The sequence below is a fragment of the Mixophyes fleayi genome, chromosome 10 (assembly GCF_038048845.1).
Source record: "Mixophyes fleayi isolate aMixFle1 chromosome 10, aMixFle1.hap1, whole genome shotgun sequence".
In the NCBI taxonomy this organism is placed as follows: domain Eukaryota; kingdom Metazoa; phylum Chordata; class Amphibia; order Anura; family Limnodynastidae; genus Mixophyes; species Mixophyes fleayi.
Genome location: NC_134411.1, coordinates 42117262 through 42189350, shown reverse-complemented (window position 1 = coordinate 42189350; position 72089 = coordinate 42117262). Strand labels below are relative to the sequence as shown.

General features: G+C 42.1%; 1 protein-coding gene across 2 annotated transcripts; it reads left to right on the top strand.

Annotated features, from left to right (window-relative positions):
• The first annotated feature begins 20717 nt into the window (after window positions 1–20717).
• Window positions 20718–38651, top strand: LOC142103472 (galanin peptides-like). 2 transcript variants are annotated; one of them, XM_075187520.1, is made up of 7 exons: window positions 20718–20922; window positions 23099–23179; window positions 27474–27528; window positions 31382–31453; window positions 33339–33425; window positions 37336–37413; window positions 38409–38651. In XM_075187520.1, the coding sequence occupies exons 2-7, from the start codon at window positions 23099–23101 to the stop codon at window positions 38468–38470; spliced, it is 435 nt and encodes a 144-aa protein (XP_075043621.1). In that variant the 5' UTR covers window positions 20718–20922; the 3' UTR covers window positions 38471–38651. The 2 variants fall into 2 exon arrangements, with proteins under 2 accessions (XP_075043621.1, XP_075043622.1); XM_075187521.1 differs by lacking the exon at window positions 31382–31453 and having other exon boundaries at window positions 20736–20922.
• Window positions 38652–72089: the final 33438 nt, after the last annotated feature.

Genomic DNA, 72089 nt, shown 5'->3' with positions numbered 1-72089 from the left:
TACTATCGACTATAAATTAACTCAATACCCTCTGGACTCAAAACTGGTCAAACCCTTTCAAGGCAAAACCTGATACTCCTTACTAGAGCATCAACGAGTCTGATAACGACGAGGGAACCAAGGCTACATTGCCCACTTACGTACCGTATGTTTAACAACCATCTGACTGCCATGCTCTCCCACCACTAACCTTCGTTCCTCGTGACAAGAAGTAAACCTGATATACTTAATACAGGGCGGGTGGGTGGGTATCCGGATCCAGGAAACAGGAAGCTCTCCCTCCTCTGCTGCTGGATATATTCTTTCCACAACCACTCCCACCTTGTTCCAATTGGCTGATTCCGTCCCAGGCTTAACCCCTTGTTGGTAAGTAACATATTCAGCTCACAACACATGCTTTTAAACTCCTTCGGCTTAATGGCCTCTCTCATACTAAAATGCATAGTGTTGATTCCCCCCCCATATGTAAAACCACCTTTGTGTTACCTTACACCATACTTAGAAACCATGAAATAAAGACACGGACACCGACTTAAGTTTGGAAATAAAAAGGTCCTTTTATTTTGTTATTAATTTTTATTTTTATTTTTATTTTATTTTTATTTTATTTTCTATAAACTATTTTATTTATTTTTATTTTCTTTTATTATTTTATTTCTATCAAAATCTATCAAAATTTCTATCAACAATTTCTATCAACAATTTGGACCTTTTTTATATAGGTGGCGAAGAGCAGGGCAGCCAGCTAAACCAACATAAACCAATATTGTGGAAGATCGTCTCTTTTCCACCAACCTGGTTTAAAACCTTATCTATTGGCCGGTACTATCGACTATAAATTAACTCAATACCCTCTGGACTCAAAACTGGTCAAACCCTTTCAAGGCAAAACCTGATACTCCTTACTAGAGCATCAACGAGTCTGATAACGACGAGGGAACCAAGGCTACATTGCCCACTTACGTACCGTATGTTTAACAACCATCTGACTGCCATGCTCTCCCACCACCGCCGTGTGTTCTTATGGACCACGCGGCCCGCCACCTAAAGAAAAAACTAAACCCCTCAACTCCGAAAAAATACTTTCTATAAATAAAACCATTCCTTCTGCCGACAAATGCACCCCATCCGCTCTGAAAAGATGTCTCCTGTCCACCGTTAACCCAGGATGACTTATCACTACCCCTTGCATGCTTTTAACGTTCTGCCTAGCGTACCCGTTAATCTTTTTAACCACCCTTATCAATGTGGCCGGGGGAATAGATGACCTCCAAGACAACCGGGGAATAATATTAGACCAACAAAACTTTATTGAAGGCCATCGGGCGTGTATCTGTGCAAGACCCTCACGAATGTTTATGATTAAATCTAGGGATTTTCCTCTACCCACGTCATTACCTCCCAGATGAATCACAACTATATCGGGGGTACCGTGCTCCTCCATTTCCTTACACAATGTGGGAATCAACTCCGCCCATAACATGCCCCTCTTGCCCAACCACCTGATGTCAACTGGGTGTTTAAAACCGCACCGCCTATCCGCTAATCTGTGCTTTGCTGCCCAAAAAACAAACGAATGCCCCACGACCCATATTCGCGTCGTCGTCACCGTGGAACCTAGGACAAAATAAATATTCTCATCAGATCATACCCATATCTAAAGAACCATAACGACTACCACAAAACGTGTTCTAATTCTGCAGCCTTCTTGCTGGAAATAGCCCCTCCTTACCAGAGGGGCCACCCCCGTTTACTTGAAGTATTTGCCACGGAAGAAAACTTTTCATTAGCTACACCTTTATTCCCCATATGAGGGACACCTGTTCCACTTTTTTAATATTTACTTATTTATTTTTATTTAATTTTATTTATTCTCAAAACTAATTTATTCTAACTCTTAAACAAATGAAAAGGAAAGTTGGTAACCCACATGAAGGTAAAAAACCCCTTATAACCCTGGGAGGCACACACACTAATCAGGCCTTGCCAAGGAAACAAGGGGAGAAAATCCCCTCACGCCCCCGTTCAACACAGCGAGCAGCACAGCCCTGGGTCACCAAGTGATAGAGGAGAAAAAGATAAGATGAAAGCGATAGAGAAAATTGAAGACTTGAGGAGATGCAAGACTGTGCAGTAAGAGCCCTTTCAAGGCTCCTTATAAGGCCGGATGTATTTCTTATATGCCTGTGACCTCCATCTCCCTAGCGCTTGAATCTCGGGGACAGATGCACCCCCAACTGCAGCGGCAGTGGCAGCCCCTATCCTGAAAGAATGAGTACCATAGTCTGCAGGATTTAGACCTATTTCCCCTATCGCCCGTTTCAACAAGGCGTTAAACTGAAATTTAGTTAACGGTGTCTTGTCCATATGAGTTAACCACACACCCTCCCCCGTGGGCCGGAGACTAGCGTATTTATGGGCCATTATGACTGGGCATATAACTGCTCCCTGCTGTTCTGTCATTGTCAACCAATGACCTCGGCCTAACTGGTCCGTTTTTGACTTAACTATCTTGCAGCGCATAACGTTAGGTTGTAAAATCACGTTTCTAGACAGTAAAGCCCCCCCTACGTCATTCTTGGATCTGGCTACTAGCTCGCTAATTCTGAAAGCACCGTGATACGCTACTGAGAAAGCTAACCCGAACAGCAAAGCCTCATAATCATCCATAGCTAGCTTCTGCAAAACCTCGACCAGCCTAGCTAAAATTTGGCCGTCAATAGGCCGGCGAGTGTCACTCTTCATCGGCTGCATTCTAGACCAACCTTTCAAAGCCTTTGATATAATAAATGATTTTGTGGGATCTTGTGTACCATTAAGCCTAGCCATGAATGAAATACCGGCTAAGAGAGACCCCATTCTCGCTTTAGATACCCCTTCGTTATACTGGTTCCACATAAAGCCCGTAATAGAGGGAATCTGACCTGAGATGCTGCTGTTGAAAGACGCCTGGTAACCCAACCAACGTTCCCATGCCCCTTGATAACACCTTCTAGTCGCAGGAGCCAAGGACGCCTCCGCTAGCCACTTTATACCTATCGTATCATCTGCCAAACAGAAGGGGGACACTGTAAGCCCGTTACACGGGCATGCGGGGCCAGAGACCTAAAACGTTGCCAGTCAAAACGAGAAAGAGAGTCTGCTATCTGGTTATCTACACCAGGAACGTGCCGTGCTCGAAAACTAATATCACACTCTAGGCATCTCAATACCAAGACTCGTAACAAGTTAATCGCCGGGCGTGATGAGGCACTCTGCTTGTTAATAGCCTGGACCACACCCAGGTTATCACACCAAAATACCACACTCCTTCCGCGCAACTGATCAGACCACAACTCTAAAGCCACTATTATGGGAAACAACTCCAAAGTTATCAAGTTCCGGACCAACCCCTCATCCTCCCATGACTGCGGCCAAGGGGCCGCACACCACTCTCCCTGGAAAAAAGCACCAAAACCTTTTGAGCCAGATGCGTCTGTATGTAAGTCCAAGGATGTACTGGATACTGGGGGTGTTGGCCATACTCGTATACCGTTGAAAAATGCCAGAAACCGTTTCCATACAACCAAATCCTCCCTAATTTCCTCTGACAGCCGTACTTGGGAATGGGGACTACGGCAACCCGACGTTGCTAGTTGCAATTTTCTACAAAACACTCGGCCCATAGGTATCACCCGACAAGCAAAATTGAAGGATCCTAACAGAGATTGAACCTTCCGTAAGGAGCAGGACGAGGACGACATAACTTCATCAATCAGTGACTGTAATTTAACAATTTTATCAGGGGGTAAACGACAACAACCTTCTATTGTGTCAATTTCTATGCCTAAAAAGGCCAAGCATGTGGCTGGGCCCTCTGTTTTGTCTGCAGCTATTGGTACGCCCATCACCCGGAATAGCGCTTGTGCCGAAAACAAAATGTCTTTACAACAAGGGGAATTGGCTGGGCCTATAAACAGGAAGTCATCCAGATAATGAGCTATTCCGCGGTGTCCAGTTCCCGCCCCGACACACCAGTGTAGGAAGGAACTAAAAGCCTCAAAATATGCGCATGAAACCGAGCAGCCCATTGGCAGGCATAGATCCACATAGTACTCGTTACTAATTTTAAAACCCATAAATTTAAAGGACTCGGGATGCAAAGGGAGGAGGCGAAAAGCGGATTCTATGTCCAATTTAGCCATCATCGCTCCCTTGCCAAACTCCCTAACTAAAGTTAAAGCATCATCGAAAGACTGGTACACCACTGAGCTAATTGTAGGGTCAATCGCATCATTAACCGAGTTGCCCGCTGGGTGAGACAAATGCTGAATTAATCTAAATTTTCCCGGGGCCTTTTTTGGTACTATCCCGACCGGGGAAATGACTAAATCCTGAATGGGGGGGGATGAAAAGGGGCCCGCCATACGTCCCAGTCTTATCTCCTTACCAACCTTCTCTGCCAGAATGTCAGGGTGTAAATATGCGGAACGAAGGTTCCTGGCGGCGGTACCCGTCACCCCACTGTCAATGGGGAGGCGGAAACCGAGGCGAAAACCCTCTCTAAGGAAAGAGGCCTGGGCCGCATCCGGATAAAGAGCTAGCCACCTACAAAGGATAGGGAATATAATGGGAGACACCGCCTTAGATAGCGCTCCCTGCCCCTCCCCGCCCCCTACCGACGCCAACGGTGCCCCTAGGGCAGTCTTTGAGGGGATGACTTCCTCTACAATTGGAGCAGGCGTGTCTGTAACGGCATGCCTCCCCTCTCCCGCATGAGGAGTTGTTAAAAGCAAAGCACCGATTCCTTGAGGACAGGGGAGCACCACGTCTCCCCCCGTACTGAAACCTAGCTGACTGTGGGGGGCCGTACCCCATGTGTACGCCTCCCATCTGGGCTCTGTTCAATCTCATCCAGATTTCTACGTCCTTATAGGCCAGGGGCATATAATGCTGGCCGTGAACTTTCTCTCGGAAAAGCTTATCATACAACCTCCAGGTCCCGGGGCGTTCACAACTATGCATTTCGTTAATTAAATGGAGATATTTCCAAACGTCTATAATTGCATCTGGTCTCGTTTCCAAATAGCAGGCCGAGAAAACACAGTACCCCGTTAGCCAGTTAGAAAAATTTCTATACGCATCCTCACCAACTCCACCTCTTGCGCACGCGGCCGCCAACTCTTTCTGTGTGTCCGCTGTCAGCTCAAATATGTCAACATAATACCCTCTCTTAATCTTATATCTCATGCTGCGTCTAATGCCTATCGACAATGCTGTGTTCTCACACTTCACTAGCGGGCCTCCTGTCGGTGTGGAAGAGGTGGTATCTAACCTGTCCCTGCTCTTCCTCTTAGCTCCCCCAAAATGAGTGTTAAGTATTTTAATCAGCTTGCGCTGACCCTGCCTAGGGGAAGATGAAGCTGACTCTGCACTGGTAGTTGAAATGCTAGAATCAGACATGTATTGTGTATTGCATATAGTAGAGCCCTCATACTCACCGGATGCTCCCAGTGCCTCCTGCTGAACGGCCCCCGGTACGTCCTCATCATCCGATCCACTCTGCCGAGCCTCTTGCTGCGTTGCTGCCTGCACCGACTCTTCTCCCCGCAGCTGAAGACTCGTTGCCCCGCCCTCGTCCACCTGAGTCCCTGCGGAGGACAGCTGCACCTGTGTCGCTGGATGAGAAGACACGTTAGCATGCGGGGAGGACAAACTGTGTGAAACGTGAGGTGTGACCTCTGCCGGGGTGACTAAGGGAGAAGCATTCGAGAGATGACCGTGGAAACCAGCGGGAGGAGGGACCCTTTGACTACGGTCCCGTAGCTGTTCAGGTGGGGGGAGCTGAGGATCCTTACTAGAACACACAGCATAATTATAAAAGGAGGGTCTAGGGTACACGTGAAGGTACTGACCCGACAAGGAAGGATAGGGGGCCGACCACTCACTTCCCCCATCTAGAACGGGCCTAAAATCTTTGGGGGGGTATGGCAGAAACCCTTGGGTGCTAGTGTTGGCAGACCCGGGCTGGTTAAATGGTGCAGGTGTAAAAGACCAGCTGCCAGCTGGGACTGAAGGGCCGGAAGACCGATTTACAGAAGGGACTACGGGGGGGGGCCTGATGTGAAATTGCTCCCCAGTTATTAGAAAAACTGACCGGGGCTGGCCCCAACAGCCCGGGGGCCTGGTTGGATGATATACCGGCCCTACCCGAGGATTCCAAGGAAAACAGTAGGGGGGATGAGGTGGGAGGGGGGCTGTCCCTGGAAAGGGGAAAAGGGAGGAGGGGGGGGGTACCGCCCGCTAATGCCCCATGGAATGCTGGCAACAGGGGGAGGATATCCTGATGCATATTGATAAGGGGCTGAGCCCCGGGAAGACCGGGAACCTGGTGGCTGTGGAGGGATGGGGAAACGGGAGGGGGGTCAAATATAATGGGGCCCAGGCCCCTATAGGGAGATGGGAGCCCCTGGGGACAGGCAGGGGGGGCTGTCACCTCTGCCCCCACTGCATTATAGACTGTGGACCCCACATCCCTGAGCCCAGCAGCAGGGGCTGGCTGAGGGAACCAGGGCCGGAAGTGACCTGGCGCCGCGGGCGCCGGGGAAGGAGATCCCCTGCCTCTAGCGCGAGCTGCTCCTGTCCTCCTGGAGCCAGCGCCGGTGACAAGCGGCCTAGCCGCCCGCTCCGGCACCTTAGCCCTCCTAGGCCGCCTGATGCCAGCCCCGCGAGGACCCCTCGCGGCAGCGGCATCGCTGGAAGCACGCCCCGCCCCCCGCCCAGACCCGCCGGACGGACCCGGCATAACACGCTTGGTTGAAGAGGGGGGGGGAGCGGCAGCCCGGGAAACGGGGGCAGGAGCCTCCGTGGAAGCCACGGAACGGGGAGGGGGAGGAGGAGGAGGGGAAAACCTGGAGGGGACAGACCTGGAACGGCGGGGCCGAGTGGATGACATGGCGCGGAGGGGGGGGGGTGGAAGAACAAGGACTGAAAAAAGGGGAAGAAGAAGGAGATATATATAAAGAACAAAAGGAAGAGAAAGAAAGGAGATGGAGAAAAACGAGGGAAATATAATAGAAGACAAGACAGAAAATACAATATAACAGAACTACTTAGCCTGATGCTGCCAGGTATCCGGATCCAGGAAACAGGAAGCTCTCCCTCCTCTGCTGCTGGATATATTCTTTCCACAACCACTCCCACCTTGTTCCAATTGGCTGATTCCGTCCCAGGCTTAACCCCTTGTTGGTAAGTAACATATTCAGCTCACAACACATGCTTTTAAACTCCTTCGGCTTAATGGCCTCTCTCATACTTTTATGCGTTCTGATGTAACCTCTTATTGTACAGACGCATGTGTGTGTATACTGCAGTTTGTTCTATGTGTAGGTAAGTACTGTTTAGGTCAGGGGTGTCCAACCTTTAGCTTCCCTGGGCCACATTGGAAGACGACGAGTTGGTTTGGGCCGCACATAAAATACACTAACACTAACGATAGCTGATCATCGAAAAAACCATAGAAAACATAGTTAACATATTAAACTTACTTGGAAATCAAGTTAGTAAGAGTTAGGAAACCTGTTGCAGAATCATGATTAAAGTAGTAGTCCCATTACCAGCTACAATTGAACTTACCTGCATCTGTCCCTTAGTGGGGTTCGGGGAATTAAATGGCAAAAACTTTTTTTTCCTCTCTTTCTGCACCCATGAATCATTTTTTTTATTGACCAGTTTGAAATGGTCACCTATATAGGTAGCATCAGGAGGACTAATAGAAATATACAGAGATTTAAAGATAGGGTGGCGGGAAAAATGGCTCATGAAGCAGCCTCCGATGAGTGTAACAGTGGGTGATATTTTCACCCTACTCAGCACTGCACATTTAAAATGGTTTAAAATATTAAAAATGCAATTATCTCTTAATATTTATATTAGATACATACAGAGAACACAGCTAGTTCATAATTGCATGGTGCAGAAAGTCCAAATTCAGAGTAACAACAATAAAATACTGGATAATCTTTCACTGCTTCTGATAGTTCGCGTGGGTGACTCCTCTGTGCTGCACTACGCAATGGATGTCGGGTGTGATGACGTCACCCCCGACATTCACTGCGAGCGCCACACGGAGGAGGAGACCAGGGAGGGAGGCGGAGCGCCAGCTGACGTGACCGCAAGGTAAGTACTTTCTTTTTTTTTTTTTGCAGGATTTTTTTTTTTTCAGCGCTGCCCCCTTGCCACAACCAAAACTCCTGCTGGGCCACATTTACAGGCATGCTGGGCCGCATGGTTTAGGTAGACCATACTTACACCCAGGACCCCAAACTGAAACTGACTTGAGTGGATGTGTCAAGAAGAAATCCTGGAAAAGGTGAGACGAGTCTAACTGAGAGATATAACATCCCTCTTCCTTCCAGGTACAGGGTGGGGTCTGGAGTCACACGGCTATAGCTACATAAATCCATGGCAATAAAATTTGAGCATATGCGCATGTATTTATCAAAAAAAGCCATTTAATAAAAATATATGTTAGAGAAATTTGTTACTTACAGTTTTATTAATATATCAGCATTGAAAAATGAAGCCAGGAAAGAGCATATTTGGGTTTTGTGGACTAGTGTTATTGAATCCATTCATCTCAATGAATACATCAGCAAACTGCGTCATTATTATTTTCCTCAATATTTTATACATGATCATAAAAATTTGAGACTGACGTTGGAATAATATAGTCAAAAATGAAGCCTAGATGCTGAATGCATCATTGTTTCCATCAACCAGTGCAGAGAAATGGAAATTCAGGGAAGCTTGTAGTCTTGCAGTGAATCGGTTAGCAAGCAGGTTTAATACAGATTGTATTAGAGTATTCTGCTTTGAAATCCATCACACTGACTGTGGTCTTGCAAATCTAGAGTCATGAAAATATACAGGAAAAGATGATTTGCTGCTACTTAAAAATAAACCTGTTCTTTATCAATCTTTACTATTTTTTTTCCAAAGAAAACACACAAAACAAATATTAACCCCTGTAGCTTCTGCCTAGTCATGAATGACTGACTAACATACCATCACTTTGCCTCATAGGGAACTCACTGAAATTGTCTCATTTGCATTATCAGTAGGGATTTTCCCTCACACTAGTGTTTTGGTTTTGGTTTTGGATCTGAATTAACTTTGTATTTTGGTTTAGGTAAAACCGCCCTCACGTGTTTGTTTTGGATCTGTATTTTTTTGAAAAATTGCTAAAATATGCAAAAATTACATAATTTGTCTCTTTTTGTTCCTACATTATTATTACCCTCAATACCAATAATATCAGTCATTTCCAGTCAATTTTGAACACCTCAAAGGTCACAATATTATTTTCATCCAGTTTCGGCCAAAAACTGCAGCGAGATTGCTGAATACTAAGCAACAAAGCAACGGCACAAACACACGGCAGTGTGTATTAAACATTGTCACACAGCAGTGCCAGAAAAGAAATGTGGTGCAAGATGGGCTTGTTCTTGGGCCCTCGTACCCACCCTTATGTTGGATTGACATAATATGATTGATGGGCAGCAGACTAGACAAGGTTATTAAGTCAAAAATATAATGACATTGACAATATATTTAGGACAACAATTGAAATGTAGACAGTATTTCTTAGGTTGACAATTCAAATATAGACAGTAGTATCCCTAGCACTATCCTTGTCTCTACATCTGTCCATAGCCCTGTCCCTGTCCCTATCCCTACACCTGTCCCTAACCCTGTCCTTGTCCCTATCCCTAGTCCTGCCCTATCCCTAGACATGTCCCTATCCCTAACCCTGGCCCTAGACCTGTCCCTTTCCCTATCCCTAGACTTGTCCTTAAGCCTGTCCTTAACCATATCCCTAACCCTATAATAATGCTGTCCACATTTGAATAGTTTACCTAATCATACTGTCCACCATGTGAATTGGCAACCTAATAATACTGTTGACACCTGAATTGTCTACTGTTACACAAGCTGATAGACAAAGGACAAAATGTCAAACAGTGCAAGATGGCATTGTCCATGGAAATATGTTAAAAAGGACATGTACCGTTTAATAAACCAAGCATTTCAGCGACAAGGACTGCCACTTTTGTGGCTGAAGTGCTTACAATGGGCGTAAGGCAGCTAAACTAGCAGTGCTGTCAATGAGCTCTACAGTGGCAAGATGTTGTTGTCATCATCCTCACCCTCATCCTCACCCTCAACAGTGTGTACATCATCCTCACACAATATAAATTCATCCCCGCTGGAATCAACCAATACAAAAGTCTCTGTACTTTGATGTAATTGCTGGTAAAGGCCTTCCTCGTGGAATATGTAGTTCATTTTGATGAACATCATCTTTTCCACATTTTTAAAAAATAGTCTCCTATGTTGATTGCTAACAAGGTTCCCAGCTGTGCTGAAAACTCTTTCCGAGTACACCCTGGAAGGTGGGCAGCTTAGGTAATGCAAAGCAAGTTTGTACATGGGTCTCCAAATTCCCTTTTTTTCCTCCCAGTATGTAAAGCTAGGATCAAGCACAGTCACCAAAATGTAGTGATCCGATTTCAAGATGTCGATAACTCTTGGATCCTAGCGAAGCAAATAAAATACTTGATCTACATACTTAGCGGTATTGTTTAGTTTCATCTCCTCCTTCAATGTCTCAAGCTGCTTTTCCAAAAGTCTAATTAGCGGAATCACTTGAGATGGACAAGAACACTGCCACCCCTTCAGTTTCTGTGTGAGCAATGAAGACTGATAAGACCGCTGCTACCGCTCCTGTGTCTGCATGAGAAATAGCGCTGGATCTCTGGTTGAGGGAGGTAATTATGGAATCCAAACCCCACGAGATCAGACGATGTGACAATGACGTTTTGCCTCAATGTCAGCTTGGTTTTTAGAAAACTGAGTCTGCGCATCCTTAATTATCAGTAGAGACAAGCAAAAGCATTGATCACATTTCAAGATTCTATGAATTTCAGTGTTTTGTGGTTGGCGAATCAGGTGACCGCAGGTGCGCAAAAAATTGTGCATTCAGTACAAAATGAATGTAAGTTTGAAACAAAACAATGTTTTAAAGGTAATATATAACAACAAACATCACATTCACATTATGAACAAATTTTATTTCACTAAAAAGACCTTGTAAAAGCATTTTTTTTTTATTTGAACCAATAATGAAAGAAGTCTCAATTAATTAGCCAAAAATAAAACCATTGATCCAATATTAGTAATCACCCAGTGAACAGAATGGGCAAAGGTCAGGGGTACAAAATGTGCAATGAAACATCACAGGACTAGACTTTATCACAAGGTCAACATTATTTCTTCATAGCTAATTTATGTACAAAGGAGAATATTGTGTGCAAATATAGTATCCACAGCATTGGTCATACACGTGTAACTTCGGACTGTTTGTTGTATCCCCTTTGTAGCTGCATGTACTACAGTCAATTCTGCAGGAACCCCTTTAGGATCTTATATAATATCCACTTATTGGTTGCTGAGAGAAAAATACATTTCTCGTCAGCAATGGGCCACAGGGACAGAAGGGAGATAGGATAAAATCCTGTGCAGAAAAGGTATCTTTCTTTTTCAGCCGGTCTAGGTACAGAGCAAAAAAAGCAAGAGAGCAAGTTCTGCAGGGAGTGTTTAAAGACCAAGTCACAGCAGCCAATACCAAGCCTTATATTGCAAGGTAAAGCAAAACACCAATTTACATGCTGAGTGAGACACAGTTAAATACCTCCTCTGCATAAGCTGAGTAAAAGCAGTATGTAAGCGCCAAGCTACCCATGCTATGTCTGCATCTTATTAAAGTAATTCTATCATTTTCAAATAAGCATTGCCCAAGCGATTGTATTGTGTTTCCGAAGCACAAGCAATTTATTTAGCAAAAGCAATTTGTTTAGCAGTTCAATAAATAAGTAAAATACAGTACAATATAGCCGATACATGCAGGGCCGGTGCTAGGGTCCGTGGCGCCCTAGGCACATTTTTAAAATCGGCGCCCCCCGCCCCCCACAGCACATTTTCAACATCGGCGCCCCCACCCTGCACACTTACAAAATAGTGTGTAAGTGTGCAGGGTGGGGGCGCCGATTTTGAAAATGTGCGTCTTTTCTTACCTTAACTTGCCTCCTCTCTGCTCCGTCTGCTCCCCTCCACTCACTGACACTGTCGGGCCGTGATGATGATGTCACGCCCGACAGTCAGTCAGTGAGTGGAGGGGAGCAGACGGAGCAGAGAGGCGGCGGTGGTGAGCAATAGTCCCTTCCCCCCTCCCTGTGGATGTATCTGAAGCTGTGCGGCGGCCGTGAAAGGTATGGTCAGCGGTCGCCGCACAGTTTTAAAGGAATTTTTAATCTGTGGCGCCCCCCAGGCGCCCTCCAGAGCCCGGCGCCCTAGGCAAGTGCCTAACCTTGCCTAATGGGAGCGCCGGGCCTGGATACATGATACCTATTAAAGATGTTACATTAAATCAGGAAGGTATAAAACAATACATTACATCTTCCTTATAGGTTTCATTTAGGTTCAATGACTAGCCATGTGGTCACATTTCCAGTTTCCAAAAGAAAGAGAGAGGACAAAAACCAGCATGCTTGTATATACTTGTCCAGCTAACACTTAGTAAGTTCTTCATTCATTGGTCCGGGGGTTAATGGCATTCCAGTTCCCTGCAAGTTATAGGTCAGTTCATTTGATCCTTACAAAGGGTGAGGGGAACATCCCCCACCCTATTGTTCCCATGATTTGACTCTGAATGACCAGTTCAAACCGTTATTCCGTCCACACCGGGTTAATGCTGGGGAAATAAGCTTTAATATGAGACCAAACTCTTTATCTTTTAAAACACCTGAACCATAAAAACCTTTACTACAGTATAATATATGAATAAATATACAATCTAATACATTTTACTAATAAATGAATGTGGATTGGAATATTAATAAATATGAAATATATAAATAACTAAGTGTTGTAGTGCGAGTGTGTGCGTGCGTATTTTACAGCGTGATAGCGCCATGCCCCGTGTAGCGTGGCATACTGAGTGCAATCGCACAATAAAAGTATATTAACCAATATACTTTTCGTTTATCCAATTATACGACTTCAACAATCTTATATTAAGGATCTCTCACATATTTAATCAAAAACATAACTAACAGATTTAATAAAGTTTAAGATAAAATGTGTAATTAACAAATGCTTAATAAATGCATCCAATACATATTTAATAGATATACTCAGGTAACACATATTTATTCTCTAACGAGCAGGGTCCATCATACCCTTTGCTTTCATGTCTGCATGTATTTTGTTTAACATGTATGTCACTGGTTTATGTATGTACTGTTTTCCTTAGTGTACGGCGCTGCGGAGCACTGTGGCGCCTTAAGAATCTACAATAATAAAAATATTCTCTATTTCCTACACACATACATCTGTACAAATCTACAACCTTTCTTTCCACCTGATCAACTTTGCACTGACAGAAAAATAAATTGTTTTAAAAGCAATGACCTGCAGTTTTTTAGAAAGTATTTATTTATTTTAGTGTACATTAAAGCACCAGTTATCAACATTAACTTGATAATGATCACTGGCGTCTCTATGATACGCTTCAAACGTATCTTCTTGCTGCGCACACATTTAACATGTTGAGTCACATATATCTTGAGATACATGCACCTCAGCATACACACAAAGCTACTTATGTTATTGATGCATTTTACAGCATTTTCCTACGAAAAACGCGTCCTCTACATGAGGCAATCATTGTGGAGCAGTAACTCTTCACTGCAAGCAACTAGAAAAATAAGCTTAACAGGCAGCATGAAATTTATATGACACCCAACACAAGGTTTCATTTAGGGATGAGCGGGCTCGGATATCTGAAATCCGAGCCCACCCGAACCTTGCCGATCCGAGCCGGATCCGAGACAGATGCGGGTATTTCCGCCAATTGCAGAACTGAAAGCGAGGCTCCGAGTCATAATCCCGTTGTCGGATCTCGCGATACTCGGATTCTATAAATTCCCCGCTGGCCGCCGCCATCTTCACTCAGGCAGGCCCGGCGCTCCCATTAGGCAAGGTTAGGCACTTGCCTAGGGCCCTGGGCTCTGGAGGGCTCCTGGAGGTGCCACAGAATGGTAAATGACTTTAAAACTGTGCGGCGACCGCTGACCATACCTGTCACGGCCGCCGCACAGCATTCAGATGCACGGGGAGGGGGGAAGAGGCTATTGCTCACCACCGCCGCCTCTCTGCTCCGTCTCCTCCCCTCCACTCACTAGTGTCAGTGAGTGGAGGGGAGAATATGGAGCAGAGAGGCGGCGGTGGTGAGACAACGTAAGGAAAGACGGGGTGAGGAGGGAGGAGGGCGCCGATTTTTTTTGGGGGGCGCCGATTTTCTAAGAATGCCTAGGGTGCCATGGACCCTAGCACCGGCCCTGCACTCAGGCATTGATCAGGGTTGAGGGAGGTTGTGTTAGGTGGTCCTCTGCCCTGCTATATTCTGTGCTGTGCTGTGCTGTGCTCAGTCCAGTGGTGCTGTGTCCTTTGCTCTGTCCTTCTGAGTTCAGTGGTGCTGCTGGGTCCTGTGCTGTGTCCTGTTCAGTCCAGTGGTGCTGTGTCCTGTGCTCTGTCCTTCTGAGTTCAGTGGTGCTGCTGGCTCCTGTGCTGTGTCCTGTTCAGTCCAGTGGTGCTGTGTCCTGTGCTCTGTCCTTCTAAGGGCATTGTTATTTCCCCATTATTCCCAAATTATAAAAAAATTTAAAAAAAAGTTATAAAAATTTTTAAAAAAAAATTATTATAAAAAAAAGAAATTAAAAAAAAATATCCAAAAACAATCCTGCAGTATAAGTCCATTGGTACTGCAATATTACAAAGTTCACTGATTCTGCAGTATAAGTCCACCAGTGGTACTGCAATATTACAAAGTTCACTGATTCTGCAGTATAAGTCCAGTGGTACTCTCCTGTGCCGCATATAATTATTAAAGGCTTTGCCGAGTGTGTGTGGCTTAGGGGTACGCTCTCTTGTGCTACATATAATGTAAAACAAAAATTTGGAGGATAAAGCTGCGAGGAAAAGGCTCAGTTTTCCTAAAAAAGCCGCTGGCGGGGATGCTGATAACATCTGGTCCGGACTGAAGGACCTGCCAATAATTGCAGACATGTCTACTGTTGCTGCATTGGATGCTGTCACAATAGAAAAAATGGTGGAGGATTATTTTGCTGACACCATCCAAATAGACATGTTAGACAGTCCATATTGTTACTGGCAGGAAAAAAAGGCAGTTTGGAAGCCCCTGTACAAACTGGCTCTATTTTACCTGAGTTGTCCCCCCTCCAGTGTGTACTCGGAAAGAGTTTTTAGTGCATCGGGGAACCTGGTCAGTTAGCGGCGAAGGAGGTTGCTTCCTCAGAACGTTGAAAAAATGATGTTTGCCATTATGTGACCATTCAACAGTCGTTTGCCATGAGCACAAAGTAAAACAAAATTAAAACAAATTCAACAAATTAAACCAAAAGTAAAATGCCCTGTCATAATCAAAAACAAGAGGTATTGACGTGCTTGAACTACTGTAGTGTTTATAAGTTAGAAACACTACACTTGAAAGCTTGAGCCTTTAATAGAAAAAGTCACTCTTCATTGCACGAATATTTGCAACAGCGACAATTTTTGGGTTAACAAAGTCAACAAAAAACACTTCGACCCTGTCTGTCTTTCACATACTTGATGGGATCTCAATGATGAATGCTCTGTACCATGGTCGTCTAAAACAAGAGGTATTGACGTGCTTGAACTACTGTAGTGTTTATAAGTTAGAAACACTACACTTAAAAACTTGAGCCTTTAACAGAAAAAGTCACTCTTCATTGCACGAATATTTGCAACAGCGACAATTTTTGGGTTAACAAAGTCAACAAATAACACTTCGACCCTGTCTGTCTTTCACATACTTGATGGGATCTCAATGATGAATGCTCTGTACCATGGTCGTCTAAAACAAGAGGTATTGACGTGCTATAACTACTGTAGTTTTTATAAATTATAAACACTACACTTGAAAGTTGGAGGAGGTATTGTGGCCCCGGTACCAAATTGGGTACCGGGGCCACTCCACTATGCAGTCCAGATAGAGGCGTATCAGATATTAAACAACGTCGACTGTTGCTGCCAAATCATAAATTAATGAAAATGACCTGTCATCGTCAAAAACAAGAGGTATTGACACGCTCGAACTACACCCTGTATATGCTGCAGAGGATGTAGGAGCAGGCAGCTGTGCAGTGGAATTCAGACCATTTGAAGGCGGAGGTATTGTGGCCCCGGTACCAAATTGTGTACCGGGACCACTGCACTATGCAGTCCAGAAAGCTACCTCGGTGAAACGTTTTGGACTAAAAACAATATTGTGAGGTGTGAGGTGTTCAGAATAGACTGGGAATTAGTGGAAATGATTGTTATTGAATGTTATTGAGGTTAATAATAGTGTAGGAGTGAAAATAAACCAAAAAACTTGTTTTTAACACTTTTTATGTTTTTTTCAAAAAAAATCAGAATCCAAAACCTTAAATCCGAACCAAAACCTTTCGTCAAGTGTTTTGCGAAACAAATCCGAACCCAAAACCTCAAGCAAATCTGAATCCAAAACACAAAACACGGGACACCAAAAGTGGCCAGTGCACATCCCTAGTTTCATTACAGTTTGATGGCCCTGACTATACCCTCCGAGCGGCAGTGTAAGCCAATGAGAATAGTGCAAGCAGTGGACAGTTATCAGTGCTGTAAGTATGGATGATTTGTGAAGATCTGTAGGGGCAGTGAACGGATTTAGTCTAAAAAAAAAGGAGATTCTAAACTAGGCCGTGATACTTTTACATTGCTATCTACAACAAAGCATAGTGAAAAAAGTGGGCAGCTGTGGGAATGAGTTTGTAGCTACACTAATTAAACAAACAGAGAATTGGCTCAGAATATTGAGGAAAAGTTCATGGAGCATTATGCTATTGGACTATGTAGAGATTTATGAAAAAGGACAAATATATATTTATTGCTTATGATTTTATTAATATAAGTAAAACAGTGCTAATGCTAAAGCAAAACAATTGGGTTAGGTTAAACAGTGTTGCACAATAACAAATTAAGCTCTAGGGATTAATACAGTTAGTAAGAAAACAATAATGAATGGCATATTGAAGATATCACCATGTAGATACCTAAACAGTAAAGTAAAAGATTACAAGTCTCAGAGTTAGGAGTAACTACAACTAGAAGGTGCAATTTTGCACCTTGCCAAAACCAGCTTGCACTACAGAGGGGCAAATTTAATATATGCGGACAAATTTAGAGCTGGGTGGGGGGTGAGAACTAGCTCAATACTAAATTGCAGTGCAAAAATAAAGCTGCCCAATATTTATGACACCCCAGCTCCCCGTTGGTCTCAAAAGAGCAGAACCAGAGGCTTCTTCTGAAGATGCACTAGTCCTCCACACGTGGTCCAGTGCATGCTCATAAGAGCCACACTATCTACTCTATTGAGAACAAAGAGTGGGTCCTGGAAGGCGAGATCGGCATCACTGGGTCACTACCCAAATTTTGCAGTCTTTTGCTGAAATTGTTCCTAACTATAAAAAATGGTACACTGGTAAATGGTATATTTCTGACGAAAAAGAACTTCACAGCTTATCATCATCATCATCATCATCATCATCATCATCATTTATTTATATAGCGCCAACATATTCCGTAGCGCTTTACAATTGGGGACAAACATCGTAAACTAATAAACAAACTGGGTAAAACAGACAAAGAGGTGAGAAGGCCCTGCTCGCAAGCTTACAATCTATGGGCTTACACCAAGTCCCAAATCAATGGGTAATGTACATTTTTATAATTATTATTATTATTATTATTATTAATTTTTATTTATAAGGCGCCACAAGGTGTCCGTAGCGCCTTACAGGGACAAACGAATTACAATACAATGGGAGACAGCACAGTACAGTAAGCACAGTAACTCAGTAAGCTCAATGCACAGCTAGAGGGCGGGGAAGGGGGAGGGAGGATCCGCAAATGACGGGGCCCAAGAAGGAGGGCGCGGAAGACAGGGAGACCCCCAGAGGGGGGGAGGACGGAGCGAGAGGGGACGGGGGGTGGAGGACTCTCGAGGAGGAGGAGGGCTAAGTAGCTGGAGAGCAGAGTTAGAAGTGGTGGAAACAGGAGGAGAGATGGCCCTGCTCAGAGGAGTGTACAATCTAATTTTATCATCATTTCACTTTTTATGTTGTGTCCAAGTGAGTGTAATGTGTATCCAGCACACATGACACACAATTATGCCACCAGTGTTTGACAAATAAGGAGCTGCAGATGCAGAATGATCAGGTTTGCATAAACCTCAGAACCATAATGTCAATAGAACTAATATTCATCATCATCATCATCATCATCATCATTTATTTATATAGCACCACTAATTCCGCAGCGCTGTTCCCCAATTTTTGATAGCAGCCAATTAACCTACCAGTATGTTTTTGGAGTGTTGGGAGGAAACCGGAGCACCCGGAGGAAACCCACGCAAACACAGGGAGAACATACAAACTCCACACAGATAAGGCCATGGTCGGGAATTGAACTCATGACTCCAGCGCTGTGAGGCAGAAGTGCTAACCACTAGGCCACTTCATATCTTTAAAAACCATTGCTCAAGATCTGTAAAATTACAAAAGAAATCTTTCATCACAATAATCTTAAGATTTTACAACTTAGTTTAGCTAGAGTGAAATACAATTTCTAGTGTGGAGAACTCTGGTGCCCATGCCTTTGAGATTCATCCCACAAGAACTTACTCTTCTAGAGCTAAGTTTTCCTTTAGAATCTATAAAATTGGCTCAAAATCCTCCTTAGTAGTTACACAATTATATATTGTATCCAATAAAGACCTAATTAGGCAATGTATGGGGAAATCAATATTTTGGGGGGCAGTATCTCAGGAACGGTTATAGGCCTCTATAGGTAAGGCTCTGGCTGATCAATTACTTAGGTACAAGGATGTTAATAACAAAAACATTTGGTTAGATGTCTTTTTTAACTTAAAATGGACCTGTGACCTGTGACAGACACAGTGGAGTCATTCACTTTGTGAGAGGATCTTGTATGCTTCTAGGGCATTGAATCACTAAGGTGCAGGATTATAGTGTATTGGTTGGCTACCCACTCATGAATATTAGTGCAGCACACAAAATGGCTGCTGACACTTTCGGGGGTATTCAATTGACAGCGGGATCACCGCAAAGCCCGCGCTCAAAAAATATTACCGTTAATACGGTAATATTGTCCGTAAATACCGTTAATACGGTCATTTACTCGCTGAAATCCAGCGAGGTATTACCGTATGAACAGTATTATTTTTCGAGCACGGGCTTTGCGGCGATCCCGCAGTCAATTGAATACCCCCCTTTGTGTACAGTAGATGACAAGACCACTTTGATATCATCCTACAGGTGAATGTTGTTACTTTATTAGATAGATCTATAGATAGATAGATAGATAGATGATGGATCAGTCTGACAAAACACAACTAATAAAACGCTGTGCATGTATGAATATGATAAATTATACTCTGGTGGAAAGCTGCCCAATAAAATGCTGGAAATTTATTTCAGCCAGCTATTCATCAATCAATATGCTAGCCACTGATGACCTCTGTACACCCATCCATTTCCACGTATATACATATATTTCTTAGTTTCCTACTTAAGAAACATGTGATTTCATATAAGTACATAATGATAATTGCTACCACCCACATCCTGCATTTCAAGGAAGTATATTGACCACTTTTAAGAAGCAAAATGCCATTTGCAGGATGACCAGAACATTAGTTAACTCCATTGGCTGGAAGTGAAATGAACATTCCTCATGTGCGTATTTGGTTATTAGGTTAAATAATAAATACAAAAGCAATAAACTATACAAAAAACACAGTAACAAGAATACAAGAAAATAATGACATATGTAATTCTGGCAAATTAATTTCTTAGTTTATCATGGTTAGTATTTAAACACATGTTGTGTATGTATAACATTTTATTTAATTTTTATATTCTACTTTACATTTAGACATGTATTTGATGATAAAAACTACATGGACATTTTCTGTTACTTTATTTTAATATTTATTAAAGATCTCATATGTCAGTTGTTAAGAAGAAATCTTTACTGCACAACGTCTTTTGTGCATCAATGTCTGATAACGCTGTGAGCGCATTTATCCTCTTTTTCAGCTGCAATTAAAAGACCTTGGCACTACATCACTTCTACCCATGGCATGCTCTTCACATCATTCATAAATGGTATTCCTTATCATTTTTCTTATAGTCACTGGGCATAACATATTTAACTTTCTATAACCAGCAGCAATCTGAAAATATAATAATTTTCACATTCATGACGTTGCGTGTATAAAATAAAGTGCCCAAAGAAGAGGAGCCAAGTAGGATGGAGCATCTTGGGCTGGTACAATCTGTCCACCCATGCCATAATCACAGATAATTACTAAGGCTGTTATCTGTCTTTTGCCTTCATATTGCTTCAAAGTACCTTTAATTGAATTGCTGTAATTTTTGCCCTCCCTTAATGTAGTGACTTGTGGAGTGGAAATGATCCAGTGACGTCTGAGACCATCACATGCAGCTTCGGGAGGGAGACTAGTCCATATGAACCATAAATACAGCATCCCTCCGGCTGCTTAACATAACACATTGGGGAGTCCTGCATATCTTACAATGCAGTGAGATTCCTGTTGTATTTTTTATCTTGGACCAGTCTGCAGAGCACTACTGTATGCAAGCTGGGAGCACCTGTAGCTCTATTCTGTAAGAGACAAGAGAGAGAAACTGCAAGCACAGCTACCCAAGTCAGCTCAAGGTTTGTGTCTGCCTTCCCTTTATTCCCTATCACTTTCATTGTTTTCCTCTCTTCTTTGTGCGTCCATTCTTTACTTATTTTTGCTATATCTTTATTCATTCGCTTCTTTATCTTCAGATGTTTTTCTTTACTTCAACTGTATTTTTCCCATTAACTTGCATCAGTCATCAGAATTTTATTGTTTTTCATTTGTTTGTTCACCTCTTTTTTGGTAAAATTATAATTATTTTACAAATAATTGAAATAAATAGCTATATAATACATTTTATCCTCCTTTCCATCAATTGCAAAAACATGCCTGTGACTTTACGTAAAAATAGAGACTTTTCATTTACATGTTTGTACATACCGTGCGCAAGCTACTCCTCTCAAAGTCAGGCAAGTCTCCATACGGCTAGTCGTCTACTGTACGTACTGTTGGGCTATGTGATTTACAGTCACAGGCATATTTTTTATATTGAGGGATAACTGCAATAAAATCGATTATGTTCATATTCATAAGTGGTTGAGTGCTGTAGAGTTTTGTATGGTTTTAAACTACATAGATGTCTGCACGCCACTTTAGAACAGACTGAAGTGCTATAGAATTGAGAAACACTATTATTTGTATATACTAAAATATATAGTGGATTTTAAACTTGTGTGGAACTTACCTGCACACTTTTTGCAGAAAATGAATAGAAATAAACAGTAGAGCTAGACTGCAACTCACAAGACTTTTTAAATACCAAAATCAAGTTAACTAGAAAAAGACAATGTTAGGGTCCTCTGTTATCTTAGGTCTTGATAAAGGTCCCCAAAAAGACTGAGACAGACTTTTCTTAAAGGAAAAGAACAAAACCTTTGTGTGTTCATGTGTGAGTGTCAGTCTCACACAATTACTTTGCAACTACAACAAAAATCAATTTTCGTTGCGTAAGGTTTTATCATAAGTTTTGCTTCTAATTGCTAGACATTCCTACTTTCACCTAAGAGATAGGAATTCTCAACAATACTGTCATCTTTATTATTACTGCTTTTATTTTATTAGATCAATGGAGGGGGGAGAGCTGTCTAATTCATGTTCTCCAAGGGCTGTAGCAACAGGCTTTACAGGATATTGAAGCACATTGATGTACTGTAGTGATATGATTAGTAGTGAGTTATATATTATATATTTAATAGAGTACTTTATTCTGTAAACATGAGGATATTAAAAGTTACCAAAGAGTGAGCCTGTAGATTGGGTGATACCAGGTAAACCACAAAACTTTCAGGTGATTGCTAATGTTTTTATAAACTACAGGAGAAGATCTATTAATTCTTGTTGAAAATATTAAGAGGTCTCTTTTCATACAGATATTTTCATATGAGTTTATACATTTATTATTCTAGCTAAATTGTGCAGATTTCCACCTGGACAAACCATGTTATAATGCAAGAGGTGCTAATGTCATTTTTGTGCATGCAGGGGAAATACTGTCTACTTATACATGTAGAACACAAATAATGTACATTTTTTTACACTGCAATTTAGAGTTGAGTTAGGATTTGCCCCACCTACCCACCCACTTCCAAACTGTAAATTTATCTACACTTTTAAATTAGCATGTCCTAGTCTGCAACGCTGTTGTGTCAAGTTGCAAAGTTACCCTTTCTATCTGGATTCACTTCCAAATCTAAATGAGTCCCTTTGTGAATTCTTTCTTCTATACATGTTTAATGGTTCGTTGCTGATAAAGAATTTCTCTTGATTCTTTATCTCCAATTCATTACTTATACAAAGTCATTCCTTGCTTAGTGTCACTTAGTTCATTATAATCTGCACCTGCATCAGGAACAATAGCTAAATGATGTCTCCAGTTTGGATAAATGAATTAACTGGCAGAATTCTCTGGACTCGTAGATGACTCGTTGTTTGCCATATTGTGTACCATCATAAACAGAGTCTGCAAGCACAGCTATCATTTTCCGTTAGGGAATTTTACATGCTCATTTAAGATCATTTGTACATAGTTGTTAGTGAATCTGCTATAAAACAACATTTTCAATGTTTTTTTAAATTTGTGTCTGTTGATTACTTTTTACATGTCCTGGCTAAATAAGTTTCTTAGGTTATATGATATTTACATATATTTGAAATAATATTTTATTGTACAACATACATTTTGTTTGACGGTTATTTGTCTTTTTTCAGATGGAAAAGTGCACCTGTCTCCTGTTGGTATCCTTAATATTGTGTGCCACTATCACACAGACCTTTGGACTAGTGTTAACAGTAAGTATACATTCTGATAAAAGAATTACATCACAGATACCACATGATATGCTACTATGTATTACATGTTCACTAGATGAGTTTCTGATCGCTGGGAACTAGATACAGGAACTGAAGACAGAGGGTACCGGTATTTTTAAAGTTATATTCCAGGGAGTAAATGTATTAAAGTACGTTTTTTTCAACTAGCCGGAAATCGGCGAGTTGACAGTTACAATTTAAAGCGGCGCTGGCTTGTAAAGGCAAACAAGCCAGCGCCGCCTTAAATCTTAGCTGTCAACTCGCCGATTTCCGGCGAGTTGAAAAAACCCGACTTTAATACATTTACCCCCAGAGATTGACTGTAGAGAGAGCTCACTTTCAGTTATGTTGCAAGAATATCTTGCTGAATTTGTGTTCTTCAAACCTGGTTACAATCAAGACATGGGGGTATATTTGCTATGCGAACCGCCGATTCCTGGTGCTTTGAAGTCATTTTCTTCAAACGACAATTCTATTAAAGACAAATCTCAATGGCTTTAATAAATGTGCCGTTTCAAATGATTTCAAAGTTATGGAAATCGGCGGTTCTACGAAACTGCCACATAGTAAATATCATAGTAAATATACCCCAAGGGCTTTATTTACTGCATATGCTAACATGGCACATTTATAAGGCAGCACAGTTCACAGGGGAGGCATGTAAATGTTTTTATGTTACTTTTTTGTTATACTTAGGGATATATTTACTAAACTGCAGGCAACCAATCAGATTCAAGTTATCATTTATTTAGTACATTCCTCAAAATGACAGCTAGAATCTGATTAGTTGCTATAGACAGCATCTCCACTTTTTCAAATCTGCAGTTTAGTAAATATACCCTTTAGTGTTTACCAACCATATTTTCCTATGCAAACTGATTTGTTGCTAAGCACAACAACTCCATTATTCCTGTTTCAAAGGTTTGATAAATCTACAGTAACAATCAAGAAGGGCAGCGTGTTAGACAGAGCAACCTGAAAATGTGGCGTTCACAATAATGCCCCTGATCAGTATAGAGTAGCAATTTTCACTGTTCTTTCAGGTGTTTTTGTTCTGCAAACTGTACTATTTTATGTGTACTCTCCCTAGGATTCCAGACTTGTCAAGTTCTTAGTGTTGGAAATCTACAACCTAAAATACAGATTTATTTGCTAGAATTCTGACTCCAGAGTCACCTGGATTAACAAAAGTAGTGTGAATAGAATCATGTGGTTGTTTTATTTCATTTGGCACCTTAAAGGCAGCAATTGGATTTAATAGATAATAAGTCCATTTTTGGTTTTCTGTTTAAAAAATATGAGAGCCTGACTAATTGTAAAAGCTGTTTTATGCATCTTTGTTCAATTAAAACCTTCTCTCACAGACTATATACGGAAATTTTGATGTAGGATATTATGTCATAAAGCCTTTTTTGTTTTTAGCTTAGTCGCATGTTCCCCTTATTTCCTGGTCAGTCCCCTTAGCAACTAATGTTAAATATTATGCTTTTCCTAGCATCGTCTAGCTCTGGTTAAAGAATATAAATGGGTATAGGGATGGAACCTATTGGGTCTAATGACACCATACCCACTTGCACTTGCGGCGGCACTACGGCATCTTTTGGACACTGCATGCTCTATGTCAATCTTATTCATGTGTTATCAAACTACAACATTTCCTGAGTGTGGCCCATTGATAGGGTGAGTCTGATGTCATTGAGGCAATGGGGCTAGAACAAGAGGGTCTGACAATAAGAGAGCAGTCAGACATCGTTCCTTATATTTACTTATTGGTGGGACAGACAAGGCTGAACAGTACATGCGATCTGTCCTCCGTGGCCCCCACTGTGCTCACAGGAGCATGCATGGGGATCCGCATGTTCTTTGGTGACTCTGGCGGCATGTAGGGGCAAGACTACTGCTACATACATTGATGGGGCGCAGCGGCTATGGGCTCCTCCTCACCCTCTGGCCCCGTAGCTGCTGCTCCCCCTGCAATGGAGGAAGTTTTGCCAGTGGATAGAGAGGTATAGCATAAAACTATGTATAGCATATAGGCACAATTAAAATAAAATATGTTTGGAGCTTAGAGTACCAATAAAACTGATATATACTGAATGTCTCTCACAAAGGGTTCTGAGCTGCAGGCAATGGCATCAGGCTTATATGTACATAATGATTAGAGACCCGGATCAATTTTAAAAATAATAATAATAAGTTGCAGAATAATAAAAATAATACTTTGCAGAATAAAATGCAGGGTATATAGTTTGTGGGTTGAATTAATTTTCTAAAAGTAGTACTAACAAAAAGGAGAAAAAATATAACAAAATAACCCATACAGGGATTGTTCTGTTTTGAAGCTTTAGGGATTTTATATTCTGCAGATATGATTAATGTTCCATCATGTGCATAATGGAAATGTTTTATGCAGATATAATCTACCTACTTATATAACTACACCTAATTCACTTATATCATGAGAGTCATTTATTGCAGACTCTAAGGCAGCACGATAAAACTGCAGCCAATTTAGAAATATTTAGATTATAGAATGATACAATCTTGAAACTACACAGTCATTCAATATTGATGTTATATTATATTATGATTTATTAGTCATACCGTCAAAAATACAATTTGGAATCATAAATACTGACTATGGGATAATAGGAATAAGTACAGCACAAACAGAAATGTAGAAATATTCCACAAATAAATTAGCACATTTGCGTTTGTCTAGACTTTGTATAACATTTTTAATATATTAATTTATTTTGTTTTGCATGCAAATGTAACCAATAAACCCAAAAAAAAAAAACACAAAGCATAAAATGTATACAGATGGGACAAATTAACTTCCAATATATGGCAAACTGTAGCACTAACCCACTCACATGCCTTGTACTCACATATTTTTCATGAGTAAATGAACATTGACACCTTCCTAGGGAAGGCAGAGACAAAGTTCTCACCTTGCTTCCCTGCTCCCAGTTTGTACCTCTTCCCCAGTCAACATGCTTACTGATTGTAGGAGGGAGCACAGTATGATACCAATCACCAGCGCTTCCTCCTGCAGTCTTTCTACTAGCAGAGCAGAGATAAGAAGCACACGTAGCGGAGGTGCAGGCGGTGATTATACTTCTTCTACCTTCCAGTTTATCTACATCAGGATCAGGCTGAGCTGGGGGGCAGGAGGGGGCACCTGTTCCCCAGGTTGGTCTCATAGTAGGCTACGTTGGGCCATCTGCATTTTTTCTTCCTTTAAAATGTTTATAAAAGGCTGCAGAGTCGAGTCTTGCTCCCTGGGCTAAAATTTGCCAGCCCTCCCCTGGCTGTTAGTCACCACTCTGCAAATGTAATGACTACAGGTGGAGGTAGCTAGTCTTTTGTGTGTGTTTGTGAGTGTGGGGTGGCTAGAAAGATCACCTCCGGCAGCTTAAGTGCTTGTACTGCTGCCGTTCTGTATGGTGAAACACACTTTCGTGTATCCCACCATTTCAATTACACTTGCTCCATCCGTATACATATACAGGAATGTAAGAACAATTATAGAGGTATTTTAGAGACAACATATGTGAGGAAATCACTTGAATAAAACAACTACCTAAACAGTCACTGATGAGAGTGAGCATGGGGGCTGGAAATCTGTTGGTATGGAATCTATGGAAATGGACCTTACCTACTGCAACCAAATACTATTAAATTAAAAGACACACATTTTATATTCTATATGCAGTACAATTCAACACAATACTTCAAAAAAACATCATAGTAACAAATTCCACTGATGATATACTGTAACACCTATGCAGATCTGGATTTAGATTTTTTGCCTCCTAGACCATTTTTGTTTAGCCCCTCAGCTATCTTACTTGCCACAGTGCTTCCTGGCACTAACCCCAACCACATCCCATGTGTACAGGAGGATGTCTAAAAAATAAAGTAGATTTTAGGAGCCAGCCACACAAGTATTTATAGTAGCCCAATATATCTATGCAGTTCAGAGATGTGTGTTTCCGATTTCCTGGCAGTGAACATTCACTTGGTGTGCAAGTCTTCATAAATTATGATAATGAACTGCTTCAAAATGGTTAATTGGCTTCTAATTAAATGGGCCATAGAATATGTGTGCATGTATGCGAAGATTAGATTGTAAAGAGCTGCTCAATATGTTGGTGCGATATAATAATTATTATTATTATTATTATAATTATTATTATATATGTATCTTTTGGTCATTTTATTTGCTAATTGATTTGTGACTTTGAATGTCATTTCTTTGCTTTAATAGGGGAAAGATAAACGAGGCTGGACACTGAACAGTGCAGGTTACCTCTTAGGACCACGTAAGTGATAAAACCTATGTTATATACAGCACATTTTAGCATTATACTTTGTTTAGCTTTGCAGCAGATGTTTGGCTTTATAGCAACTGATAAGGACATATATACCAAGAACAGAGCTATATATACATTAAAACAGGTCTTCTATTGTCTGATGTTTGTGTTTGTGCTTTAAGTTTACAGTTGGTTCTTAGGCTTCTTTGAATTTGTCCAATGCATGCAGTAAGTGTTCACTAATACCCAGGGCCGGTGCAAGCTTTCTAGGTGCCCTATGCAAAGTTTATGCAAAGTACCCCAAATACCCTGCTCCCAGTCCCTCACATGCACAATCAGCTTTGTCCCCCAAATACCCTGCTCCCAGCCCCTCACATGCATAATCAGCTTTGTATAATAAAGTGACTAATCTTACCTACTCCTGACTGGCTGGCAAGGCTGCAGTCCAGATGTAATGATGCCCATATGCCCTGATGCCTTGACATTGTATGTTGTTTTTAATACATTGGTTGAAATGTACCTACAAATGCACTCATATAAAGTATTGCTGAAAGGTGCAAAAGACGTCCTGATGGAAGTATTACATCTAATTACATATTCTTTATGCCACACTTTGTAATATGATTAGCACTAAGTACATAAACAGTAATAATAAGTACAGGCCAATACCTAGATTCCACGATCTTAGAGTATTTGTAAAGTTCAAGTCCATTTGCATAGAGAAGTCTGCTCTCCACCCTACGCTAACTAGGGAATGGCCCCTTAAATGCATAATCTTTCCCCTGTAAAGTTCATTTACATATCTTATCAACAAGATAATCCTTCTGCGTCATGTCATTGTATGTAATTTGTTTGTGTCATGATCCCCTCAATGTACAGTGCTGCGCAATATGTTAGTGCTTTATAAATAGAAGATAATAACATTGCTACAATAACATGTTGTCTCTACATGTCATTACTAATGCTCCCTCCGTGGCTCAGGCAGTAGGGGCCGTAGGTAGGAGCCGTATATGTCCTCAAATTGGCTGAGTGGCTGTGTGATGTCACTCAGCCTACCGGAGCACAGCAGCGGCTGCTGAGGAGCCTAGCGGTGGCTGCTGAGGAGCACAGCAGTGACTGCTGAGGAGCACAGCAGTGACTGCTGAGGAGCACAGCAGTGGCTGCTGAGGACTTTAGCAGCCACTGCTGTACAGGAAACTCCTCAGTATTGCAGAGCAATGCAGGGCACTCCTTTTACATGGTGCACTGCACCAATGGTAGTTTGTGGTAAACAACTGCCTTAAGCTGCCTAATGGTAGCGCCGGGTCTGCTAATACCATCCACACGGGTTTCTGATCAAAATAAGTACACATGTACAGATGCTCAGAGGCATAACAATAGGGGTGCAGGGACTATGAGGACCAGCAATGCTGGCAGCCATCCTCTATGGCCTCCTCTCCACCCGAAGCCCTGTTCCATTCTTTTTAATGACCTCTTCTTCATGCTCAGGAGAGGCCCTTGCTCTCCTCTATTGACAACATATTGGGTGGTGTGAGAGATGAGAATGACACTACCAAACCCCTGCCCAAATTTCACTTTAGGGCCCGACAATGCATGGTTCCGCCCCTGCAGTTGCACTTCACAAATTGGACATGTATGTAAAGAAGAATTCCAGGGTCCTATAGAATGTTCTCCAAATCTTCCCCTACCAATTAGTTGAAATTGGGATCCCTGGGACAATTTTTGTTTAACAAGTACTCAACCCTTCCTATCCTACCTTCAGAGTGTGTTCTCCGAGTCTGTACAATGTTCAAAGGGAGTCAGTGAGCAAAACTGATTGTCAGTTGGATCTGAACTTGTGCAAAAAGGGTATTTTAGGGAAGCACAACACATGTGCTTACTGCAGTGCAGATGCAATTTGTGCCTGGTTTTATGCCAGGCCTGTCCAACCTGCGGCCCACCAGATGTTGTGAAACTACAAGCCCCAGCATGCTTTGCCAGTAGACAACCAGTTGATAGCTGGAAGGGCATGCTGGGACTTGTAGTTTCACAACATCTGGAGGGCCGTAGGTTGGACAGGCCTGTTTTATACAAACACTCCTAATGTTAAGCAAAGTGCATAGATTTTGCATGTAAAAATGGCTAAGTCTGCTGGGAAGCAATATTTTGTATCTTATGATAAAAGGAGCTGGACGATGTGTGTGTTCTTTGCTGAATGTAGACTAAGTGTATAACTGCTACACAAAATAGAACTTGCTCGATCAATTTATAAGTAAATGTAATATTACATTTGTATTGCTGAGCGATTTTTGTGTGTGCTAGGAGCTAGAATAAGTTTTATGGTGCTAAGGCACAGTTAGAGGTATGTATCCTGTTTGTTTGTTTTTCCCTGCTAAAAGATTTGTTTAAGGCATAAATGAGGCTAAACCACAAAGTATTTTATGAGAAAATCTAAAAAGTTTACATTTCTGAAGACTGGTCCTAAACAGAAAGTAGAATGGACTTTAAAGTGATGTTTCCACTTTTGTACATTTCAAGTCAGACTTTTAAAAGCTGCAAAAGTAAGTACAGATTGACTTTACGGAGGACGCCCACATGAGGCGATGTACCTATGCATGTGCAAGGAGAACAAATAGGTGCATTTTTGTAAGATGTAAAACTCAGCATGGTCCTCATGTTTCACACTTTATATGTTAAGCTATGGCCAATTGGTCATCTAGCACCCAACACACAGAGTTAATTTGCTTTGACTGATTTTCACCTTTTATGCCTTGGGAAATATTTTTCCATTTTAAGAGGTAGGATGACATGACAAGCCAGATGGCCTCCAGAAATGGGCGCTATTGTTTCAGAGGCGTTCATCTACTACTTATCTAAATTATCCTCTTTCCCTTGGTTTGAGATGTTCTCAGTGGTCACTGTACTGCAGTATATATAAGCTGTTGTTGTTTTAAGAGATTGCTGTGATGACATTTCATCACAGTACTACTTCTGCTGCTACAGTTCTTGCCATTGCCTACAATCTATGCAAGGGGGCAAGCAAGGAGAAACAGGGGTAGCATGGCATAAATACAACCTTTGACAACTAAAGACAGACATATGGGACAGACGTTACGACTTAATGCACCCCTCCCTGCCCCCAAAAACAGACACGCTGTAGTAAATGTATCAGAGTGTGGTTTGTGCAGGTTTTGCCTTTAATCAAATCATCCATTTTAAATCTGCTCAGCAAGATCACCGAACAGTGCCAATTTGCCAGAATGGCACTTTGATACATTTACCCCATGGAGTGATTGTGATGCCTTCCTCCTGACTTCCAGAAACAATCAGACTGGTAAGCCATTTGCCTCCACTTGGCAGCCAATGCTTTAAACAAGCCAAACCAGTAGCTAAAACAATGGATTAAACTAGCTAACATAAAGCCTATGGCTGAAATAAGGAGAGTGTCATTACTCCACAAAAGATGACAGCTCCAAAGCATTTTCTTCAAGTTACATTCTATCTAAGTATTGTTAAATCAAGTAGCAGGCTACAGTCATACAAAATAAATTAAAACATTCTAAACATGTATAAACACATGCTAAATATAAAATACATGCTAAAGGTAATATAGCAATCTCTAAACATCTCTTTTCTCTGTAATGTATAGGTGCATTACAGCATGTGTTTATCAAGATATCAATTACCCCCATAGTTCCAGTATCAGGTATAATTTTGCAATTTATCCTCTTGTTTTTGTCCTTTTCTCTAAGTCAATTTAATCTCCTGCGGTGATTCTGTAAACTTATTTTCATTAAGTAGATCAAAGTGGCCTAATGTGGGTCTGTTACTACCAGATGCCAGCTTGGTTAGACTGGCTAATAGCCGTCATCCTTTATTTCAGGTCGTATTGATCAGCTTTTACTGATTAAGGAAATTCCCATTGCAATGGGGAGAGAAGAATCACCTGGGCAATGTAAGTAGGTTAGGAGAGGGCCAGTTCAACTTTTAATGGAAAACCGAATTTAAATGAGTTTTAAACAGTGCTACTTAAAATACATAAACAAACATGATTCAACTATACAAACATATGTAAAATCGTATAAAAATGTTATATAAATCCATTGGAAATGGATTGAACACAGTAAAAAAAAATATATAGACTAATCTCTAAAGGTGCATTACTAGATTGGGAAATTCCCCTTAAATCCATACTTTTAATCATTTACATGTAACATCATTTTTTTAATGAATCTAAACTACTTAAATTTAACATGGAGACTGATGATTCACTCTGGAACTTTCATATTTGCTATGTTATTATTGTTTCTATCTCATTATGTGTTCTAATAAAATATAAACCTATTTACCAACAATACCAACCCCTGCTGTAATCACGTACTCCATTCATAATTCACCTCTACCACTATATTCATAGCTCCATATGGAGGCAAGATGACACGTGCACTATAAACTGTATCAAATCTCTCATGTCAAGATGTGTGAAATGATTTTCTGGCACAAATGCAGCATTCTGTATAAGAAACGCCTCTTGTAAGCAGATGTTGATGATTCTAGTGCGGATAGTTGAAAAGCTGAAATTACCCAATTTGGTCAGTAATGAAAACTCCACCTCTCTGCTAGTGATATTACATTGAAGTTTGCTGCATTCATGTTTTGACTGAATTTAGTACAGTATAAATGGAGCTTTTGATACACACATCACCATCTGGGGTTACACTTCTTCTAGTAAGCATTTCAGAGGCTTACAGTTGAACGGAATATTTTATATATGATTTACAGTGAATGGGACCTTACTTGATAAAATGTGATTATAATCTTTAAAAGGTCTTTATTGCATAGTTCCATCTCAGCTTCACATAAGACTATATATAACCATTAGAATCACAGAGATTACACTGAATGCGTGAGAGATCAGGTAATTGTGAGAACATAGATTTCTGAAACTATATTTACCTTTGACCTAAACAATGCAAATAGTGATCATTACGATAGACTTTCCTTTATTGTATTAACTTTATATTTGTTGTGCTTCCAAGAACATGTCACAATCTTCTAGATTCACCAATCAGAATCACCTATAATAAAAGCTATAGGCTTTCACTACATCTGGTGTTTCAGATCTGTATAAGCATATTTTGTTTCTCCTTTTTTCCCAATTCAGTTATTCTACCCAACCCACAGACCTTTAACACTGTCGCCCAAAGCACAAAGGTGTTCTTTATTCAACTGGAAGTCATAACTATCTATGTACAGGATGCCATATATGTGATTTATCAAATTATTTTAGTGCTAGTCCTAATGTAAAATATTATAGGTTACTGGTAACTATTACGTAAAGAAGAACTCCAGATAAACCAAATTGTTTTTTGCATGAACCACTACACTGGTGCACTTGAAGCATTCTAGAGAAGTTTGTCTGTACACTGATAGAGTTTATAGGGTTCATTGGAAAAATTCACTGTCTTGTCTGCAGTTAAGTTGTTCCACTGTAATTACAGCTTATTTTGGATATCTCCAATCTGCGCTACAGATCTCAGTTCCAGCACTTACTGTATATTATATGTATTCAAAGTTAAAAAACTTGTACCAATATTTTGTTCTTTCCCAAATATACAATGCACCTTTATACTGTATATTTCTTTTTGTATAATTTCACTTGTTTGATAAAGTCTTATATCATCACTTGTTTGTACATGTTTTAGTTAAGCATGCTGCATTATAGAAATTAATTATTATTATAATAATTATTATTATCATGTCGCCATCCTAATACTTTGTATAATCAAAGCTACTCGGAAGTCACATGAAATAACCTTTCCTATTAATTTGTTTACTAGATGCAATAGATAATCATAGATCTTTTAACGACAAACATGGATTAGCTGGAAAACGTGAGCTACAGCCAGAAGAGGATGTAAAGTCAGGTAATATTTACTGTAATTATAGAAACATGTAGCAGACAAATTCAAAAACACGTAAACAGCTAAGCAGTGCCCTCTAATGCTCAATTTGGTAAAGTGCATGCCTGTGAAACAACATTGTTTCAAAATAATCCCGACATAAAACCAGTCCTATCTAATTTAGGATTTGTTTTGGAATAATTGTGACTGTCAAATACCCATAATTCTGTAGCTCGTAAGTAATCATTTTTACAAATAAAGTTTCTAGAAAAAGATTGATGTCTAGTAATGTCTTAATTGCCCATAGTTCAGGTAACTTGAGGTAAATAAAAAAACAAACATTTATTTTTAAAGGAAATCTTTTTTTTTATTATCCTCTTAAAATCCACCTGTTACCTATACAACGTTACCTATACTAAGTGAAGGCAACCATTTTGTTGACTCAAACAGCCTCAGTGATGTCATAGGTTCCTAGTTAATTCATAGGCCACATTCTCGTGAATATTGACTCACAAAATGGCTGCTTCCACTAAGTGAGCTGATGAATCTACATATGAAGAGGAAAGTGCCCACAATATCTTATTTTTAGATATGAAGAACTAAAAGGTGCTGTTGCAGACAGTTTGAGCAAACAATTGTAAATAGTGGCTTTATGTGCAGTGTTCATGGCATAAATTTATGGTTCTAAAAGCAGGTGAATACTAAAAGAAAAGTTCCCAGTGTTTCAGATGATATTTATTTTATTTGTGAAATATTTGAAGGTAATACTTACTGTAGAACCTTTCTCACAAGAGCACTGTCATAGTCATATAAGATTTATCAACCAAAGTTACCAACAGGTTTATGAAAATGTTGAATTAATGTATAGGGTGTAGGTGTCACATCTTCCTGTAGAGAGATTTAGCTATTGGCCAATTATCAATACTTTAAAATTGTCAGCCTTAGTCCGTCTTACATTTTCCTTTTTTCCACTTTTGGAAATCTGTCCCTTTCACTTGTCTTAGTCTCAACCCCCAGATTTCCTGATCTCAACCAATTACAGAAAAAGGAGCTCAGTGCGACTACTACTAGAGCATCACAGCCATCCATAACTTAATGTGTAACTAGTGGGGCACCTTATTGTTTTGGCTGTACTCTTGTTTAATCAGGGCCAAATCATTCACAAACATAACACCAGGGTAGATTTGCGTTACATCTAGATTCAGTTATCATAAGTACTGTTGGTCCTCCTTCTAGTAATGTGGTAGACCCCCCTTCCCCCACTGACGCATTAATTTAAGGTGGGCACCATTGAGAGAATGTTGTCCAAAAGTGGATAATTATAATTGAACTGCTAATACCACATATGGTAGTAATATACAGATAGAGACACATTCAGGCTTATTTAATAATGTGTCCTTGGAACAAATTTGGTTCTAAATTGCAACTGGATTTTGTTTATAAAATGGCATAATAGGTTGTATTTATGCCATTATAATGGCTGTTTTCATTTACCTATTTTTAATATGTGGTACAAATGGAAAGTTCACAGACTTTGTTTGTGCAGGCTTGCTCAATTACAGTCTACATAAGTAGTGTACTGACACACAAATGGCCTAATACATTCATGTGGTATTTTCCAAAACGTAAAACGTAGTGTACAACTCATATAAAACATGTGAAATGACCCATCTGTCTGAATGCATGTTCCTGTATTATTATAATGTTTAATTTGTCTCGCTGTTGTCTCTAGTATTTCTAGTTTGCTGGATTCTATTCCATAGGGTAATAGTATTCACACCATTTTCAACAGTTGTGTCCAGGTTTGCACAATATTTGCACCATTATGATAGTTCCATTTCTGTACTCTGTACTATCTTACATCACTTGTACAGTAAACTCATATTTGTGGAGCCATGCTAATGAACACAGATAATTGCTGTTTAAGCATGATGGGATAATTAAAAGACCGGAATAGAACTGGACATATGTACAATATTTAACCTCACTATGACCCTTATTATAAAGGATAAAAATGTGATTATTTTTTTTTACCATCAGAAAATAATGGGCAAATGTCATTTTATAATTTAGCATATTGACATTTAAGTTTCCTTAATTTGTTTTCCTGTTTATGTTTTTTTCTCTGTGTGTACCACCCTGTGCCAACAGTTTGGACAATTTATTGATTGGGGTTAAGTTTTAGCAAACACTCAGTCTCCTTGACAACATCTATAGTTTGTATTGTATAATTGTTTTTACAGTATTTGGACTGCAGATCCTGTAATATAAACATATCTGCAGCCCTCGTCATATTAACACTTGGCCTGCACTGCTTTACAGTAAATGTGAATAGAGTGATTGGGCAAGATAGGACTGTAACAAGTGCAAAGGTTTACACTTAACAGGGCCATTTGTCACACTAGAGTGCTTGCGTAAAGTGACAGTCAGACATAGAGGGGCTACTGCTGATTTCTCTAGAACAATACAGGTGATGCAAAGTTTATTACAGTGTATAGCGTGCCATAGCATACAATGTTATTTTTATTTTGTTTATTGTTTTCAATTAACTCAATATTCTAAAATAATCAGGCATCTGTTTCACCATAACACAGATCCTCATATTAATCTTTAGCTGTGGTGTGCAATTCACTACAATAAACTCTGCTCCATCTGTATCTCATTGTTAAAAACTGTACATTTCAGCTAACTGTAGGTTAAACTTAGTATTATTTCATTTGTAAGGCGTAGCAGTGCTCAGCAGCGCTATAAAACAGGGACAAACAAGGTAGACAAAATAAATGCAGACATGAAAACCAAAGGTAAGGAGGACCATGGTCATTAGAGGACTTAAATTCTAAGTGGAAGAGGGCGCAGCTGAAACAAGAGGAGGGAATGTGACTTAGAGTGGAGATTGGGACAGTTGTGCAAGTGCATCAGTGTGAATAGTGTTATCGGGGATAAGGTAAAGATTTTAAGCCTGATTGGGCGGGGTAGAGTATTCCTTAAGTTGCTAGCAGGACCAGAGAAGTCTTGTAGATGGGTGTGAGAAGTCTTTTTGAAGGCTTTGTAGGTAAGGGTGAGTAATTTGAATTGGATTCTGGAGGACACAGGGACACAGTGTATATATTTGCAAAGTAGTGCAGCTGACTCCAAAAACATACTAATAGGTTAATTAAATTGATCTTAGTCTCCCTCAGAGAGAGAGAGAGAGTGTGTGTGTGTGTGTGTGTGTGTGTGTGTGTGTGTGTGTGTTAGGAAATTTAGACTGTAAGCTCTAATGAGAGAGGGACTGATGTGAGTTCTCTGTAAAGCACTGTGGAATTAATGACGCTATATAACTATCTGATGATGATGCTGTGGAGCAGTGAGAGATGAAGATCAGTCTTGCAGCAGCATTTAGGATGGATTGGAGTAAGGATATAAGGGTGTTGGGGATTACAGGAGGTTGCAGTGGTCAAGACAGGAGATGATGAGAGAGTTGATAAGAGTTTTGGTAGCATGTTGGGTAAGAAAAGGGCATATTCTGGCAATGCTTTTAAGGTGAAGTCAACAGGACTTGGAGGGAGTCTGTATTTGAGGAATAAATCAGGGCCGGAGTCGAGTGTTACACCAAGACAGTGCGGCTTGCAAGACTCAGGGAATTGTGATGTTATGGACAGTGAGGGAAATTTGAGGGAAGGTGGTAACTCTTGCAGTAGGGAAGATTATAATTTCTATTTTGGACATGTTGAGTTTAAGGTAATGAAAGCCATTCATGTGGAGATAGCAGAAAGACAGTTGGTTACATGAGATAGTACAGAAAGGGAGAGATCAGGAAAGAGATACAAAGTAGAGGTGGTACTAGAGGCTGAATAAACCAGTTGTCCAAATGAATGAGTAGTTGAAATGCTTTGTACATGTAAAATCTATGTACACACATACATTTATTTAATTATCTTTTATGTATTCCTAGGAAACTTTTTTAGAACCCTGTCCGATGACAATGTACTACGCACACTGATTGAATTTTTAACTTACTTACATCTGAAAGGTAAGAACATGCTACTAAATTCTAAATGGTCTTAATAAAGATAACTAAGAGCAATATGGATTATAATACCAGAACTTCAAATGTTCTGGCCTTTAGGCTAGGGCTACTGATGCAAAGGTATGAGTATCATTTCATAAGATGAGACAACCAAAGTATAACAATCTTCCTGTATTTACTATTTCAGTGGACATCCTTCAATAATTACCAATGAATTAGTGAATGAAGGATTAATAAGATAAGGAGGACATTAAGTGGCTAAAGGTCATGCAAAGTAATTAAATTACGACATTGCACAACTGAAGGAGCTCATCGCAGTACGAAGTGCAAAGCACATAGGACAATGAGTTACAATGCAAGCTATATGGTAACAGCGCCTTGCGCTTGGCACTGTAGAATAGAACATTTCTTTCCACTGACTTATACACGCTCTTCTGACAGTGAGACAGTGGACTTGCTGCTGGCTGGCTCACTAACTTATATTCTGAGAGATATACATTTGTTGCCGGCTGTGTCCGAATGAATGAGGATGCTGCGGCCATCTATAACATTTTACATCTATACAGTCCACTTGCTGTAGGACACAGCACGTGTCATACAGGTGATTGTCAGTAAGAGAGGAGCATACAAGTCTCATTTAATAATGCTTTGTGGTTATATCAATCAATCACAGAACCCCTTGCACCACTATAGCCAAGCCCTTAAGGCTGATCTTTCCTACCCCTATCCTAGTTTTTACAGGATTTTTGACTGCCAAACATTATTTTCTTTGCTAAAGGAAGTTGTGGAAGAGATTGCAGAACATATCAATAATTACAGCAGATTTGTAAGTAGGGAAATTCTACAATTTTTCACTTTACACAGCATATTAAAAAGAAAACTTTTCCTGTATTAATTTAGTTCTGTTTATTGCTTTTGGTAATTATTTGTAACATGTACAGTACATTTTCTGTTTTCATTTCCACATGATTTTATCCCATTGTTTCTCTTCTTTCCAGAGTCCGGAGCACTTGATAATTTAACCGCACCAATGTCCTCAGAAGAAACAAACCAGTCCTGAGAAAAATAATTTGTTTGTATTTGACTGCATAATGATGAAATGACTAATCCAATAAATGTTTTCATTTAATGTTCAAAAAGTTCCACTTATAAATATATCCCAATGATACTACAGTGTATTTTTGCTTAAGTAAAATTAAGCCATACAATAAAAAATAGCAGCTGCTGTTTGATGTATTTCATATATGAAATGTGTGATGAAATTAAACCAGTTTGGCTAAATGATCTTGTATGTGCACAAGGCAACCATACAGTTATGAAGCTTTCAACATGGCTTAAAGGCATGCTCTTACCATATAAACACTGTGTCTTAAGGAAAGATCCATCTGCTTGCCAGCAGGAATATTTGATGTGGTATTACATAGCTGTCCAAAACAATGCTAGATATTTTAGCACAATTACAAACATTGCTCAATGCAGTAACACGAAAGATGACAGATTCTTCAGTTGCAGTGTAGTTGCTCAATACTCAGCAGTGTTAGACTGGTAGAAGCAGGACCCACTATTAGTTTTTCTAATAATGAATTATTAAGTGTAAAATATTATACTAGTGTTAATTCAGACAAGAGTCAATGGTGGATATTTACTGGTCTTTAAAAGCAAGTCCAAATCTATTAACTGAGCCAGAGTTCCCCTTGAAACGTAATTCATCACATACCACTGAATTGTAGAGTCCCTACACTTTTTTCTGCTACATGGATACTTTCAATGGGCAATTCTCCAGTGTACAATAGCAGTGTCTGTGTCCAATCGCAATGATCCTGCATTCTTATGCTACTCCTACTTAATAGTACTACAAGATTCTCCCCATTTCTTGCATTGGGTCAAATGTCAATCACGTTTGTGTTTATTCTTATTGCACAGTGGTGAAATACTTACACCCACTAGCTCTTCTGTAAACTACAGTAATCTGAGAATTCTGGAAGTTTTCGTTGTATATTTTACTTTACAGATGTGTATAATAGGGCACAAATACAGAGAAAAATCCCCCAGCACAGAGCGGCTATTGTATTTATATGCAAAATGCAGAAACCTCAGTTACACACATTAGCAAATGTATGATAAGCCACCTGCCCCGTCAAGGCGCTTCTGCTAATAGGGTGATCCTAACTCTAAACAATGAGACTCCCTATATACTGGGTCATACATTTATATGTTTTTAAATTGAGAGCTAACTTACCAAGAGATACCCCAGGAACCTCCAAATGGCAATACAGCACCAGCATCCCCATCTGCTCTGGATACCAAACATGTCTCCCAAACAACAATACAGAAATGGAAGACGCTCAATCAATTTATAGGTTCACAGCAGGTGCTTGAAAGGGTGGGGTTATCGAGAAATTAAATGAAAAAAATCCCCAAGCACACTGCTGTGAACCAGTAAAGAGCTGCTATTCTACTTGTACTTGCCTGTATTTGTGCCTTTCTGGATAACCCCACCCTTTCAAGCACCTGTTGTGAACCTATAAATTGAGCAACTTCCATTTCTGTATAGATGTGCATAATATTCAGTCTTTAGAAGAGATTAAATAATCAGTGAAAGTCCTGCAGTTTCTGTGCATTGAGCCAAGGGAGTTTTTGTGTCAAACAGATTAGGTGCTACAAATGAGGCTGAGAAAAGAATTAAGCCATGGGTGTTTTTGTGTCACACGGATTTGGTGTAGGCAGACTGTGAGCTGCAAATTGAGACAAAAGATAAGTAGATAGTGGACAGAGAGTAGGAAGGCCAAGTTGGAGAGACTGGAGATGGCCCAGGCATGGAAGAACATGAGATCCAAAGAGGGTCATTCATGATGGTTCAGAGATGATTCCTCTGGGAAAAACCAAAGGAGGAATAAGTGTCAGGATATTAGAGGCAGCAGTACCAATAGGGTTGTCTATTGAGATGTTGAAATCCTCTAGAATGAGGATGGGTAAGTCAGTATATAGTGAGTGAAAAAGCAAAGTTGTCATGGAATTGGGATACTGTGCTTGGAAGGACAATAAATTAAAGCAGCATGGAGGTGGAATGGAGAGAAACTACAGATGGTATTTACTTCAAAGGAAGAGATAGTAAGGGAGGGTTCTGGGGGTAACTTCAAAGGTGCAGCCAGGGAACAGTAAGAAGCAGACTTTTCCTCCCTCCACTCTGTGTGGGTTAGTCCATCCCCCAGACAGTGCAGGAAGCAGCCACAAACAGCATTGAATCTCTGTACAACTGTAATGTGTAGTGGTAACAGGGTATTAATATAATGTGTATTTGTGTGGTACAATGTGTAGTGTAATGGGGAGGAGGAGTTAATGTACTGTAGGAGGGAGATTTTAATGTAATGTGGGTGTTGAGTATTAATGTAATGTGTGTGTATCGGAGGTTGTTCATTTAATGTGTGTGTAGGGTATTAATGCAATAATGTTTGTTTGAGGATATTAATGTAATATGAAGGCTATCAATAGGTGGGGGCTATTAATTTAATATGAGGTCTCTCTAGTAAATGTCAGAGTTATTGTAATGTGGGTTTGGTTGTATCTATTAGTATAATGTAGGGACTAATGATGCAATGTGGAGTCTCTGAATTTCATGTGAGCACTAATAATTTAACAACGGCTTGCCTGCGGGAAAGGAGTCCTATTTATTAAATGTGAATGCTATTAATTTAATGACAGGGCTAGTTGGGCAGAAGAAGGCCAATTTATTAAATGAGGGTGATATTGAGTTAAAGTCAGTGCTGGTTGGAGGTGGAGGCCAAGAGAGTTCATTGCTTATCATTTTAAGAGGTGAATTTAGGTCAAGCACGACAGAGCTTAAGACACTAGGACCAGCAGCAGGTTGTCAAAACTGCAGGAACAGATAAGAAAAAGCAGCACAAACTGTCATCTGTCTTGATTGTGGAGGGGTTGTCCAGATTTTGTCACAAATGCCCTCCCCAATCTCCCTTTTCATATTTGATCCCACACTCTACCTTTCATTATCACACATGACTACATCCCTCTCATTGCTACATGTGAAATATAACAGTGGCAAGGAAGTTGAGGGTTATATGTGACAAGGGGAAAGTGGTAAGCATGTATGCCAAGGGGATAGTGGGAGGACGTGTGTGACTAGTAAAATATGGGTTTGGTCAAGTTTCAAGAAGTCTGAGGCTTGGTGGCATATGTGACATGGGAGGTGAGGGGATGAACAATGTGACCCAGGGCCAGAAGAGAGAGGTGTATGTGGCAAGACCACGAGTCTCAAAATACTTTTCATATGTACATTACCGGGATGAAGGCTAATGGCTTATGTACAGTCCAGGAACCCAAATCTTTTACTCCAATTGTTAGAACTCTGTCCTTATTCTGAATTTGGCCTGCAGTACCCCTGTGCTACCAGAGGTACTGCTGCTATACCTATTCTCCTTGCCTGCAAGGGGTTAACTCCTTATCATCTGACCAGGATCGGATCGTGATCACCTGTTTTTGGCCTTTTTAAGAATGACTTGCCCTACAGGCTAGTGCCAGCTCTTTTCTGCTGCTGGTTTCTGTGATACTCCTCTTTGGATCTTGACTTCTCCCTGACATTTGACTCCTGCTTTGTTCCATTGTCCTGCACCTCACCAGCTTTGTTTGACCTAGTTCCTGCTTACTGCCTGCTATATTGTGGGTCTACGGCTTCTGACCCCTTGCTTGCCTGACCCTCCTTTTGCCTGATTCTCCTAAGGATCATCCAGGGACTTGTGCCTCCTGGCTAACCTGTGCCTCGTGCTTGCTGACTAACCTGGTAACTCAGACTCTTTGTGCCTGCACTTCATCTGCTAAACCTGGTAACCTGAATCCGCACTTCACCTATTGTGCATGGTCTGAAACTCATCTGTTAATCCTGGTAACCAGCATTACCAAATACTTTTGTTCCTGTCAGCAAAATATCTAACCAGCATTGTCAAGTACTTTTGTTCCTGTCTGCAATATATCTAACCAGCATTGTCAAGTACTTTTGTTCCTGTCTGCAATATATCTAACCAGCATTGTCAAGTACTTTTGTTCCTGTCTGCAGTATTTGTCCCTCTTTATCCGAGGAGAAACTCACTTACAGAAGAATTAACCATCTGTGTCTCTCTTGTGCCAGCTCTGAGCACTTCCTGGTGCAATGAGCATTATGTAGACCAAAATTACCTCTAAGTTATCCCGAGGGTTCTCTGTACTCACAAAATAAATTTAACTTGGGATTACCTTCTAAACCTGAAGAAGAAATACCGACGGAAATATGACTAACATGAAAATGCTGATAGGCAAAATCTCGACATATAAATTTCACTGACATGGCTCAAATACAGACATTGTAATTGCTGATAATGAAAATGCAGACAGTCACAATGCCGGCATTAAAATGGCAAAGCCAGTGCCAGTAAACAGTGATAACAACAAAATGTAAAAAAGTGTGCCCCTCCCCCCTCCCCAGTCATATTAACCCTAGTGCGGCCAGCCTAGTACTGGTCGGAAGAAAATCGTCGGGATAAATGGCATGTGGTCCCCCTGATTCTCATCCAACCAGCCCTAGGCTTAGCCAGCTGGGGCTGGTAGCGCCATAGCTGGAGAACCTGCAGCAGGGGGTCCCCCCTGCCATGATGCCCACCAAGCGCCAGTCTGGTCAGCATGGGGCTGGATTCTCTAGGGAGTTGGGCAGGAACAGGCTGGGTTGGGGGAAGGGGTGCATGTGCCCCTGAGCAGGTCCCATATTGGGCTACCTTCGGCTGGGTCACTCGGCCACCTGCATTTTTTTCCCTTTAAAATGTTCCTAATAGGCTGCTCAGGCAAGTCTTGCCATCCAGGCTAAAATTTGCCAGCCGTCCCCTAGAGTTGGACTCCGCAAAAAAATGCAGGCCCCCTCCCTAGGGGTACCCAGCCCCATGCTGACAGTACAGGGCTCTTGCCACACCACTGGGCGGTGTTGTTAAAATTGCAACAGCCGGTAATAAGAAGCTATATAATCATTTCACTGCAGATTGCATATACATAGTTTGACATTTCCTATATTAGTTATTTGATACGTTTATTCATTTTTTTTTAATGTTCTGGAGATTGAGCGCTGTGCTTCACATTGATTGTATTAGAGCGTGGATAACTCTACCTACAACTGCTCTCACAGGATCCACAGGCTACAGTCTTTATTATTGTGCTTTCTTATCCTCTTGTTGTATTTTGTGTTGCAGATGCTGTGTTCATGTTACTCATTTCCACTCTTGATATATGGCAGTGTCTCCACTTAATTCGTCTGTGCTGCATACTGTAGGGAAGTAGGTAACTTGTCTTACCAGGGGATGACTTGAGAGACCTCCTTGAATCCCCACACACCTCTGAGGGATAACACAACACAGTATATAAAAACTATCTTGGTACGTTTACTAAAGGTGGGGGGGGGTTGATTTGTAAATTAATTTTATTTTAACTGGGGGGACAGTTTTAACAGGTTGCTGCATACAAAAAAACACAGTTTAATCTCCAATACAACTCTCAATCACAAATATAATGCAATTTATTAATCACCTCACTACTATGAGACACGTCACACTATACAGATTATATATTCCTGCAGTCCTACCATTCTGGCAGTCAACATGCCATGCCCAAATTAACTTGGGTTTCCCCATGCTCAGAGGTAGTTGCTATATTGTAGCTGGAACCTGGGAAGGAGGAGGGTGGTCCAGATCCCTAGCAAAGGGAGGAACACAGTGGATGCTACAAGGCCACAAGTGTGTGATTCCACTAGAGAGTCTTGAGGCCCCCAATAAAGGATACCTGCAGAAGGAAGGTGCGAGGCACCATTTAATGAAAGCCTTATAAGAGAGGAGTACTCCAGAATAGATCTCTAAGAACAAATTTAATGATTAGTGGGAAGAGTGTTCAGAAAGGTGTGAGTGTGTGGCAGCTGCCACAGGAGAACTTTGCATATAGAAGGGGAAGAGCCCCAACAACCCCCAAGTCCCCAGATCCTAGACCATGTCACAGTATGTGGCAGATGTTTTACAAGGCAGAGCTATGAGGAGCATTAAGAAGAGCTACTCAAGTAAAGCCCTGCAATTGGAGGATGGTAACCTTTTAAGAGGAGATTTCTGTATAGAGCAGTGTGGCCACAATGAATGGGGGATGATGATCAGTACAGCAATAGGAAGAAAGTCTCCTTTAAAAGTAAGGGTCACTGCATCCTGGCATTATTGCTACAAGTTTTGGTGCAGGGGCTAGTGTGCACCTCTGAAGGAGTTTCCCTGGATATTGGGATGACTTATAAGGGGAGTGCAAGAACCTCTGACACATAACCCATTTATGCAAGTATGTGTGAGAAACCGTGACCTCTCATGCTGTGTAACTATTGTTCCCAAAAACATTGGGTATGTAACTACACAGATCAGATCTTTTTTTCCCCTCTGCTCTCCATTCATTGGATATTCACTTATTGCCTACTATATTTAAAACACTTGCTGTCATTCCTCTGTGCCTCTTTTAGTCAGAAACATTGCTAGTGCTAAGATGTGGCTCCCTGCTTTCTCCTATACCTGTGTCTACAGCTCCACTTTCCCAGTGGATTATTCTGCCAGCAGATGGTCACACCAGTGTGGTCACTCATTGCTGCAGACTATCGCTCCAGTACATACAGCTCCACCATCCAAGTGGTTATTTCTGTCTGCAGACTATCACACCAGTTTGGTCATTGTAGTCTGCAGACTATCACATTTCTGTGTTTAGCCCTATCATCCTAGTGAATACTCTTGTCCGCAGCTTTCGCACCTGTGTTTACAGCTCCACCAGCCCATTGGCTATTGCTGTCTGCAGACTATCGCAGCTTCCAAGCTGTCAACCAGTTCCCACCCATCTTTCTCAAGAGCTGTCCTCTTGCCCTTCTCCCTCCAAGTTACTGAGTTACTCCCTCAGAGGGCCGCGACCTGCGGAGCAGATGCCAAGAAGTCCAAACCTCCATGCAGGGGTCCCTGGCGAAAACCATCTGGTTTTTTTAGACTTCACGCATCTGGGATAAGTAGAGACAAGCCAGGCAGACTTTGAGGATCCGATTATCCCAGCTTTTGAGACAGTAACCATCATCCATTTATGCCTGCAAGTTTGGTGACTAAGTATCTGCAGGAGGAGTGAGGAGTCCAAGTAGCATGTAACATCTGCTAAAGAACTGGGCTGGAGGAGTTTGGTATTAACCAGTATGTGTAACTGTTAAGCTTATGTGCTGGAGGAGAAGGCATTTGGAATAAAAGTTTTGTTATTTATCATGAGATGGTCTGGTGGTGAACAAATTATTTGACTTTGTACTGCACCATAATTTTGTACGCTAGTATGCACTCTACACACCCATGTTTTGGGGGGCCCTCTGGTTGCGGGTGCCACACCCACACCATAGACAGAGCTAAAGAGGAGAGTTATGGGGAGGTACATCACATTCTAGCACCCTAAGAAAGTGATCATGCAGCACCTTAATGATTTCCCAGATCTTCACTTTTATCTCACTCTGTGTAATACATATATATATATGTATTACACAGGGCAAGGTGAGGGCCCACTCCTCGGGCCCTCACCTTGCCCCACCGGACTCCCCTAAACTCCTGACCCCTTCGTCCCACTGTCTCTCTTGCCTCTCTGGGACTATACTCTGTACTGAACTGGAACTGGAACTCTGATCCCTCCCGATCACATAACCCCTTGGACTAGTCCAGATCCTGCACCTACCTCCCGGTCGCTGGACCCAGTGGACCACCTACTGATCGCTGGACCCCTTGGACTACACCGGCTCCTGTGACCACCTTGAATCCTCCTAGACTCCCCCCGTTCCTGAGATATCCTTCCGGCTCTCCTAGTATGGGCTCTCCGTAGCCCCTTCACTGCGTGTCCTTGTATTTTATCTGATCTAACCATCAATTTTTATCTTTAACTTAATTTGTTTATTTTATTTTAATCAGATTTTTTACTCCACCTTTAACTTAATTTGTTTATTTTTTTTTAATCAAATTGTTTACTCCACCTTTATTTTACTGTTCTCCACCATATATTGTCCTCATTATTCAGATCGTTATTTGATTGTTATTTAGATTCATTTCATTATTCAGACTGTTATATTATTCTCCTCCACTTTACATTGTCCACTTTGCTTTGCCCCGGCTCTTCCCCACTTTGCATCGTTCATATTGTTTTGCCACTGCCCGTCTGTTTCACTCTGTTCCCCAATCCTTTACAGTCCTACCTACTGTCTTTCTCTGCTCCGTCAGCCCTTATTTGACCTAGCTCAATTTCTCCTCCTGCCTCCGCTACCTCGTCTCTCTCACTCCTGTCCCCCATCTTTCACCATGCCGCCCCGCTCCTTTCCCATTCCCATCCTCTCCCAGGGCCACCTCCACCAGTCCTTCTCAAATGATCCCATCTCTCCCCCTTGCTCCATCAACCTCTCCACCAGTCCCCTTCACTGGTCCAATTCACACCCCCCTCGCTCCAGCAACCCCGACAATCTTATCCACATCTCCCCTCCCTTTCTCCTGTGCCCTCTGGAACTCAAGGTCCATCCGCAACAAACTGACCTCCATCCATGACCTCTTTATCTCCAACTCTCTTAACCTTCTCGCCATCACTGAAACCTGGCTCACTCCCTCTGACACCTCCTTACCCACCGCCCTCTCCTATGGTGGCCTCTCCTTTACCCACTCCACCAGACCGGATAAACGTCCAGGTGGTGGAGTAGGCCTCCTCCTGTCCCCCTGCTGTACTTTTCGGGTCATTCCCACCTTACCTTCCCTCTCCTTCTCCTCCTTCGAAGTTCACTCCATCCGTCTTTTCTCCCCCATCCACCTCCGTGTCTCCATCATAAACCATCCCCCTGGCCCTACCTCCCTTTTCCTGGATAACTTTGCTGCCTGGCTCCCCCACTACCTTTCCTCTGACCTTCCCTCCATCATACTCGGTGACTTTACCATCCCCATTGACAACTGTTTAGACCCGGCCACCATCAAACTTCTCTCCCTCTTCTCCTCCTTGGGCCTCACCCAGTGGACCTCCTCCCCCACCCACTGTCTTGGTCACTCCCTCGACCTTGTCTTCTCTCATCTCTGCGATCTCTCTGATTTCTCCAACTCTCCCTTCCCACTCTCTGGCCACCATCTCCTCTCCTTCACTCTGTCCTCCTCTACTGCTCCTTCCCCGCCCAAAGCCACCCTCACCAGATGCTACCTGCAAATGATTGACCCCATCTCTTTCTCCTCCTCTCTTGATTCTCTCCTTTCTCCCCTTCCCTCCCTGGCCTGCCCCGACCAGGCGTCCTGTCTCTACAACCACTCCCTCACTACTGCACTGGACGCTGTCGCCCCTGCCTCTCCCATCCGCTGACGCCGTCTCATCCCCCAACCATGGCACTCCAAACTCACCCGCTTCCTCAAAAAGTGCTCTCGCACTGCGGAACGTCTCTGGAGGAAATCTCGCTCCCTGGCTGACTTCCTTCACTTTAAATTTGTCTTCTCCTCAGTCTGCTCTGCCCTCTCCCTTGCTAAACAAACCTTCTTTAAATCCCTCATTTCTTCTCAGTCCTCTAATCCCCGCCATCTTTTTGCCACCTTTAACTCCCTCCTTTCTCCCCCCCCTCCGGTCCCTCTTTCCCACTCCGCTGCTGACTTCGACACATTTTTCTCTTCCAAAATTGAAGCCATCAGACTTAACATCTCCTCCTCCAACCCCTCTCCCGCTGCCCTCATTGCTCCACCCCTCTTTAACAAACAACTCTGGTGCTCCTTCTGCCCCACATCAGGCGAAGAAGTTCGCCTCCTTATTCTTTCCTCTCCACCCTCCACTTGTCCTCTTGATCCCATCCCCTCTAACCTCCTTCGCTCTCTCTTTCCCACTGCCTGCTCCTACCTGGCACACCTCTTCAACCTATCACTCTCCTCTGGTGTAGTACCCTCCTCATTTAAACACGCTCTTATCTCTCCTATCCTCAAAAAACCCAATCTTGACCCCACCTCCGTCGCCAACTATCGCCCCATCTCACTTCTCTCCTACGCCTCCAAACTACTTGAGCGGTTAGTCTGCTGTCGTCTCACCCGATACCTCTCGGACAATTCCCTCCTTGACCCTCTCCAATCTGGGTACCGCCCCCTCCACTCCACTGAAACTTCCCTAGCCAAGGTCACCAATGATCTCCTATCAGCCAAATCCAGGGGGCACTTCTCCTTACTTATCCTCCTTGACCTCTCCGCGGCCTTTGACACCGTGGACCACCCCCTCCTTCTGCAAACTCTTCTCTCTCTCGGCCTCTCTGTTTCCGTCCACGCCTGGTTCTGCTCTTACCTCGCCAGCCGCACCTTCTCTGTCTCCACCTCTGGCTCCTCCTCTGCCCCATCCCCTCTCCAAGTAGGAGTCCCCCAGGGCTCTGTTCTGGGCCCCCTTCTCTTCTCACTCTACACTTCCTCCCTTGGTGCGCTCATCTCCTCCTTTGGTCTTCAGTATCACCTTTATGCTGACGACATTCAACTCTACATCTCTTCTCCTGACCTCTCTCCCACCCTCCTCTCTCGCATATCTGACTGCCTCTCTGCCATCCCCTCCTGGATGTCCTCACGCTTTCTCAAAATTAACATCTCTAAGACTGAACTCATTGTCTTTCCTCCATCCAGACTCCCCTCCCACCACAACCTCTCTATCGTTGTTAATAACACTACCATCTCCTCTGCCACCCAACTCCGTTGCCTAGGTGTCACCCTTGACTCCTCTCTCTCTTTTACCCCCCACATCCAATCCCTTGCTCAAGCCTGTCGCTTCCAACTGCGCAACATTGCCCGCATCTGACCCTTCCTCTCACAAGACGCCACCAAAAGTATCATCCACGCACTCATCATCTCCCACCTTGACTACTGCAACCTTCTCCTCACTGGCCTCCCCCTCTCCCATCTTGCCCCCCTCCGATCTGTACTCAATGCGGCTGCTAGACTCATCTTTCTCTCACGCCGCTCCTCCTCTGCCTCCCCTCTCTACCATGCCTTACACTGGCTCCCTTTCCCCTACAGAATCCTCTTTAAACTCCTTACTACCACTTACAAAGCTCTCTCCCAGTCTACTGCCCCCTACATCTCTAACCTCCTCACCATCCACACTCCTGCCCGCTCCCTGCGCTCGGCAAACGACCGTCGCCTCTCCTCCACTCTAATTACCTCTTCCCACTCCAGAATCCAAGACTTCTCCCGAGCTGCCCCCCTGCACTGGAATAACTTCCCTCGCTCCATCCATCTCGCACCCAATCTATGCTCCTTCAAACGGGCACTCAAAACTCACCTGTTCCTGAAAGCCTTCCAACCATCCACTTAACCCCTCATCTGCTCTGCAGTTCTCCCCCCTCTCCCCTGCCCCTGTTTCTTACTCATATAACTGCCTCCCTTTCGTGCCTTTTTGTCCACCTTCCCTTAGGATGTAAGCTCGCATGAGCAGGGCCCCTCTCTCCTCCTGTCTCCATACCGAATCTTCTGCTCCGTATTTACTCCATATGTCTGCCCGGAGTTTCTGAAGCATTGGTACTCTGTGTTTATTGTTCTGTAATGTTTCACCCTGTATGGTCTACTGTTTGTACTATGTAAGGCGCTGTGGAAACCTTGTGGCGCCCAACAAATAAATGATAATAATAATATATATATATATATATATATATATGTGTGTGTGTGTGTGTGTGTGTGTATGTGTGGGTTTTTCTGGAGGCAGGACACTGCACAGCAATCAAAAGGGTCCAATCCTTCTCTTGCTTACATCACTCATTGCTCAATAGCAATTCAACCAGGCCAGGAGACTCACTGTCTGGCCAGGGACTAGCTTTGAATGCCCACAACAGTATATTTTCATTGGGATAACCCGGAAGTTCTCCCTCAGCAGGACTCTCCTCTTGCTCCCCTCTCATCCTAAATCATACTTGCCAACTCCGAAACAAGTTTCCGGGAGAGGGGGTGTGACTGGAGGGCGGGAGGGGGCGGGGCGTGGCAAATCGCGTCATTTTAGCCCCACCGCCTGTGAAAACAGAATTTACATTGCGGGGGTGGGGCAAAATGACGCGATTGGCCTCACCCCCCCCCCTCCTCTCGCCCTCCAAAATGGCGTGATTCACCGAGAATCGCGTCAAATGACGCTATTCTCGGTGATATCCAGTATCCGGGAGAAATGCCAGCTCGCCCGGGAGCCCAGGAGACTGACCCGAATTTCCGGGAGAGTTGGCAAGTATGTCCTAAATAACCTCTCTCCTTGCTCTCTGCCCCTCCCCTCTTTAATTTATTTTGCTCCTGCAATTGGCACCTACTGGCTCCACAGCACTCCTCAGGTCTTATCCTCAGTTCTCTCTTCCTCACAGATCATAGACTGCTGGGAGATGTAGGCAGTAATGCCTGCCTAGCTCCGTTATGTTGGTGTAGCCAATCATTGGTGCTTTCATTGTGAAGCCTTGCAGTGGATTTGTTTGTTATGGCTTGTAAAATTTGTTTAAAATGCCTGCTTATAGGTTATCACAGAAAGGGGCCTCTTTGATTAAACACATTGTTTTAACTTATCACTGATATTAAGGGTAACATACGGCCCTTTTGAAGGTTAGAGGGGTGACCCATGCAATCCCAGATGTGTATCAGGTTGCTGATTACTTTCATTAAGGATGCTCAAAAATATTTAACACATTTTGTATCATTTAATTTGGGACTGTGTATTCTAAGAGAATAAATAAGACCAGCACCACCAATAAACTTCTACTAATTTATTATTTTTGTAATACCTGTTACTGCATTAACTCTCAAGGCCACTAGATGTCTCCTATTCATCACAAGTTGTCTACTTAGATGCCGATTACATCTTGTTGTGTGCACATAGTGTTTGGGCAGCAAAAACTTTTCAGTCATTCATTGCATATTATCTTCCTAATGTTTACTTTCAACTTTCTTCTTTACATTTTATCAATAATAATAAAAAATGTTCCTTGGATAAATGTGCGCAGCCAATAACTGCAAATGTATTTGTGATCGGAAGGTCTTACTCTGCCACCCAGCTCGACTCAGCAGCCTATTAGGAACAATTTAAAGGGAAAAAAATGCACTCTATGAACCCAGAAGGGACAGATGCCTCTTGGGGCTTTTTTTATTTTATAATATAATTTTATTGTATATATACTGGTGGCAGGCCCGGCGCTCCCATTAGGCAAGGTTAGGCACTTGCCTAGGGCGCCGGGCTCTGGAGGGCGCCACAGAATACTAAAAGACTTTAAAACTGTGCGGCGACCGCTGACCATACCTGTCACGGCCGCCGCACAGCTTTCAGATGCACGGAGAGGGGGGGAAGAGGCTATTTTGTCACCACCGCCGCCTCTCTGCTCCGTCTCCGCCCCTCCACTTACTAGTGTCAGTGAGTGGAGGGGAGGAGACGGAGCAGAGAGGCGGCGGTGGTGAGATAAGGTAAGGAGAGGAGGGAGGAGGGAGGAGGGCGGCGATTTTTGCGGGGGGGGGGCGCCGCTTTTTTAAAAATGCCTAGGGCGCCGTGGACCCTAGCACCGGCCCTGACTGGTGGGACCTTATATTGTACATATGCTTGTGTGTATATTGCAATCTGTTCTGTCTGTTAACATACAGCAAATACTATGTAGGCAGAGTGTACTTACACCCAGATTTGAATCAAATCAAGATCCATCTGTATTTGAATACAGCATAGTTGCCTACTCTCCCGGAATGTCCAGGAGACTCCCGAATTTTTGGGAGTTCTCCCGGACTCCCAATAGAGCAGGCAAAAATCCCGGATCCAGCATCTCCCCGTTGTTATAGATGGTGGGGGCAGGGCTAACCACGGCATCGTGGCCCCGCCCCCTGCTACGATTGGCCATAATTTCCTAAGATTGACAGGGGCGGAGCCTAACGGTGCATCCTGCGTGGCCACGCCCCCATCAACGGACCCCCTCCCGGGCGGCTGGCTTCAAAAGTAGGTAAGTATGGAATACAGCCGAAACTACACTCAAGATCCATGCACTTTTTTAAACTGCAACTTGCGTGCTAGTTGTGTGCTGATCTGAATCAAGCCCAATGATTATAGCAAGAAAATCACCTTCCATAATATTTGATTTCTCGGTTACCAGTTACCTGCAAACATTCTGAAACAGAGATCATTTAAGGCTTCTCTACAACATTTTAGCTTGTTGTTGTTGTTGTGGTGCACTGGGTAAACTAATTATAGACTCACGTAGTTTGCTGGGTGCAATCTGTATAGGCAGGTGCCTGTAGGGGAGGGGAGTAGGAACTAAGCACTAGTGCCTAGGCCTGCGCTGGAGCCTGCCTCAAGTATTTTGATTGCAGAAAGACCTGTGCATTCCATATAATAGACTGAAAAAAAATAAGACTAAGGTGAACAGCAGCGCGGGGTACAGGAGTTATGAATATATCATACTTACCTACTTTCTTCAGCTCCCTTCCGGGAGCCAGCCAGTGGAGGGGGGCGTGAAGGGGCGGGGTGGCCGAAATCGCGGCATTTCGGCCCCGCCCCCTGTGACGTCATGACGCAAATTGCGTCATTTGACAGCGGGGGCGGGGCCAAACGCCGCGATTCACCGGGAATCGCGGCGTTTGGGATCTAATTCTGCCCACTTCACTAGGAAGTGGGGCACTTCCTAGTGAAGTGGGCAGAATTCGGGAGATTGCCACACTCGCCCGGGAGTCCGGGAGACTCTCACAAAATGCGGGAGTCTCCCGGACATTCCGGGAGAGTTGGCAAGTATGGAATATATGTTGCAGTGGGAGTTGAAATACTAACACTATAAAGAACTGGTGACTGAATACCTTTGGGTTATCAGGTTACAAATACAGTGACCACAACAATAGACACTAAAGGGTATATTTGCTAAACTGTGGGTTTAAAAAAAGTAGAGATGTTGCCTATAGCAAACAATCAGATTCTAGCTGTCATTTATTTAGTACTTTCTACAAAGCTACAGCTAGAATCTGTTTGGTTGCTATAGGCAACATCTCCACTTTTTCAGACCCGCTGTTTAGTAAATATACCCCAAGACTTGCATGTTATCGGCTCCATTTCTTTTTATGGGACTGTTTTAAGATATTTTTCTGATCCTTGGACTAAATCCATTAATTTTGGATGGTTTTTAATAAGCTTATGAAATATTTTAGATTACTTGAGATACATGATTTTTGTGTTTTCTTATATATTGGCATATTAATTAATGTTATTCCATTGTATCCTATTTATTCTAAGTATTATTTAAGTGGAGCTTGTGACCTCAAATTATTGTGTCAAGGTTTGGCAGGTATTGGTTAAAGCCCTCCCCTGCTTGTCATCCATCGACCACAGATCTGCCCTGTGATCTTATACAGACTGTGTGTAGTAAACGCTTATTATATTAAAATGTATGTATTATATACTGTTTGATCTGTGTTATGTACTGTGCTTACTTATTGTTTGGCGTTCCATATTTCAAGTACCTATACATTTTCCAAACAAGCCCCAACATTCCAGGATCCAGACAAGAAACCATTACCAGGTTGAGCAAGTTCCAATGACAGGTAGGGGAGAGCAACACACTATATCAACAGCCTCGTCCTTTAGCCCTCCGAAATTTGTTTCCCAACCTCTCTTGCTCTCTCTCTCTCTTTTTAATCTTTCCAGCACTCTCTTGCTGTCCTCTACATCTCACTTTCCTTAATGTCCAATTCATGGCCCTGCTGTGTATCCATCTTCCATTTTAATCACTCTGCCTCACCCCACATGGGCATGCACCAAATACATTGTGGTCACGCTCCTTTGGCAATGCACCACCGCAATGCGGTGACTCACAATCTCTCTCCTACTAATGGGGGTGGTGGGGGCGTACTAGGGTGGTAGCTAGCTTGTGACAGGTAAATAGATGATAGGGCTTGTGAAGTTACCGGGTGTTTAGAACAGAAGTTCACTAGGTAACCCTGCCTTGTCGGTTCAGGAATCACACAGGCAAGTAGGAGGACGAAAGATAAATCGCTATCTTTACTTTTATAACATGTAACAAAACAGAACATAAGACTGCAAACTTTAAACAATAGATCAGCAGATCACCACTGTCAATAGGAGTCCCAGCAAAGATTCCCACCCACCTTAGTCATGCAACAGTTCCACAGGCAATATAATCTGTCAACAGGAGGTTCAGGTAGTCCTGGTATCTTGCTGTTCCCAGCCGCTTGGCCAAATCTCCATCAGTGTAGTTGGGCTCTGGGTATTAGTCTCCCCACTCCTGTAGGTGCACCAATTTACCCAGAACCTGGAGAGTATCTCCCAATGGAGTGAGGTGATGACAGGTCCCCAAATAGAATGACAGCCCTCTTCCTAAGATACAGGACAACGATGATCACCGAGGCTGCTGGTAGACCACAGAAACTCAACACCAGTCAACCCTACACCTTCCAGGTAATCAATCCACAGAAAATACACACACACTCCAGCCCCCATGTTGTGACTCCTTATATCCAAGATCAAATTCACAAGTTGGGTGCTGGACTAGGAGGTTGGAGTGGGAGTGGAGATGAATCAGCCTTTCACATTGGCTCCCTTGCTGGGACACAATGTCTGGGTTAGTCCTGTAGAAGACAATAGGTAATTCTGGGCCTTTCCCACCTCCAGATCCAAGATAGCACCCACATTCACTTAATAGCACACATTATAGTCATATACTGTCCCCCACACACATTATAGTCATATACTGTCCCCCACACACATTACAGTCATATACTGTCCCCCACACACATTACAGTCATATACTGTCCCCCCACATAAATTACAGTCATATACTGTCCCCCCACACACATTATAGTCATATACTGTCCCCCCACACACATTGGCCATTTTTTTTTCCCCTCCTACAGCCATTGCCCCCCATGCAGACATTTTCATACCCAATTCCCCCTGCAGACAATGTCTGCAGGGGGAAGGGGGGGTTTGAGGGACAATATCTGCAGGGGGAAGGGGGGGTGTGAGTGACAATGTCTGCAGAGGGAAGGGGGGGTGAGTGACAATATCTGCAGGGGGAAGGGGGGGTGAGTGACAATGTCTGCAGGGGGATTGTGGGGGGTGAGTGACAATGTCTGCAGGGGGATTGGGGGGGTGAGTGACATTGTCTGCAGGGGGAATTGGGTATGAAAATGTCTGCATGGGGGGCAATGGCTGTAGAAGGGGAAAAATAAAAAATGGCCAATGTGTGTGGGGGGACAGTATATGACTGTAATGTGTGTGGGGGACAGTATATGACTGTAATGTGTGTGGGGGGACAGTATATGACTATAGTGTGTGTGGGGGACAGTATATGACTATAATGTGTGCTATTAAGTGAATGTGGGGCTGTTTGGGGAAAATTAGGTATATTTATTAAATGAAATTATTAATTATTTAATGCCTGAAATGGTTGTGGGAAATGGTTATTTTTATTAAATATAAATGCTATTTAATATCTTGCTGGGGTTGTTTGGAGGGAGGGAAAGCGGTTTATTTATTAAATGGGAATACTATTAATTTAATGTTGGGGCTGGTTGTAGGGAAATAGGTCTATTTATTAAATGTATATACTATTTAATGCCAGGGCTAGTTGGAGGGAAATAGATGTATTTATCAAATGTGATTACTATCATTTTAATGTTGGGGCTGGAGTAAGGCCTAATTTTAAACGTAGGTGTTATATTGATTTAACACCGCTGCTGGTTGGAGTTTTCTACATTTCATGTAACCATTTTTTTTTCCAAATAGGGCCCCCAACATTCCAGGATCCAGACAAGCAGCAACTGATCTAAAGACACCAGCAGCCACAAGTGGAGACAATGACAAGACAGGTAAGAGAGACCAGGACATTCTGCCAACTGTCCGGAATTTGGTGGGTGACTGTCCCGCTTAGTCAGGATTTGGTCTGACTACAAGGACAGTTGGGAGGTATGTACTGCTTCACATTGTACTGCTTGTGAAGGCAGAACTGTGTGCACCTAATAGTAGTGCTCACAGTATTGCCTGTGTATTTGTTGAAAATGTGTCTAATAACCATATTACATCATAGGAGCCTCCCTGTCTTAAGTGCCAAGGGCCCACTGAGCCTAAATCCAGCTCTGGTTAGCAGGAGGGAGCGGATAGCTACTCCCAGTTCCTGGATAGGACACAGCCTGCAGAGCAAGCCGAGGAGCTCTAAGTCTCATGAGATTTATTAATCTTGTGAGACTAATAGCTTCCCTGCTCACTCTACAGGAAGTTCCCACCCTGATGGATGTCAGCAGCATCAGAAGCATAGATAAGTGCAGTGGGCTGGGGGTGCTGTAATGTGTTTCTGGGGTGGGGGGGTGGCATGATAGGGAGGGCCTGATAAATGTAATGTTTTTTTATAATGTATGTATCAATGCCCCACGTTGACCATGCCCCCAACATAATGTGGGTACGCCCCTGGTGGCGCCGCTGCTGCGCAGCGACACACAGTTTTGTCCTGCTCATCAACAGAGATGGGCCTGTATGCTTGAAATGCCAGGGCTGATTTTTAGTCCCAGTCCTGCCCTGGTCGGGACCATTGATCTATCGCTTCAACTTTGATCAGTTCCGGGCAAATAGATGCCCCTCCAACTTGGAGTAGCAGATAGTGTATCTCCGCCATCCCCATGAAACATTGTCAGAGTGTATAGTCAGTTATGCTTGTCTGATTCTTGTTTGGACCTCCGCTACTTGTATGATGTACTTCTCCCATGTTTGCCTAAAAGTGCTGACACCCAGCTAGGAGCTCGTCAACCATCCTCTGAAAAATGGCAGGGGTGTTCTTCATTCCAAAGGGCATGGTTGTCTATTCAAACAAGAGAGGAAAGGTGATGAAATCTGATCTCTCCTGAGCTAACTTGGTGAGGGGTATATACCAATATCCATTGCTCACGTGAACACAAACGTAGCGTTGCCCGTCCGGTCCAATAACTCATGTATGCAGACCATCTGGCTTTCAGACTCTACAATCACCCCAAAAATTACCAACTCCTCAATCTTGGTCCTGACTTGTACCAGCACTGCGGGAGTCATCCTATATGCCTCTATCAGAATTGGTTTTGCCTCCCCCGTGACTAAATAGTCAGTGGCCAGCTGGGTACAGTCGGGCTTGCCAGTAAAGTGAGCCGTCTCTACCTCCAACACCTTTCTCATCTCCTGGTTCTGTCCCTCATCTAGCTGTTCCCGATGGTCACTGCCTCTACCCCTCTAGTACTTATTGCTACCTCAAGCAGATTGGCAAGGGTCTAACTCTGGCTATCCATTGGTGGACAAAAGACTACCATGGCAGCTACCTGTCAGTGCACATAGCCTTTAGCCTTTTAACCAGTTAATGTGGAATGTTCTTGTGTTCTTCCCTCCTTTGTCTAAAGCTATCACCTAATTCATGGGAGCTGACTGTCTCATCACCATGTGCGAACCATCCCAGGTTGACTGCAAGTTATTCTTATAATTTTGCCTGCTGACATCTCCCTATCTTGTGCATGGGTGACGTACCATTCTTTTCGTCTGGTCTGGGCCACTTTTAAATGTTCCTGCATCATCTTCCACATCCTTCCACATCCTACCTTGCATTTCTGTCACATATCTTACTACCAGCTGTTCCAGAGTCTGAAACATTCTTTCTCAGCTTTCCCTTACCAGATTTAAGGGTCCACGTACTTTCCGGCCATAGAGCATTTAGAACGGGGAGTATCCGCTGGACTCCTGGGGCAACTCCTGATATGCAAACAGAAGTTGATGGAGGGCCCTTTCCCAATCTCTCCCTTCAGACTGCACATGGGCCCTAAGTAGATGTTTCAAGGAGTCATAAAAATTCTCACACAGATCATTGGTCTGCAGTTGATAAGGGGTGGTCTGGAGGGGATTTTCTCACAGGGTCTGGATGAGATCCCCTTGGAATTGGGTTCCCTTCTATGTGACTACCTCCAGAGGGAATCCGACCCAGCTGAAGATGTCCACCAGGGCCTGGGCTACATGCTTTGCATCTATGGATGACAGCACCACCACCTCAGGGTATCTATGAATCGATAATGGGCCTATGATATTTATGGCTTCCTGGTCAAAGAGTTCTTGGATGACGGGAAGAGATTGTAACTGAGCTTTTCTAACCTGGTTCTGTCCCTCATCTAGCTGTTCTAACTGCCTTCCGATCCTGCTGTGTATATGCACTCATGTTCACGATCTCCATAGAGTTTACAGAGTCATGATCTTTTAAGATGATACTGGCAATGAACATGTCCTGGTGAATTAATGTAGAAAGTGCTGTAGATGAAATAATTCATCTGTTCGATTCTGAGACTGAATATTTAGTTTCAGACTCACTGCAGCTAACAAAATTTGTAACGACATGTGGATAGCTATAAAAAGGCAGTTAATCAGTGTAACAGGAATGAATGAATGAATACTGTGCTGTCATTCTCTAAATTACTACAGGACCACATGAAGAGCACAGATCTGAAAGTAAATTGTGTATAGTGTGTACAGATGTATCGGCAGACTGATTGGAACGTCAGTCTTTTGTAAAATCGTTAGTGTTAACAAATTGGTTGAAAGTTTTTGTAGTGTGTACCCAGCCTTACAGAGAGGCTGCCTGATGGTTTATAAGGTGTATGACTTAACTATTACTAAGCAATACTTAAATCACACAGCAGCCATATAAACTATCAGAGACTTAGACAGCCTCTATCTCTATCCACCAACTGAGTGGCAGAAATGTTGCTGTTGTACAAATTGTAAATAATATCACTGGCACTAAAAAGAAACAAAAACTGTGGACCTAGTCATATATGGATTATTACAAGGACTTTAAGGTAGTGTGGGTTTCCATTCCAGTGGAAAAGTAGCAATAACAACACTAATTAGTGAGCTAAAACAGTCAATAAAGTCTGCTCAATCTGTGAATTTGGAAGAAGCCCCATTAAATTAGGTATTTGGGAAAGTTACTTTAGTTTGGCTGACCAAATCATAGCAGTCACATTCCATTTAAGCTTAGTGATGTTGATTTCCAGATTACCCAGTTTAGAGAAAATAGTAACTCTCATTTACAAAAGTGTAAAAGAGCAAACCCAACGCTGGGATTGCCCAATGGGCCTTCTTTTGTGCAAATGCATTTGTATTCATTTGTTTGCCAAGATTATATGAAAAGAATAAAGGGTGGGCCTAAAGTTGGACTTGCAGTAACATTTTCACTCATTCCACAGTTTTCAAAAATGCTATACAAAAATTGAAATAACACTAAAACATACATTCAGCCAACCATGGCAGAAGTTGAAATACTGATTCCCTTATAGTACAAAAAAAAAAACAACAGGAATGAAGGTATATCTCCTGGAAGCCAACCCACAGGGCCCAATTTTAGCAAAACATTTGAGGGCAATTTCCACTAATTGATGGTAATACGGCAATGCCGGAATTAGCATTTTGGTTCCTGAGAGAGACAGTGGAACTCCATTTAATTGCAACTGACTTCTAGGCATAAAACATTATAGCTCAATACAAAGATCTTTCAGCTTGTATAATATATAATTCTCCCTCAGCTCCCAAGAGAAAAGTCTTCATCAACAATGGAAAGTCTAGATATGTATTGATGAGTATTGAAACATGCTCATTTTCAGGTAAATCTAAAGTTACAACCCCTTTTAAGCAGTCAGTTACAGTGACTGGCTAGTGGGTGTACACATGGAAGTGCACTTGTAGGTCTGCATTTTTTGTAGTTTGGATATGAGCCTTAGCATGTATAGGGGTGAAAAAATTACAAAAAATATGAACATACAGACAGTTTTAGACATAATATCCACCAATTACACATCTGTTCAAACATATCTATACAGATACAGGCAAATGAATATTTAAAATCATTCAGGCACAAACTGCTTGTGAATCTATTTTTCAAAGAAACTTTTGACTCTCTCTGGTGGCTGGCCACGTCTCTTTAATGGCACTTTTTCAGGGACCTTTATGATTTCATTCCCCCCGGTGGGCCCTTTATGGCCCATGCCGACACTGGATAGATGGGCAAGGGGAAGACCAGAGAGAAGAAGGTTGCATTAGATGATGCGAGATGATGATCATAGATTATGTCTCTCTGTCTGTCCACCCCTCCCCTTAGATTGTACGCTCCTCTGAGCAGGGCCATCTCTCCTCCTGTTTCCACCACTTCTAACTCTGCTCTCCAGCTACTTAGCCCTCCTCCTCGAGGGTCCTCCACCCCACGTCCACTCTCGCTCCCTCCTCCCCCCTGGGGGTCTCCCTGTCTTCCGCGCCCTCCTTCTTGGGCCCCGTCGTTTGCGGATCCTCCCTCCCCCTTCCCCGCCCTCTCTAGCTGTGCATTGAGCGTACTGAGTTGCTGTGTTTACTGTACTGTGCTGTCTCCCATTGTATTGTGATTTTGTTTGTCTCTGTACGGCGCTGCGGATGCCTTGTGGCGCCTTATAATTAAATATTAAAAATAATAATAATAATAATAATAGATGAATATTTTGAACATGGTGGCAACAGGATTGAGAGGTGTTTTTTGGACTACCAGCACCAAATGAATAAGTTGGCATAATTAGAGTCAAACTTAGCTATGGCATTGGTCTGTAGGTTTTATTATATGAGTAAGTATAAAGATTATAACATTCTAAATAAACTGTTTGTTGGTTATTAATACATTATGATTCTCTTTAAGATATGATTCTATAGCGAAGATGCCTTTATTGTGAGGAATTGAGGTATACAAAGACATAAATACAACATAGTAATAAAAAACATTTATAAATGTTTCACAAAGTTCTCATAAAATTGAGTAAAACAGGATTCATATAGGTTATGTTGAGAGATTTTTTTTTCCTTTAAGTGCACATTATAGTGTTGATTTTCACTACTGAATGTAGCAAAGGTTAAGATAGTAATGACCTAGCAAGGAAATGGAATATAATGAAATTAGGCCTGCGGGCCGGAACTGTGATTAGGTCAAGGGAAATACCATTTAATCTATGTTTGTTTTAGCTGTTAGGGCATTTTCTCATTCAATTTCTGCAAATTTTCATTGCAATGAACATTATACATATCTGAAATACATTATTTTTTATAGACAATAACATAGCCTGACTGGGAATAAAAATACACCTTGGTATGCACATCACCAGCAGCATTCATGTGTGGTCTGGAGTAAATTAAAAATATATTGTCAGGCTAAATCAAAGGGAATCAAAGCAACATACTAATGGTTGGGAGGTAATACAATGCTTTGAGTAGTGTTAGGGTTGGTAGCATACAATTCATAATCATTCCGAATTTGTAGTCCATTAGTGAAGGTATTTAGACACATTTTTTGAATAGGGTGTAAAAAAGTCTAATGTTTACTTCACCTGGAATGATCTGTGTATGTGCTCAGGAGCATAAAGTCTTGACAGCCTGGTCAATTTCACATGGTTGTGTAGTTTGGTTGATTAAAATAAATTAAAATAAATAACAGTTCACATAGATTCGATGAAAATCACGTAGCAGCAATATGCTTTTTTCTCTGGTCCTCAGAACTTTCTGTAAAACTAGTTTCTGGATAGAAGAATTTATATCGAAGTTTATGTAACTTACGTACATGTGTACTTTTACTAATCCTTTCAGGGTGATATGAAATATTCCTAAACTACATAGATCCTGCACATAGACACATATGTACTGCATTTCTTAGGGGAAGAATGCTATATAAAGGGGAGGGGTAGGAGGGGTTGTGTGGGGTCCAATTTCACAAAAATCATCACAAAATCAACCAGCTGGGGTTGTTGGCACTATAGAAGGACACGCAACATGGGGTCCCCTTGCCATAATGACAAACCAATCCCAGGCTCTTCAGCACTGAGTTGAATCCCCTAGGGAGTGGGGTCCGCAAAAAAATTGTGCGGGCCCCCTCTAGGGAGGCCCAGTTCTGTGCTGGGCTGTGCTGATGGTGGGTGTAGGGTAATAAAGTGTTAACACATAAAGAAATTGTGTAAGTCACCATTTTACTTTGTGGAACTACAAGTCCCAGCCAGCCCCGGGTGCCATTAACAGTCTGGGCATGCTGGTGCTTGTAGAATTACAAGCATCAGTATAGCCATGAAAGCCAGGGCATGCTGGCACTTGGAGAACCACTGAGCCATGTAGTTCCACAAGGTAAAACTTAAATAAAACACACAACCCTCGTATAAGACACATTATTTTAATAAAAATAATTAAACCCCTAAAATTAACACCATGCCTCTTTAAAACCACATATATTATTAAAAATAATAAAACCCCATATACTTACCATATGATGTCTTCTTCTGTAAATGATCCAATTTTGTAAGCTTTTACTCAATTAGGCTTGAAAACAACCTTAAAAATACATAATATTCCACATGTCCTGGAGATACATTTTTTAAGCTGCGGGTTTGAAAAAGTGGAGATGTTGCCTATAGCAACCAATCAGATTCTAACTGTCATTTTGGAGAATGTACTAAATAAATGCTAACTAAAATCTGATTGGTTGCTATAGGTAACATCTCCACTTTTTCAAACCCACAGCTTGATAAATTTACCCCCTGGAGTAAATTAAAAAAAAATCCAAATGGTCTTGAAAATAATCTTTTTTTCTTCGGTCTAAAAGACCCCAAAATAATCAAATTTCCATATTGAAAACTAGCCCCAGACTAGACTGCTGTTAGGGTTCCAAGTATGAAGACTATGGAGAGTAGTTGTGAATGCAAACATAATGTCTTTATTTAGAACACAGATCACACACAGGTAATAACTAAATGCAATGGTATTACAGCTCTCACAATTCCTTAAGCACAACAGCTAATGCTGGTGAGATGTATTGCAGACAGAAACAAAGCACTTGGTAACGCTGATAAGATATTCTGCAGACAGGAACAAGGCACTTGGTAATACTGGTAAGATATATTGTAGACAGGAACAAAGCATTTCATAAAGCTGGTAGGTAGTATGCCCAGAGGAACAGTCTAGAAATGATGGGAGCTGTAGGCTTACTGTCTTGCTATCTTCAAGTATAGACTGGATGATCCACGGAAGGAACAGACAGGAGGAAGGTCAGCCAAGCCAAGGTCAGAAGCTGGAAGACCCACAACAGTACCAGGAAATAAACAGGAGCAAGGTCAAACAATGCCGGGGTCGGGGTTACAAGAATAGGTGCAAAGTGATGGAACGAACAGGAGTCACATATCAGGGGACAATCAGGACCAGATCACAGGAGTATTAGAGAGAGACCAGCAGCAGAGACAACTGAACTGGTACAGGCAGTCTAATAATGGCCAGATACAGGGGATTAAACATGGAAGTGAGATTAACTCCTGCAAGTGAGGAGAAAATATCTGAGCATAACAGCAGAACCTCTGGTAGCACAGAGGTACTGCAGGTCTGATTCAGAATACGAATAGAGTCCTAACAGCAACACAAGGCTAATGTCTCAATGGGGAGAGGAGTTTGACAGCAAAAAACAGTGTGCCACCTTCCCAGTGGCTGCCACAGTGAAAAACGATGGTGCTCTTCCCAACCTACTTAGGCCATTGGGACCAGGGTAATGATAAAGATTGGGACCGCTGGACTGGGAACTTTGCCAACAGTGTCGTCCCAGTATAGCACACACACAATATTAATAAATATTAATTGAATAAAGATTCCCAAATCCCCCATTCACTACTTTGTAAAATAAAAAATAAACAAATGAGAAATAAAATATTTGCTTTTTTAGTTTTGATCTATGTTTCAGTGATTTCCAACAGAGTGTGTGGACATATTAAAAAACCAACAAAATATCCATTTGATGTGAAATTAATATTGTAAGCAGGTCATGGAACAGAATCACAGTCAAGAATACATTCAAATAAGGAAAATGTTAGTCCTGATCTAAATCGTTTACCAAAATGGAGTCTGTATGTTCTCCCTGTGTTTGCGTGGGTTTGATCCCACACTTCAAATACATACTAGTAGTTTAAATGGCTTATGACAAAATGGACCCTAGAGTGTGTGTGTTCTAACAGCAACACAAGGCTAATGTCTCAATGGGGAGAGGAGTTTGACAGCAAAAAACAGTGTACCACCTTCCCAGTGGCTGCCACAGTGAAAAACGATGGTGCTCTTTCCAACCTACTTAAGCCATGGGGACCAGGCCTAAGACCATCTCAACAGCATTAGCTGTTGTGCTCACAAGTATTGCTATACTTGTGAGCATATAGACCTGTTGACACACCAACACTGTGGGTACTTTTATTCCCATTGGACAAAAATTAGGTCCCCACAAAACAAAATGCTGGTTAATTAGAATTTTGCTAATATACTCTGGCATGTACCTGAAAGCAACTTTTATCGGACCTAAAATGTACGTGTGTGTCTGGAGTGGAGGGGAAAGTACTAGAGGTCAGTGGAACATGCGTATGTTCGACTAAGCACCAGAAGAGGAGGAGATTGCAGCTTCCCTGCCCTTTTACATCACATGGGATTAAAGAAGAAACAGTCACATTCATCTCCTGCTGAAAGTTAAGTGGGGACAATGGAGCATGACACAGCCCAGTGGGTCCTCCGACTATAGCCAGGAGTGCAGTGGAGATGAGTATGCATACGACACTTTAGAGCAGAGTGATTCAGACACCAATGGTGTTGCGCCATTGTGTGTCAGTAAAAGAAAGCAAACCATAGATGGGTTCTATGCACAACGATTCTTGACCTGATGGCAGCTGTGTTTTAAATATAGAAGTCCGGAAAGATGATGCGGTGTCCGTCCAAACACTGTCCAAAACAGTGATGACTCCAGAGCATATAACAAAAAGCAGTACTGCCTGTACTGTGAGAAGCCCCTCTCAAAAATAGCCAGGCATATAGAGCATGTTCACCATAATGAGACTGTAATGGCCTGGGCCACTCGAAAGAAAGATGCATGCAATTTACACATCTTCGGAATAGAGACAACTTTGCACATAACGCTGAGGTGATAAAGACAGGATGCGACATTCTGATTCCATGCAAATTTCTAGACAATGAGATGATTGCTGAAGGCTTCATGCCCTGTGCACTTCGCCAAGTTTTGTTTGCAAGAAAATACCTGTGGGAACACATGAAGGTTTGCATGCTAAGCCAAAGGGACAGCAAACCCATGACAAAAACAGAGTCCAGTCTCTGTTTGCCTTTGCTCAGCCTGTTCCACTTGACATCAATTGTGGGTTTTGGAACCTCTTGAATGACATGACCCTGGATGCAATTTTTCTCAGAGTTAAAAATGACCAAACATCATGCAGATGGGGCAAAATCTTTTCAGTCTCGAGTCAGATGTTAGCAAACTTCAGTACATTCATCAGAAGTTTAGAGAAATGGACAGGATACTACTATATGCCAGAAGAGCTATCCCTTTGGAGGGAATGGAAGACTTTACCATCTCATCAAATTTTTTGCATGTAGTAAACACGGTGAAGCTGGTAGCTGGCTATGACAAGGAGACCGATAAATTTAAAACACCCTTGCTTGCACTGAAGGTCAGGCATGGCTTGCAAAAGATAGTGAGCATTGTGGAGTGATGAGCAATAATGGAGGGCTACACTGCTGTGGTTGAAAATGCATGCAACTTCAGGAAAATCTATAAGGCAAGATGGAGTTGATGAGTTTATCTCATCACCTGCCTTGAAAACTCTTAAGGAGTCCAACTGGAACATGCCTCAGCTTTTACCATTCACAGAAGATGTGAAAAAAATACACTTGTACCTTGATGAGAAGCGCAGGCCCACCGAAGCATTCTATCCACTGAGCCTACGCTTTACAAGTGAAAACTGCTTGCACAAGTCACACTGACACTGGTGATCTTGTTCAATCAAAGAAGGGAACGGTACTGTGGAGCACTGTGGCGCCTTACAAATCTACGATAATAATAATAATAAAAGGGAAGGGGAAGATTCCAAGATGTTGTTGACTACCTTCTCCTCAAGAGATATTTTGGATCTCCATGAAGATGTTACCATATAGTTTTCTGAGGTTGAGAGGAAGCTCTGCCGACACTTTACTCATATTGAAATCCAGGGAAAATGTAGCAGAATGGTCCCCCATCCTGCAGACACCAGCCATGCAAGGCTCAATGGAACTTCATGCAGAGAAGCATGAAGAATGTGGAGTGGTTACCAAAAATGTCTACAAGTTTGCCAGACCAGCTGCTTTATCATACCTCATAGGCTCCTATTGCATACGACTGTTTGCCTGAGAGTGTAGAGCCAAACATCCCCACTTGATGTCTTCCATGAGGCTTCGAAAGCACGGTGCCACTCTCTCGAAGGTCCTCAACCTAAAACGGCACAGAACTGAATCAGCTGGGGCTTTCGAGAGTGGCAGGCTGACTGAATTCAAATGAAAGAATCTGGACAAGATGCACATTGATCCAGAAGGTAAGTTGGAAATCTTGCTTTTGACTTTTACCTTGGTCATATGCATATCTGTTTCTTTCCAGAACCGGTCTAGCTATAAAGCGACAGGTCGGATGATGAGCAATCCCCAGTGACAGAGGCACAGGGAGTTATACTTTGCCTTCTCTGTATTTCGCAGAGTCATAATGGACCATTCTACTTCCTTTCAGGTTGTAATAAGTGCAGGAAAAAAACTGAGACAGTGAGGAGATATAAGCTATGGAGAAGCACATGATCAAGTTTATCCAAACCTGCCGAGTGTCCAAAAAGCATGACTGCATCATATGCCACATGGCTGAAACATTAGCACTGGAAGATTGAAATGGTTTGGGTGTGAAATTCTACATATGATTTGAATATGGTCAAAATTAGACTGAAGTTTCATGTTCTTTTTTAAAAAACAACTTGCACAACACACAGAAATTATTAGGTAAGTAAATAATGCAGCAGAGAGGTTTTATCACTATTTCCAAATGCAGAATCTTCATAAAGGTTAGATGATCAGTGTAAAAATTAAAGGCGAGACAGGAAGCCTTGCCTCATACCATTAGTGGTGCCAAAATAGGTAGACCGCTAGGCTGTTCACTGTTACAGAAGCAGAGGCAGAAAAATACAAGGCAGAGACACCCTTGACAAACTTCCCAGAGAAGTCCATCATGTTTAACCCTGCATATAATGGCCATAAAATTTGGTCTAACACCATCTCTGCATCAAGCAATAAAATGAGAGAAAGGAGCCTCTGCTTATGGATGGAGTAGTTGAAATCTATTATTCAACTGGTATTGTCTGAGGCCTGTCTGCTTTAATAAAACCCACTTGGTCGGAATGTATTAGAGCATGAAGTATAGAATTGGCTTTATTAGCTAACATTTTTGCATAAATTTTAAATCTACATTTGGCAATAAGATTTGCCTCTAGTTTGAGCATAGGGTGGGGTCTCTGCCCAGTTTTGGCATCACCACTTTATTTACCAGGGTGTGGTGGCTGTGCCACAGGCTGCTCTCTCCAGAATTTTATTAAAATGGCTAGTTAGTTGAGGCTCAAGCTTTGGTGAAATTTTTTTATAGTAATGTGCTGTGAAGCGATCTGGGGCTCGTGCTAGGGATTTTATGACTTCTTCAGATATAATGTCTGCATTTAATGCAGGAATGTTTTAAAGCTTGAGCTTGGGTAGCGGGATTGAGAAGGTATATGCATCAATTTTATTATTCAGTGTATCTGACAAGAGCAAGAGCCCCAGGGAGTTTAAATAGTGAACCATAAAACTCTCTGAACTCCTTTACAATTGAAATTGGGTCATATGTAACCTCATTTGGTTTGATTTCTCTAACCAGATGAGTGCTCTTTTATGAAGAAGTTTATTAGCTAACACAGAATCAGCCTTGTCTGACTTGCTCTAGACCTTTTAGAGTGTTAGCAGATTTGTGTGAGACTAAAGTATTTAACTCCTCTGTAACAGAGTCAATCTGGGTAAGGAGATTCAATGAGGATCATGATTTGTGTTGTGACAAAAGGGTAAAATTATAGTGAACTGCACTTAAACCTCAGAATCCTACTGATTTAGTACAGCAGCACGTAAATTCCAAGGTATCTTTGAGATTGCACTTATGTAAAACGAAAACGGCATTCATACCAAACGTCCTAATAGATATCCTAGTTATTATCAGAATAGTGAATCAACATCAGGAATTATGAGACCAGTATATCAAAATTATGAAGTAATTTTTGTAATGTTTATATGACAGCAATCAAAAAAACTGGAACAATCTTACGCAATAATTACGAATAGTGGTGGACAGAGTTCAAGCAACATATAAAGATATGATTAACCAGTATACATTTGGTCAGTGTTCTGGGTAACAGATTGGCAAAAAGGTTAATGATACAAGTCCATCTAAAAGCTTGAAATCGGAGACTAACTATCAGTTAGTGACATGCAATGTGACCTCCCTGTATACGGTCATTGACCATGAAATAAATTTAAACAGTGTCAGATTTTTTCGGGAACAGAGTGAACAATACAAACAGGAACAAGTTGATTTTAATTTAATAAATATTAATTTTAACCTCACTCACAATTATTTTTGGTTTAATGACAAATTTTATCTGCAACAATGGGGTACGGCGATGGGCAACAGGTTTATCCCCAGTCACGCAAACCTCTTCATGAGTTGATGTGAACAGGATTATATTAGGTCTAACAACAGCTGGGGTGCAAACCTAATGCTCTGGAAGTGATATATCAATAACATCCTCTTCATATGGGATAATACATTTGACTGCCTAAATGATTTTGCTGTGAGTTTGCTGCTGCTGATGGTGTGAGATTTTTTCCTGCTTCAGGGAGCACTGGAGCCCCTTTTAAGAAGAGTGTTCATCTCCAGGAGGGGGTCACTTGCAGCACAGTCTGATATCCACTTGATGTCAGGACCTGGAGTCCTGACATATAAATTCAAGATGATTGACAAGATGGATGATTGTTGCATCACAATTGCTTGCTGTCCAGCAATGCATTAGTTAAGTGAACACTGCTGCAGATTCCCCATCAGATAATTACATCCACCTGTGTTTGGTTCTTAAATACCTGCCTCTGTGAACAATCCTGCCCAAATCATTGAGTCTTTCCTGGACTATGCTTTGCAGCTTTTTGTGTCCTAGAAATCTGTTTCAATTCTATATTCATGAGACCGTGCTCAATTCTTTGTTCCAGCTACTGAGCTTAATTCCCTGCTCCATAGACTATGCTCAGTTCCTTGTTTCAGGTACCATGCTTAATTCTCTCTTCCAGAGACCTATCCTAGAGACCTTGCTCCAACCCTTTTCCAGAGACCTTGTTTAGTCGGTGCTCCAGTAACTTTGCTTCCACCTTGCTAGTCTATGCACTGGTGACCTTGTCGCCATTCTGCACATCAGAGACTACTACCAGTGTTGCATCTAGTGTTCCAGTACCCTTGTCTTCACTGTGCCTTCCTGCATTCCAGAGAATACTACCAGTGTTGTAATCATTACTGTGTCATCACTATGCCATCCAACACTTCAGAAACTACTACCAGTGTTTCATCTAGTATTCCAATAGCCTTGTCATGACATTCGAGACTTAGTACCAATATTTCTTTTTGTCTTCTCAACAACTACTTTTCCCAATAGGAAAGTTTACTTTTCCAATCTGTTGCTACATCACTTATCTTATTTGACATTGCAGACTGTTTACTGTCCATTATTATTGTGGTTTTGATTCTGCTCTCCAGCCATTGGGTCTCCATTACATTATCTAAACATATGTGCTATTAGCTATTACTGTAATAAAGACGGCTGCCCTTTATTAACTTCTGAAATGAGAACATAATTTGTGACAACAGTAATAGAGTTTTGTGACCGTGGATTCTGTGATAGAGGTCTTGGTAAAAGAGCCTGTTGGAGTGATCGAGGAGACAGACATGCAAGTAGTCAGCTCTTGGAGCTGTGGAAAGTCCCCTGTGAGTGATTACAGTATGTGGGGATTACAGGAAGTCCAGTTGAGCAGGATTATGTCTGTGTGCACATCTCCTGATGGCCATGGGTGGGAGGTAGGCCTCAGATGCATCAAGATGGCCCAAGTATGCCTCCGGAATGCATCCTGGCGACAGGGTGTCTCTCTGCCATGGCTCTGGCATGCCATAGTGGCCTGTTATCTATGTCGTTTTGCAGACAGTGGGGGTTGAATAGCCGCAACATGCCCACCCACCAGTGGGATTGGAAAGTTAGAATTTGAGTGTCCATTCACTCAGAAAGACTCAAAATGAGGGTAAACAGTATGCCAGGGGTGTGCTGGATGTGGTTAAGCAGTGTCTAGTAATATACTTAGATGTTTAAGGATTACTAAAGCAGTAACCAGGAGCTAAAGAGAACTGTGTCTGGCTTCCTCAAACACTTAGCAATGCCCCAAGAGTTTAAGTTTTATAGGAGACATAGGAGATTTGCTTTTTACCAATATATGTCCATTATTAAGGTTTTGTTTATAATAGTATTTTAAAATTGGTGTGTCACAAAAATAAATAATGATAGGAAAGACAAGTCAGTAAGGGTGTTATTTTAATATTCCAGAAGTGTAGGGTATAGGCGGGGAGGTAATGGAAGGAGGGGGGACATGAGGGAGCCAAAGGAAGGGATGGGGAATTGAGGATTCACGCATCAAATAAGAGAGAATTAAGCTTGTCTAAAAAAAAAAAACAAAGAACACCATTCTACTAGTACTGGAGTAGTGGTTCATTATGGTATGAAGCCCATGTGGACCAAACTTTGTAGAAGGAAACAGAGGAGCCCCTCAGCACGCTGGTTATGTGTTCCATCTGGTACTTGTGCCAGATCCGACTGCAGACCATCTGAAGTGTCGGTGGTGTGGAGTTTTTCCAAGAGGCTGCTATCTGACACGTGGCAGCGCTGATGATGTGTCTAAAGTGCTTGTGAGCAGATTTAGTGAAATCTGGTAAGGGCAGCGGTAATAAAATATGCTTAGGGTCAAGTGGTATGTGCGTATTTAGAATTGTAGAGGCTAACGCAAGGACTGCTGTCCAGTATGGGAGGATCCCGGGACAGTCCCACCATATATGCATAAATGTTTCTGTTTGACCACAATTTCTCCAACAGTCAGCGCTGGCCTGTGGGTATATAGTTTGCAGCCTTGAGGGAACATAATACCACCTGTGTAACAGTTTGTTAGCATTTTCCTTGATGCAGACATTTATGGAGCTATGAGCTGTCCATTCATAAATATCCAACCATTCTTCCTGGTCTAAGATAGTCCCCAGATCCACCTCCCACTGTGTCTGAAAGCGATCCGTAACAAGCAAAGTGTCAGTGAGTAAGGGATTATAGAGGATGGATATAAGACCTTTGGAGGCTGGGCCCGATAGACATAGATTCTCAAATGTAATGGGTGGTCTGGAAGAGAGTTGAGCTTTAACCGTTTGATGGTAATGCCTAATTTGAAGATATGGGTGGAACTGCCCCATTCTGCTCTACCAACTCCGAGAATTGTGGAAATATTACTGTCTTAGTTATGTGATTGAGTTGTAACAGCTTGCCCTTATCTGCCCATTTTGAATACATGGAGTGGGACAATCCGGGCGCAAAGGCAGGGTTAGACCATAAGGGTATCAGAATCGAGGGGGCAGGAGAGAGATACTAATCGTTAACAACATATTTTTTTATAGTTTCAACTCAAATGATCTGTTTCTTGTAAAGATGCATTAGATTGAACAATCC

Coding starts and splice junctions, on each gene's coding strand:
- LOC142103472 (XM_075187520.1), top strand. CDS start 23,099: ATGGAAAAGTGCACCTGTCTCCTGTTGGTATCCTTAATATTGTGTGCC. Junction 23,180..27,473: donor CCTTTGGACTAGTGTTAACA/GTAAGTATACAT, acceptor TTGCTTTAATAG/GGGAAAGATAAACGAGGCTG. Junction 31,454..33,338: donor AGAAGAATCACCTGGGCAAT/GTAAGTAGGTTA, acceptor TTTGTTTACTAG/ATGCAATAGATAATCATAGA.